A 72,089-nucleotide genomic window follows, 5' to 3' on the forward strand; every position below is an offset into this window, starting at 1 on the left:
ACCACACAATGATTCTGATTCACTAACTTATGCACGGTGGTGCACGGTAAATGGATTTCCACACACGTATAAGTGAATGAGGGCCATTCGCTGTGAGGGGCCATTTTTTACACTGGATCCATAAAGTGAATTAGCATGGTGGTTGCTTGGCGTTCTGGTGGGAGGAGCCAGAGAAATGAATGGTGTCAGCAGTCTGCCAGATTGAGTCAGGAGTGAAGCTGTAGTGTTGTGTAACTTTGTGTAAAGGCAGCAGATGTTTAACCTGCAAGGAAAACAGAAATGTTTGACTTTTTTTTTTTTTTAACCTTTTCAGGTTAAACTTAAGAACTTCAAAATAACCCAAAGTTTGTTCCATGATCTCACTGTGAGACTGGCTCCTGGAGGTGGGCAGGGTGGCAGCACAAACACTCCTGACTACAGGTCTGGAGGTCCGGGTTGGAAAAGATGAAGGTTTGGGTTGAAATGGGCTCATTTCACAAAGTTAAACACAAATTTAAAAACAAAAGCTTTTAATCTTTATTGCCAAGTTTTAAGGAAAAGATCGTCACCAAATGTGCAGCCGGCATAACTAGAGAACTTCCTGTTAGCAAACATTTGATTCAAGCAGGAGAGGGAAGCTGACGCACATACATGTACTGCAACACAAACATGTAGATATGAAGTCAAGTGTGTGCATTTCCACATGCATGCAATCCATGCAGTACCAATTAGAGCCACAATGACTGTCTGCTGTCTTTCCTGACAGCTGCAGGTTGTGTGTGTGTGTGTGTGTGTGTTGGGGAAGGTCATCATGAAGGAGCCGAGAAGGGAACAGGGAGAGGAGAGCTACACACCTGGCATTCTCCACAGTTGAGCACAATCATCTCCACCCGCCCCCCCACCCACCCCCACACACACACACACACACACACACACACACACACACACACACACACACACACACACACACACACAGAGTTGGCTGGTCTAAATTGGTCCAGCTGACAAAAGCAATCAGCATGGTGAGAGTGAGAAAGTCTCATGTTACATTTGTTTGTGATCCAAATCAGATCGATGATCATTATCAAAGATAAAAGTGTTGTTTGTATTTGTGTCATTTAATCCCAGGATACCTGCAGCTAATTTAGGGGGATTTGTTTCACTGAATTTAAAAACTCTGATATAAAGACTTAAATGGTTTACACTATTCATATAACATTCATGTGAAGGCATCCGTGTGTGCGCTACTTTAAACTGGGTTCAAAATAAATCAGCATGAAACAGAAGTGCTGGATTTGGGCTGGATTTACAGTCATATGAAAAAGAAAGCTCACCCTCTTTCAATTCTAAAATTGTACACATCATGACCTACTACAAAAATAATCTGGACCTTAGCAGGTTATAAAAATGTTTAAATACAGGTTCCACCGTGTCATTATTTATCCAACAGAAAGCCAAAAAGCAGAAGCAGTGTCCACCTCATCGTTCAGCAGCTTTAGATCAGCAGTAACCTGCAGTGAAGTTTCTGTGTGACTCTGTCAGCTCTTTCAGCTCCTAGCTAAGTGGCACCTTGGATAAATGACACCAATCGCTGCTTAAAGCGTTCTTGTCAAAAATCTGAGCATTTTCAGAAGACATGTTTGTCTTCTTCATTTAAAGGATCTTTTAATTTTAAGGATCTTTTAATTTCTTTCAACAGTTCATTTAGAGATACAACAGCTCCCTGTTTCCCACACCTGGTTACAAAGAGCACAGGTAATCCTAATGTCCCAAAGAGTTGATTCTGTTCTTCTGTGGGAGGAAGTGGGAGAAATGTTTTTATCACCAGGTGACTTCTTCAGTCTCAGCTGACTGAATGAACTGAATGAACAATGGGCTGGAAGGTCAGTTTATGATCATTAATATCATTAATATGCAAATCGTCATGACCATTGACCACTGATCAATGTCCATGAGTCCCATTCACAGAGAGTTGGGGAATGGCTGCAATCACAGCATTGTAAGATGGTGACAGATGTACCCTTAGGCCCCCTCCTAGATTCAGAGATGGTCTTTCCCTTTTCACGTAAATGGCCTCCTTGACTCCGCCCTCAAACCAGCGTTCCTCCCTGTCCAGGATGTGTACATCCTCATCCTTGAAAGAGTGTCCACTGGCCTGTAGGTGTAAATAGACTGCAGAGTCCTGGCCTGACGAGGTAGCTCTCCTGTGTTGTGCCATCCTTTTCACCAGAGGTTGTTTGGTTTCCTCGATGTATAAATCCTGGCAATCCTCCTGGCACTTAACAGCGTACACTATGTTACTCTGTTTGTGCCGGGGGACCCGATCCTTGGGGTGGACCAGTGTTTGGTGCAGCATGTTTTGGGGTTTAAAAGCCACAGAGACCCGGTGTTTAGAAAAAATGCGTCTCAACTGCTCCGATACTCCAGACACATATGGGATCACTACAGGTTTTCGCTTGGGCAGCGGTTGTCCTTCTCTCCTGGATCGGCTGGAGCTTTCTTTAGGAGCCTTCCCAGCTTTGACAAAAGTCCAGCTGGGATAACCACATTTACTCAGGGCCTTCTTGATGTGATGTTCTTCTGCTTCCCTGGTCGCTGTGTGTCTGTGGGGATGGTGTTCGCTCTGTGTTGTAGCGTCCTGATGACACCCAGTTTATGCTCCAGTGGATGGTGAGAGTCAAACCTTAGATACTGATCCGTATGTGTAGGATTACGTTACACATCAGTTTTACTGATGGAAATCTCTGAATTTGATGTGTCGCTCCTCCGAGTTAATGTGATCCATGAATTGTGGTCCTGAAATTTGATTTTCACTCAGGTGTCATCAACATATCTGAACCAATGACTTGGTGGTTTTACAGGGTAGGATAACAAAGCCCTCTTTTCTACTTCTTCCATGTACAAATTGGCCACAATGAGTGAAACTGGGGAGCCCATGGCACACCCATGTTTCTTCCTGTAGTACTGACCCTTGTATGTGAAACAGGTGGAATTAAGACACAGTTCAAACACACTTGGTCGATGCTGAGAGTGGTCCTGTTGCTGAGGTTGGAGTCATCCTGTAATCTCTTACGAACTACCTCCAACGCTTCTGTGACTGGGATGCAAGTGAAGAGAGATGTAACATCGTATGAGACCATGGTGTTCAGAGCCGCCTACCAACGGGTTGAGGATCGAAGTCAGAAACTTAGAGATGCTATAGGTGATCGAGTTGATCATGCAGACTATGCCTTAAAGGTGCCCCCTGTTTATGTATCTTCGGTAAACCATACAGACTTGGTGTAGATTCCCCTGGGTATAGCTTGTGGTATGAGGTCCGGTCTTGTTCTAACTGCTTCAGACAGTCTATCACCCTCTTCCTGTAGCCACTCCCTGGGTCTCGTTTCAGGGGCTCGTAACTGTTTTTGTCACTGAGCAGTGACAACATTTTCTGATGACAGCCTTTCTGGTTTAGCAACACTGTGCACCTACCCTTGTCTGCTGAAACGATGATGATGTTGTTGTCATTGCTAAGTGATGTGAGTGCCTTCCTCTCCTCCATGCTGATGTTGGATGCGTCCTTACTTGGGTGATTGAGCATGTATCAAGATGCAATCTTAAAGTGTTATTTGACATCGTTAGTAATATTGTTACTCCTGCTCCACCTGCCATTCCAGTCTCCTCAAATGAAGATGTGAAAATCTTCACTCTTTCTTGATAGAAAAAATCTGTAATATAAGAAGTAATATTTCTCCATCAGCATCTGTCTGTTCATGCTCCAGCTCTGTTTCATTACCCGAGCTGGTTAAATAAGTTGACTCAATGAAAGCATCCTCCTGTTCTCTCTACGTTTTACCTGTCAGCCACCCACTCTTAAAAAAACTCAAGCTTCTTCTTAGCAATTACAGACCAAGATATTAGAAAAGGTTTTGCCTAACACAGCTTACAGTAAGCCTACTTGGCAAATTTTAATCTGGTTTTCGTAGAGCTCATTCTACTGAAACTGCCTCTTAGAGAGTCCAACAACATTTTGATGCAAAGCGATGCAGGCGAGTGTTCTGTACTGCTGATGGTGGACTGGACCTCTGCTTTTGATACTGGTCCCACATTTTTCTTCATTTTTCTTCAGGCTGAAATATTAGGTGAATGTATTTGGATCTGCTTTGCAGTGGTTCACATCAGCATCTGTCTGAACGACACTTTTCTGTGGCTGTTTCTCTTCTCTCAGCTATGCTGTGCCACGAGGTTCTGTACTGGGGCCCTTATTGTTTCTGTTATACCTGCTCCCACTGCAGCACATTTTGAATGAATTTAAGGGCATTTGCTTTGACTGCGATGCAGATGATAATCAGTTATTATCATCTGAAAACTCCAAGATGCTTCTAAGTTGCAACTCCTGAAAAAGTGCTGGGGCTCCATTCATAGTTGGATGGCTGACAACTTTCTCCAACTTAATGAAGAAACAATGGACGTCCTTGTCTGTGCCCCGGACAGATTTGTGCCCACTGTGATAACTAATTTGCCCCCCCTTTCATCATTTGTTAAATTGTCTGTCAACTCTCAACTCTGCACTCACTTTGGATTCTAATGTCAGATCTCTGGTTTATGCTTGTTTTTAATCATTGAAGAAATATTGCTAAGTTAAGGACCATTGTGTCACACTCTGGGAAATTGTTATTCATGCATTTATCTAATCACATTTGAATTATTGTAATTCAGTGTTCAGTGTGTAAGCAAAAACTGCTTACTGTACATCATGCAAGGCTGAAAACTACAGGAGACGGAGCTTCTGCCATAGTGACCCCCCACCCGAGTTTGAGAAACAACATAAAACTTATCTTTTAAACTTGCATTTAGTTAACCTTTCTTCTTATCCTCTGTTATTTTGTTGTGACGCACTTTGGGTTCCCTGTCTGGAAAGTTGCTATATAAATAAAATCTTATTTACTATTAATTTTTCTTTATCTTAATTTCCTTGTGGTCATGGTTTACAGTTTTCCATAGCACATAAAAAATTACAGTCAAATGAGTAAAAATGAAAAATTCAACTGCATGAACTTAAATCAAAATCAAAATAAAACAGCAGCAGGCTTTAATATTTTAATTTAAAACATTACAAACTGCAGCGACACCTGGCTGCAAAAAGAGAGAAGGAAGTGTTGGAAAAGGCTGATTGATTTATTCATCCAAAGGAAGAAAACTGGAGAGGAAATCTGGCAGGCTCCTGTTCCCCCTCACCTCGTCCACTCCCGAGAGGCAACCGGACATTTCCAGGCAACAAAAGCGGGACACGGCCTGCAGGCTTTGATGTTTATTTTGTTTTAGCGCCCTTCCCCCACCCGCTGCCTGGCCTGCTTTTGTGTCCGTCCAGGTACAACAAGCGGCCCACCAGCCCGCCAAAAAACAACCTCTCAGGGTGCCGTCTGAGTGTGACCCAGGTCAGGGGATGTCCTGTACTTAAACTCTGAACCCACCAGCACCCCTGACCCCTCTGTCCTCATCCTCACAGTCTGCTATCACCTCACACACACAGTGCCTGATTCTCTGAGCAGTTAACTCACTGGCTAACTCCTGTCTGTTACTGTACATGCATGTGCATGTTAGTCATACAGCTTTGTATCACTTACTGATGGGTAAAATCACTGCTGCCTTATACACAAGTTGTCATGGATCATGTTGGCTGCACAAGGAATTTTTCCACCTAGCCTGCTAGCATTTCCACTCAGGTGTGATTTATTAGCAGTAACATTATCAAGCAGCTAGCTGTAGGTTAGCTACACGAATCACGAATCATTACCTGACAAAGTCATTAAGGTGAGCCCAGGAGTCTGGATCAGTTAGAAGACCTCATCGACTCATTTTATTACATAAGATGGTTGAAAGGTTTGGATCTGAATCAAACCGTTAGCTTGTGTGGCTCGTGGCTGCACTCGGAGCATAAACGTCATATTCTTTGGATTTTAGGTGAAAATTTATTGTTCATATCCAAATAAGTTCACAGTCTGTTAGAAGCATTCAGAACTGGGAACGTTTCTTTTTTTAAAACAATTTTTTCTTTTAATCGTCAGTGTTTTAATCCTGAAATGATTTTACTCCAACATTTGTGATGGTGGACCGTCGCAAAGTAAAAACCTCCACTGTCCTCTTGGTGGCAGGCAGAGGAGGCGCAGGGAGCTGGATGGGTTCGGAGGGGGTCTGCTGGTGGTTGTGTTTAAGGAGGGGGTTATGTTTCCTTTCACTGACTGCCAATCCATCAAGCCTCAGTGTACCGCTGCGCGAGCTGACAGGCAGCATAGAAAAGAACAAGGCCCGGCAACAGAGCCCCCTCTCCACGGCCATCACTCATTCCCCGGCAGGCTGTGAACTCTGCCTGACCTTTTCCAGAGCCTCCAACTTCCACTCCTCGGCACCTTCGATAGTCTTAAAGGCGCAGACACAAACTGAGTGAGTTTTATTGGATGATGAAGCAGAGGAGGAGGTTTAATGTCTGTGTGTGTGTGGTGACCACCAAGGAGGAAACTAACACAGCGCTGAGCGAGGATCTGCACAAACACTCTGCAGAGGGCGGTTGGGCGCTCGTTGACATCATTAGGCCCGACACATTTTTGTCACGCTTCCAGATCTGACGCGTCTGCATTTTGCTGAATGTCGACTCGGTCTCGCTGGCTCCCTCCCTCCCTCCCTCCGCCTCTTTGTCCTGCTTACATGTTTAATAGTGGAGACGGCTGGCTCATCGCAGCTGTCCAGACAACACTTTGTGCTGCTGTGGGAACAAATAAAGACAGAAAAAAAGAGACAGAGTAAGGATGTAAAAATAAGACTGTGCCCTTGAGATCCCGTCCTGCATGTCTCCACCACTACAGGCTTCATCAGCAGCATCTCTGACTACAGCAGAAACCACCAGCCCCTTTTTCACAAGTTTAATTTACACAAGTTTCTGCTCTTTCCATAACAGATGACTTCCTGTCCGTTCAGTCCGGACTCATCAGCAGTGCAGCAACATGAGAGTGGAACCAAGAGGGGAACTCCTGTACAGTGAATCTGAGAGACTCAACCATATCTCAAACCAACCAGCAAAGAAAAACCCTCAAACATGAAGATCCAACACCTGCAGTTCCTCTGCCATCCAGCAGAGGCTCCAGCAGTGAGTCAGTCCCATAGACTCCCATGTTAAAACTTTACAGCAGAAATAAACATGCTTACGTTGTAGACTGGGATTTCTAATCAATTTAAATGTTTTTAAACATATGTGAGACCAACACAATGTGTGTGTGTGTTGATGAGTGCCTCCCTTTTATGAAACCAGTTTGGTTAGGGTGTATTATGAGGGGGGTTATCTTCTCTAATCTCTTTGAGAGAGCTTTTGCAGATCTTTGCCTGGTTTTAGCAGGAGGCTAATGTTGGCAGAATTCATTTTCTTTGATTTCCTGAAACTTTTTGTGGAATACTGCTGGAAAGCCGTCTGGACCTGGAGCCTTATAATCGGGCTCTCCAAAAGTTGAATCTGTTCATCTGGACGTAGCGTTTTGTGGGAGAAACGTTTCGTCACTCATCCAAGTGACTTCTTCAGTCTCAGCTGACTGCAGGTTTCCCCAAACCTTATAAACAGTACATTTGCATAATGACTGAAACCAGCCCACTGAAGGAACAATGGGCTGGGAGGTCAGTTCCTTAATCATAATTATGCAAATTCCCATGACCATTGATCAACAATCACTGACCAAAACCCACTGATCAAAGAACACTGATCAATGGCCATGACCATTCACTTTGAGTGAATCCAGGGCTGCCTGGAGTTCACCTGATGAATCCAGTGCTATTACCTGACCGGTAATTTCAAAGGCTTACAATGTCAAGAAACTGATTAATCTCGTCTTTAGATGGGTTTATCAGTTGTGAGTATAAAGTTTTGTAAAAGTCCCTAAAAGTGTTGTTTATTCTTTCAGGGTCATATACTCTGTTTCCAGATAAGTCTTTAACAGCACATATAGTTGTTTTTATTTATTTATTTTTAACTGGTTGACTAGACATTGACTGGATTTGTTAGCAAGTTAAAAATTGTTGAAAGAATTGAAGAATTCTTTTTTATTAATAATTCTAAAACTCTAGTTTTGTTTTGCATATTTTGTTCAGTATTTCCTGTTCCTGGAGGGACTCGTAGGCTTCTTCTTTTTCTCGTTTCTTTTAATGTGTTGTGAGTTCTATTATTTTACGTCTCATCACAGCTTTCCCTGCCTCAAAACAACGTCTGCCTGTAGTTTTTTGAGCCGGTTAAATATCTTTAACCTCTTCTCTCTGGAGCCAGCTCCATGTGACAAACATTAGTGTGCCCATAGTTTGTGTAGCTAATGTAGCACGCTGCGTGTGACGCTGAAATGAATGAGAAAAATCAGCTGGGTGTAAAAATGTGTTGCGAGAGAATAAGAGTGCAACATGTAGAGAGGTGCTTGATGTTGTCTGATTATGTGAAACCTGTGCTGATAGTGACCACACCCCTTTTCACACCTTGGCTCATGTGATACACGATCAATAGATTAAATGTTTATAACCTTTCTGATCCCATCTTTTAAAAATCCAGCTAAACTACAGCTTAAGTCCTTTGCATGATTTCCACTTTGTTCTCCAGTGTGTGCCTTTCTCCTGTTTTACTATTTATATTTTATTCCAGCACAGTTGGTGTGGAGCATCCATAACTTTGTTGTACATGTACAATGACAATGAAGGGATATTTTATTCTATTCGATACAAGAAGTTGGAGCTCCAGTTTGGGTGCACAGTGAAATTGTAGGATTTTATTTGGATGTTAGTGAGCACTACTTGTGTCTGTGTCTGAGTGATGCTCCCATACAGTCTGTGGATGCAGACTGATAGAAAAGCTAGCTCCTGGCTCCAAAAGGACAAAGTGTTACAGACTGTGTGTCGTATGAATAGGGCTTTGGAGCGTGATGTCACGGGGGTGGGCGTGGAAAGGATTTTGGCCCGATCCGCCATTTTGGGGGTCTAGCGCAAGTGAAAAGGGAGCGAAGGCACACGCAACAGCCACGGTTCGTATTTGCTGTGTGGTCGGCTGCAATGTTCGATCGCACGACTGGCAAGAGAATAAGCTTGAAAATGGTTTATCTTTTCATTCTTTCCCAACCTGGAAGCAACATGAGGCAGCTCGTGTATCGGATGTTACCAAACGAAGGCGTCTAGCCTGGATAGCAGCTGTGAGACGAGCTGATATCCAGTTCTCTTCCATCTCCAAATATCTGTTGGTGCTCCAGACATTTTCATTCCAGTAAGTTCTAAATATGTTCATATCGCTCTTTATAGCCTATTAGTTTTATTTTCGATGAGCTCTGAGGTCATAGCAAAGTAGAACAAACATCCTACTGAGTGATTTTGCAGAACTATCTTCTATTTCTAGAGTTGCTAATTATTTGGCATTATTGCAGAAAACCAGCCTATGAAATGGATGAAACACATCGTGACTGGGTTCCAGCGCTACACAAGGGACCTGCTTCAAACATACCACCATGCCAATCAGATTACTTCTTCCATGTGAGGGTGAAGAGGTGACCCTTCTGGATAAGATGGTGAAGGTTTGCTGCGTTTGTTGAACAGTGTGGTAGTAAAACCAGGGAAAATGAAACTTGCTCCTGTTAAATATTCTTAAGTCTTTTGCTGTTTAAATAGCGGTAATTTTTTTTTCAAAAGATACAGTAAATAATGTTAGTAGTGGGTGATATCATGTAAACACTGTCATGATTTTATGTAAACATTTTGTCATTTGTAAACTATAAATGACATGGATTCTACATTGTAACTGATGTGATGTTCTATAAAGTGGTTTTAATAATAAAAAAAGAGCCAAAAATTAGTTTGTTTCTTTATTCAGTTTTTGAACAGTGGTACTCAGTCAGTACATATTCAGTAAATGCAAATTATTTACATGGCAGTGCACTACAGGCATAAATCTAGACCCCTAGATAAAACATTATGGCATTATAGCAGTGACAACTCCTCCACAGTAGCAGGTGGGATTTTTCTTTTTTGAGGACGGCTCCTTTTACCTTTCAATACGGATGGTCTGTTTATGTTTTGATCAAGAGCCTTTTTGGGCAGCTGAAGAGGAGAAGTCTATCTTATGGCCAACCACTGGCTGTATCTTGGTCACATAACCAGGCAAAACCCAGTATGCAGGTTCATCTGTAACAGTCCTTGTGCCACAGATCCGCACTGTTGCTTCTACATTAAACAGAAGAGCAGCGACATGGCTGCAGGTCTCCACGACTCGGCCATACAGGTGCAGTGGGCGGCTTCAACCTTCCCTGTGATGCTCACAGTGACCCATGGCTGCAATGCTGGTTCATTCAGTCTTTGAGAGTGCAGCACCTGAAACACACACAGACAAAGTTAATTTAAAGACAAGAACTATGAGCCAAGGCCGACATAAATGTGTTTTATCTACTTTATCATAAATGTAACAGTGTTTAGAAAGTTAGCACATACATATAATTTTTCATTTTTTTTATGCATCCATCTATAGAACGCTGCATGTTATATTCTAAATCTGCCTGTTCTCTGTCAGAAACCTGCCTGCAGAAAATGAACCTAAAGTATGTAATGCAAGGATGTAATCACTTTAGAGATGGAGAAAGCATAAAGTGACAATTATGAATCACTTAATATGATAAGGAGATTCTGCAGGTCATTAATCAATGTATAAAACTAAAATAAAATGTATTTTTAGTGACACAGGATACAAATATTGAAGCAAGATGTATAATTAGAATTATTTATAATAAATATGAATAAATTATTGCAATTTCTTTAACCATATAGAATAACTAAATCCTTCAGGACAATGTCACATCAATGCACTGAACTCACTGTGTTATCCCTCTAACATCCTCCACATGTTCTCACTGTAATTTCACCCTCATGAATGAATTTATGCTGCACTAATCTGAATGTTTGCAGGGAAATCAAACACATTTCACACGCAGTACTTGAGCTGACTTACCTTTGTTTGAATGACGACTTGTACGCGCTGACTCCACAGATAAGGTATGAAAATATGTCAGGCTACGTCAATAGCGGTTGGTCTTCAGGGTTTCTACTCCACCGCCGTGTTTCATACGGGTCCACATTTCCAATGTACGCTATTTCTTCAAGTACCGCTGCTTCGCCTCTGGACGCAATCGGTCTCTATACCATCCGTTTTCTTTGGAGCTGCTTTTAAGCATGATTCTTGTCGTCGTCGTTCCAACACAGTGTCCGTTTTGATTCGTAGACCCCGAACATGGCGCCGCGCTCCCACAATGCATTGCGGCGTGACGTCAACTCCAAAGCCCTTATAGGGCTTTGGAGTGTTTGGATCCAAACACAGACACAATGGAACGTGGAACGTAACTTGATTTAACAAAAGGCGAGCCGTTTGATAAGGCTGATGAAAAGGTATAAACAAGAAGGCAAACCGATGCAAAACTAAAGATGAACCTAAACTGGGTAAACTAAAATACAACATGAACAAACCAGGGGCCCGTTCTTCGTACCTCGCTAAGTAAGTTAGCCGGATTTGAATGTTGACGATTTCGCGTGATCTTGGATCATTCGGTTCTCCGAAGCTCATCTGGGACTTGCTGTCATAGCAACAGATCCGTAAGCGTAAACCTGCTCGGGAGCAGGCTTACTTTATGTAAACAGGATTAGATCGCGGCCACTCAGGTATGTCCGCTGCAGTTATATGACAGCAAGAGCGATATTTCGCCACTGTTTTACCATAAATAAATATTATCAATGTAACTAAAGATAATGCAGTATGTGATTCTTTTATTGATTTCATACAGATACATACAGGTCATTTCCGAAAAAAAGGGAAATGTACTATTAATCATTCTATTTCATGTATTTGATTATTTCGATGTAATTCATATTTTAGAGTAGTAATAAAAATTACTTCGTGTAATCAAGATGAGAGACCACGGCTATAAAAGCGAAGGTGGATTTGGGAAGTCTGTCGCAGCCATGTCCTGTCCGTTTGTACGCGAGCAAGGAAGGTGCAAGATTGATAAGGAGAGTTTACAGAATTCAGCGGATATTGCGGGATAGACGGGATCCTTTAGCTCAGCGCGACAGTGTGCTCATAGAGATATCGATTCTCCCGTGAGGGTATTATTTACTAACACTCTCTCTCTCTCTCTCTCTCTCTCTCTATATATATATATATATATATATATATATATATATATATACAGTTAAGCCCAAAATTATTCATACCCCTGGCAAATTTTGACTTAAAGTTACTTTTATTCAACTAGCAAGTTATTTTTGACTGGAAATGACACAGGCGTCTCACAAAAGATAATAAGATGATGTACAAGACGCATCATTGTGGAAAAAAATATTTCTCAGCTTTTATTTACATTTGAGCAAAAAGTATCATGTCCAGAATTATTCATACCCTTTACAAACTGTCACCGTCTCTGGGAAAATCCAAAGTTCCATACCATTCCAAATAGTCAAAGCTGTTCTAAAGCATCCCAATTACCCTGATTAATTGGAAATAGCTGTTTTGATCAACTCAACAGGTGAAAAACAGCAGCTCTCTGCAGGTGGTCTGTGGACAGTCATGGCTAAGACAAAGGAACTCAGTGAGGACCTGCAGCTGTGCATTGTGGCTGCTCACAAGTGAGGAATGGGCTACAAGGCCATATCCAAATGTTTTCAAGTTCCAGTGGCTACAGTGCAAAGTATTATTAAAAAATACAAGATGTTCCGCACTGTGGAAAATCTCAGAGGACGTTGTCGGAAGCCAAAAGTGACACCTGTGCTGGCCAGGAGAATAGTGAGAGAGGTGAAAAAGAATCAAGGATCACCACCAAGGCCATTCTGGTGAATCTGGGCTCTGCTGGTGGCAATGTCTCAAGCCAGACAGTCCAACGGACACTGTTGGGTTCCACGGATGCAGACCAAGGAAAACGCCACTTCTCCAGGCACTTCTAAGGCATGCAAAAGCTCATTTGGCCTTTGCAAAAGCTCATCTGGACAAAGAAGAAGGTTTCTGGTCTTCAGTGTTATGGTCAGATTAAACAAAAATTGAATTATTTGGTCACAATGATGTTGCCTTCATTTGGCATAAAAATGGAGAAGCCTTCAACCCAAAGAACACCATCCCCACTGTCAAACATGGTGGTGGGAACCTAATGCTTTGGGGGTGTTTTTTAGCCAACGGACCATGGAACCTAATCACAGTAAACAGCACCATGAAAAAGAGCAATACATGAAGATTCTCAACAACAACATCAGGCAGTCTGCAGAAAAACTTGGCCTTGGGAACCAGTGGACATTTTAGCACGACAATGACCCAAAACATACAGCAAACGTGGTGAAGAAATGGTTAGCAGACAACAACATTAACGTTTTGCAGTGGCTAGCCAGAGTCCTGACTTGAATCAATTGAGAATCTGTGGAGGGAGCTAAAGATCAGGGTGATGGCAAGAAGACCCTCAACCTGAAAGATTTGGAGCTCATTGCTAAAGATGAATGGGCAAAAATGCCTGTGGAGACATGCAGAAAGCTGGTCTGCAGTTATAGGAAGCGTTTGATTGCTGTAATAGCCAATAAAGGCTTTTTTCTATTGATTATTGAGAAGGGTATGAATAATTCTGGACATGATACTTTTTGCTAAAATATAAATAAAACCTGAGAAATATTTTTTTCCACAATGATGCCTCTTGTACATCGTCTTATTATCTTTGGGGAGACACCTGTGTCATTTCTGCTCAAAAAAGAACTTCCATATTGAACAAAAGTAACTTTAAGTCAATATTTGGCAGGGGTATGAATAATTATGGGCTTAACTGTATATATATATATCTCCCAACTTACTGTGCATGCTTCAGTCACCCCTTGCATGGGAACAGGTAAAAGTGATGGAGTGTTATGTAAAACTACACACAAAAAAACCCGCAATGTCAATAAATGTCACAGTACAAAAAGCCGGGGTGTGACGAGGGGGTGCAGGACCACCACCTGTCTTTATTTGCTCTGCCCTTTTCTTGGTTGCTGTTATGAACAAACAAAGATTATTTCAGGGTCTCTTTTCAAGAGACTAAAAGCAATATAAGTGATAAATATTACCATTCTGTCGAATATTCTTATATTTCACTTTTACTTGTTCCCATGTTCTAGTGGGTCCTGTTGTGGCTCTAATGTGAAAGAGGATATAATGTAATATAATATAATAAATTACTTACGAGTTTAATTTGTCAGCAACTTTCTGCCAGCCCTCTCTCCTTGCTTTTGCAGCCTTTGCAGTGTTCCCTTGCGTTTTAAATAAACTCTGAAACTCCTGATATCCCTCAATTAAGAGTTCTTGCTCTGCTACCGTAAAATACTGAGCGCGCTCCTTCGACATCTTCGCCGACCAATCACAGGGTTGCCGATCAATGTTTCTACTATCGATGCGTAGCCCCTTTTAAGCCACCCAGTGATCTCAGATTACTTCATCCAGCTGTACTAATCGTCAACAACAGGTGTGTTCGGAGAACCGGATTAGCGAGCTCAAAGTTAGCGCGATGATTTGATCTTGGATGTGTCATTTGATCTTGGATGTGTCATTTGATCTTGGATGTAGTAAGCGAGGTACGAAGAACGGGCCCCAGGACATGAATACATGAAACCTGGAAACATGATGAAAAACAACAGACGACCTCAGAGGAATGAATGAAAACACACAGACTGAATCCACACAGGAGGTGGAAAAACATGAGGAAACAGCTGACTGGAATAAACATAATGACGCCACAGGGGAAGTGAAACTAAACACAATGAACATCGAATAGAATAATCCTTTAATTGTCCAACAAGGGGAAATTTGGTTGTAACAGCAGCAAGAAAAACACATATACTAACAAACAGGACGCAGAAAGAAACATACACAATTTTTGTACATATTTACATCAAGGACAATAGTTACCAACAACAGAATACTGTACATGGGACACCAGACCTCCTCAAAATAAAACAGGAAACACGAGACGCAGACATGAAACACATGAAGGATGTTTCATACACACAAAGCTGTTAGAGAACGACAACTGCAGGTGAATAGTTAAGTTAAACAGTTGGCGTCCAAAAACATCCTCTGATGGACATCAAGCCACATGTCAACTTAGGTACCAGAGGTGGGTCGAGTATCCAAGAATTGTACTCTAGTAAAAGTGAAAAGTAGCCATCCAAAAACTTATTCAAGTAAGAGTAAAAGAGTAGTTGGCGAAAAGGCTACTCAAGTACTGAGTAACTGGTTGCAATGTCTAATTTATGTTTTTAGTTTGTTTAAATAAATGCTCAGACAAACAAAAATACATAAATGTACAAAATTCAGTATTTTCAAATAGAAAATATGTAAACCCATTAACAAAATAAGGCACAACAATTCTAATTTCCAGATTTCAGTTTTTCACAACAAAAGCTTTTTTAAGCAATACCCACAGTAAATACATTCACATTTACAGCAGCCTCAGAGAAAACATTTGAACGAGGCAACTTCAACATATGTACGTAGACACTAAAGCTGATGCGCAAGAATGTCATGGGATGGATCTTTTAAATACAAGGAGGGATGAAGTAAATCAGAAACACAGGACACAGAGATGCAACAGGTATAATCAGGAAAAGTTTATTCCCCAAGGCAGACCGCAGGAATAAAAAACAAACAAACAAAAAACAGCAAAAAACACACATCTGTGCTAAAATTCCACAGGAATAGACAAATGCAATTCTAACAAAACTATAAAATGTTCCTTTGTCTACTAAAATTCCCTAAAGTATAGACAGTGGATTAACACAATGTCATATAAAAACACGCGATACAAACATCAGAATAAAATAATTCAAGTAAAAACTACACTCACAAATAAACACTGAAGTCAGAATAAAACCAATTATAAAAGACAAATACAAATTTCCACTATGTGGATGTACATATGTGGATGTGTATGGCTCACTTTACCATAATTTGTTTCTTCACTCAGTGAAGTGATGGTTAAGCTTCAGGAGCAGTTTGCTCTCAAGGTTCTTGCTGTGAAGCTGTAACTGTTTAGCAGTGAACAGGAGTCCTGCCTGACTAAAAGGTCTCTCACAGGCTGCAGATGCAGGAAGAGCTGTATTGACTTTGACTGACAGCTTCTTGATGTGAGGAAAGCTACGCAATAGATCCACACCTCCAGTGAATGGACATGAAAGGTACCTCTCCAGCTCCCCTGATTCTGGATTTCCCAACCCCATGGATCCAAAGTCATCTTCATCAGATTGGCTGCTGTTTGTGCTGACCTCACCCAGCTCTGTGTCTAGGTGATGTCTGATGAAGGTCAGACCTGTGGAAAGATGTATAGTTAGGTCTGTGCATTAATGTGCTGTATAGACTGCCAAGCTGCTGATGCTTGGGATGAAAAATTTTTGTCACACGGGAGATGTTTTTTTTCCCCTAACTAACACTATAATCCCAAATCTCCTCTGTAGTCCATGATGTATCTGAATCTTGGTAGAAGTATTGCAGCTGCAATCAGCTCAGGGTCTTTCATTATTTCTCCAAAACGTTTCTGGATCCCATCCCGCAGCACATCAACAAGAGGTCTACACATTTTGCAAGATGACTCCAGCCTCCTCAGCTTCTCCAGCAACTGGTAAAGTGTTGGCAGCAAGAAGCCCATGTGCACAGATGATTCCCCTTGGAGGATGTTAAGGCCCATGGCAACGGGCTTCATCACAGCAGTGTAACTGAACCAAAAATCCCATTTCAGCAGGATTGAACCTAAAAAAGGTGTAAAAACAGAAATAAGTCATAGCCATTTCTGCAGCAATGTAATAACCGTGCATTGTCTGTAAAATTTGCAAATAATTGCAAAATAAGACAGTAAAACTATAAGTAATTGATAAGTAATATTCACATTTTTCAGTCTCAAAGTCCCTAAAAAAAAAAGGGTGGATTCACACATTAGTCACAATTTAATATTTAAAAACAAGTTCCATCAACTTACATCTTTAGCTTTAATGCCGTGCAAACATTGCGGTTTGCTTTTTCTCCTTGCTCTTTATGAATGCGCACAAGTCTTTCCACAGCAAGGAACAGGGAGCTCCAACGAGTCTGATTGGGTCGAAGAAACTGCAACTTGGACTCACGTTCCACTGTTTCATAAGCCATGATTGACCTGCTGGTTTTATTCCACAGAGCATGACATTTTGCAAAAACAGACTGAGACAGTCTCTTGTATGTATCATTGGCTTCTGCAGCACTAGCATCAACTGTTGATATAAGATTGAGAAGATGACATGCACACTTTTGGTGCCTTGGAAGCTGGTACTCCAGACCTGTGTTGTCATCCAAAACGGCAAACACATCTTGATACTCCACCTCTAACTCACTGTCTTCTTCTGCATCATCAAGGATAGCGCCACCATCCTCCTGCCAATTGGTTGTTTCTTCCCCTTTGCCCTCACCATATAATCGAAAGGCCTTCAAGAAGTTTGAACCACTGTCTGTTGTCATCCGGCTCATTTTTTCTCTGATGTGATACTCTGAATGGATTTCTTCTAATGCTGCAGCAAGAAGATCAAATGTGTGTGAACCTTTAAGAGGTCTACAAGCCAGTGCAGCAGAATGCCTTTCTAAAGAGATGTCATCTATCCAGTGACAAGTCACTCCTAAGTAGCTATGCTGTCTGGCAGCCAGCAGTCTGTTGTGGTAACAACATAGTTCACGGTGCTCAGTTTTTTGATGATTATGCTTTTCATGTTCTTCGCAGTGTGTTGTATTTTTGAGCACAATGTTTTCCTTGTCATTACTGTACACTCAACTATAGAAAATGGTTGGTTGGCCTCACATACAAACGTAAGCAGAAGCTTGTCAAACGTTGCTTGTGTTATCCGCCTAGAGCCAGTAAAAGAATCTGTAAGTTTTACATTTTTCGTAGGTGGCTAGATAGAAGAGGACGACTTTCGATTTCTGTGGCTGTCCATTAATTCTGTATACATCCTTATTTTGTTGGAGTGAACCCTCTGTTGGCAGAAAAAAATAGACCATGAAATGACATGTGACTATGCAATTTCTATAGTTTAAAAAAAAAACAAAAAACAAAAAACAAAACAATGTTCCCATATTTTTAACCCTCCTGTCATGTTCAGCCCCCCCACCAGCACCACCCACCCATTGACTGAACGACCCATTGACGCACCCACGGAACTGAATTTGGTGGTGAAAACTGTTTGTTATGCTAATTTAAGAGCTGTTAAAACAGACCAGTCAATTTTGACTGGGAACACTAAAGTAAATGGGTGGGGGATGAACACGATCGGAGGGTTAAACTAGCACAAAAAACATTTTTCACCACCAAATTCAGTTAAGTGGGCCGTTCAGTGAGTGGATTCCAATTCATTTCCTATGGTAGTCAATTTGTCCGGAAACACCACAGGTGTAACAATGTTGATTAAAACACTCAAAATTCAATGAAAGAGGTGATCACCACTTTTATATGTTCAAGTGCATAGTGTGGAGGATATCATTAGGCATCAGATGTAAAATACAATATTTATGAGTGTTTTAAGTTGTGAATCACATAGACTTGACCCAAAGACGACAGGAAGGGAAGAGAAACAGTTCCAGATTAAGTTCAAAACAAGAAGGTATGCAAGGCTTAGCAGTGCTAGTGAATAGATTCTCATTCAAAAAAAAAAAAGTTTAGCTTTTCCTCATAAAGTTCTACACCTTATAACTGTACTTCTCTGAAGCAAGAGTCAGGACAAAAAGTCACTTGTGGAGAAAAGAAAAATATTAAAACGACTTAATTACTAATGTATTTTCTAGGAGAAAGGGAGTGATTCTGAATATGCACAATTTTTTTTTAAATCATCTCATTTTTAATACGGGCAAGGCCTAAGACTGTGATTCTATAACCCACGGGTGTCAAGCTCCAATCCTCGAGGGCCAGTGTCCTGAAACTATTAAACATGTCCTCACCACGAAACACTGAAAAAAATTATTAGGTCATTAGCAAGACTCTATAGTGCTTGACTGCATGCTGAGGTGCCAATTCAGCCATTTAATTCATGTGTGTTGGACTATAGACACATCAAAAAGTTGCAGTACACCGACTCTCAAGGAATCACGCTTGACACGGCGGCGGTAAGAATGACATCCACTTAACCACAGCTAAAAAAGAAATTTAGAGCAAACTTACTGCGACATGTTTCCTCAGGTTAGATGTTGAGTTTTTGTACGCTGAAATGTCATTTTTCTTTGGCTCACACAGAAGACATCGCATTATATAGCTGTCCTTTTGTACTCCTTTAAAGCGAAACATGCTTTGCATATGCGGGCGGCCAAGGGTGTTTGTCCTCTTCAGTTTTAGCGGAGACTGTTGCTTCTGCCATTTTTTGATGTGTTTCCTCTTGCCGTCTTTGTAAGTTTGAAAGGCTTGAGCTGCTCAGCCCGCCATTTTATATCTGGTCATGTGACCGCATGGCTACGTGTGATTGGTGAAAGAGTTACCGGTAGCTCCAGTGGCGGCATGATCCATTATTAGTAGTATTATCCAATGTGTGAAATTAATTATTTAAAAAAAAAGTAACGAGTCGAATATTGCCAAATGTAGCGGAGTAAAAGTACCATTTCTTCTTCACAAATGTACTCAAGTAAAAGTAAAAAGTATCGTGCAAAAAATGTACTTTAAAAGTACAATTTTTTCAAAAACTTACTTAAGTAAATGTAACTCGTTACTACCCACCTCTGTTAGGTACACACGACCTTTCCCTGATTACGACCTCTGACCTGGTGACCACCACTGTGATACCAAAATCAAACAGGAGACTGAACGCAGTCAAAGAGCAGCCCCAGTGTGTTCACCCAGGGGTCTGAAATCAAACTCGAGTTTTTCACACAGTGCTGCTGTCTGTCTGAATACAGCCTTGGGGAAAGGTCATGGAGGAAAGATCAAAAAATATGAGAGTAGGAGACGGGAGAGCACTGTTGTTTTATGTTCCCCTCCTTCGGAAAAGATCATTCATGTAGACTGTCAGGACGGAGACTTTAGGAGCCCAACGCAAGACGTGAAACAATGCAATTAGCAGAAGAAACGAGTTTACGAGAATCAAAAAGACCTCTGACGAGGTTTCAGAAACCAGGCGGGCAGACAAAATGAAGGGAGCGGACAGAAGCATAGAAAGGTGGGGAAGGTCAGGTGACTGACAGCGAGACTCGGCAGGAAGGTTTTGGATTTTCACTTTATAAAAAGTGCAAAGGTCCAAATGGGAAACGAACCTGGGTCTACTGACTAGTAAACCTGAGACACAAACCACCACCTCCATTCGACATCCTCACAGAGTCTGGAGCGTTGGTGTTGAGGTTGTTCAGGGTAAAAGGTCCATCGAGGGGTTTAAAAGTTGTTCACAGTCACTGGCATCCCAGTCTGTTGGGATTATAGTATTTGTAACCCGACACCTAACCAAAACGAAAAAGTGACCTAACCCACGGCACCCAGGTCCACTTCCTGTAAGGGTCAGGGGTCAGGTTCAAATCTAATTTGTGTGTTCATGTTACATTTCTGAAAGACTGAACATATCAACATTTCTGCTTTTGTCTATGAGTAAAAGTGGAAAACAATTACATTTTCACAGAAACATCCAGAGTATCCAGGCGCTACATTAAAGCATAACGTGCCTCAGGTTGTGATTTCTTGTGTGTAGTTAAGGAAACAGGTCTGACTTAAAACAACTTTTTATGTGTATTTGCGCCAGTAAATGGATGCAGCAGCCTCTGGGGTGATGGAGAGATGGATAACTCACTAACATCTGGGCAAGCGACAGTAAAGAGGGATTTAGTGTTAGCCCCAGGAAGGCAGGGAGAAGCTGTGTCCATTAAACGCTTTATTACAGAGCCAGCAGCCCCATGCTAACTCACTTAGCCCAGTGTGCAGGAGGCTCTGCTCAGTTGCTTGTCAGGCTATCAGCCAGGAAACACTTTGATCTGCATGCAGAGGTCCCCTCACATGCTCTGGTTAGCTTAGCCTCTCTGATAGCTTGCCTATTTGTCATTTTAAAAATGACCTGTAGAATTTAAATGCAGTGTTTGTGTCATCAGAGAAATCCCTGTATGCGTGCAGCTGTCTCCACAGCTGTTCAGCTAAAGGTTAGCTGCTGTGTCTTTGAGACATTCGCTTGTTTTCCACTTTGAGGGAGTGCTGCCTGCTCCTCTCTGTGTGTAGGAGGATAGTTACTGATATTCAGGCATTTCGAAGCCCTGATCACAGTATAATTCAGTTTTTTTTATATCGGGCCAAATCACAGCAGCAGTTGCCTCAAGGTGCTTTAGTATTGCAAGGTAAAGACTCTACAATAATACAGACGACCATCACCTCTAAAGTACCAAACCCAAACTCTGAGGCAAACCTGACTGCAACTCTAACACTGTGTCCAAACCCTCCAATAAGAGGAGGACCTTTATCAATCATCCACATCTCAAGTGTAAGACAGTCTCACAACGATGCCGGATGTGTTAAAGTGCATTATTTTTGTCTTACTTAAATCTAAGACCAATGTGATCGTGCAGTTCAGTGGATTTCTTTCAGGTTGGTCCTTTTTTATGCCCTGTCACCAGTGTTGGGGAGTAATGGAGTACATGTACCGGCGTTAAGTATTTAAAATACAAAATATGAGTAACTGTATTCTGTTACAGTTACCGTTTAAAAAGGTGGTATTCAGAATACAGTTACTTTGTTCAAATAAATAGGTTACACGGCGGTCTTTTCCTGTTTCATATATTAGGCTATGCCCTCTCTATTTTTGGTAATTCCATGCCAGTGGAAACCCAAACAAAACACGCATTGAGAGGCTCCAATGCCTCTGTCTCAGTCTCGTGGCCCATGTCACCTCTACTTGCAGCTCACATAATGAAGTGAAGAAATATTTTTAAAAATTATTGTTCAAAAAATTATTTAATATGAAGGCAATAGGCAGAGTGTTACAGGCATAGCCCTAAAGACTGTAGCCTCATGGGCAGTGTAGCCCAGTTGTAAGTAAGCTATTAAGACTCGACTGTACACTGTGTTCGTGTTTTCCTCTGAAACAATAAGTTATGTTGGAGCAGCCTTTCAACGCGTCTCTCTGTCTCTCGCTAGCAAAGTTGACCCAGACAACAAAGTAAAGCTAGTTTTCGGCTACGAGCCCGACACGAACCCGACGTATTAGCCAGAGGTCCCTTTACTACGGTTCGGAGCCGCGGACCTGTTTTATATACGCGCGGAATAGTTTGGGGGGGGGCACAGTTCTGCAGCACTATATACATATGGACAGTATTAACAGAGGGAAAAATATATATATATAAAATGTACAAATACACAAGCCAGTTTTAAAAAAGTAATATGTAATACAGTGGCTTGCAAAAGTATTCGGCCTCCTTGAACTTTTCCACATTTTGTCACATTACAGCCACAAACATGAATCAATGTTATTGGAATTCCAGGTGAAAGACCAATACAAAGTGGTGTACACGTGAGAAGTGGAACGAAAATCATACATGATTCCAAACATTTTTTACAAATAAATAACTGCAAAGTGGGGTGTGCGTAATTATTCAGCCCCCCGAGTCAATACTTTGTAGAACCACCTTTTGCTGCAATTACAGCTGCCAGTCTTTTAGGGTATGTCTCTACCAGCTTTGCACATCTACAGACTGAAATCCTTGCCCACTCTTCTTTGCAAAACAGCTCCAGCTCAGTCAGATTAGATGGACAGCGTTTGTGAACAGCAGTTTTCAGATCTTGCCACAGATTCTGGATTGGATTTAGATCTGGACTTTGACTGGGCCATTCTAACACATGGATATGTTTTGTTTTAAACCATTCCATTGTTGCCCTGGCTTTATGTTTAGGGTCGTTGTCCTGCTGGAAGGTGAACCTCCGCCCCAGTCTCAAGTCTTTTGCAGGCTCCAAGAGGTTTTCTTCCAAGATTGCCCTGTATTTGGCTCCATCCATCTTCCCATCAACTCTGACCAGCTTCCCTGTCCCTGCTGAAGAGAAGCACCCCCAGAGCATGATGCTGCCACCACCAGAGGTGGAAAGTAACAAATTACATTTACTTGCGTTACTGTAATTGAGTAGTTTCTTGTGTATTTGTACTTTTTAAAGTCATTTTTCAAGTCTGTAACTTTACTTTTACTTAAGTATATTTTTTAAAAAGTATTGTAGTTCGCTACATTTTCAATCACACCCGTTACTGAGTAAATTAAAAAAACAAAAACAAAAAAACCCCCAAAAAACATTGCGCTTCAGAAATACTGCAAGGAATGATGGGTAGTAGAACAAATTGGCGCTAAGGTCACGTTAAAGATGGAGTCTGACATCGGTGTTATGGATCCAGTGAAAAAAGAAGCCCCGTTGAATTCTGCTGACCCTGAACTCGAAGAAACGGATGTGAACCCCTGGCCGTATTTAAGGGACCATTTCGGCTTCAAGTGCAAGAAAGGCAACAGCTTTATTATGCAGTGTAAGCTGTGTTTGCCCAGAGAGACCGAGTTAGCAGCTTTTAAAAATTCCACATCAAACCTGCGCAAGCATGTAGAGGTAAGTTAAATACAACTCGTACCGTTATGGTAGCAAAAAGGCTGTGTTCAAATTAATCGCATTAAGTTAAGACATCTGTGAAGAACACAGCTAACGTTGGTTGGTACTAGCAACTTGCTGTAATCGGGCACGTTGTTGTCCACGCAACTTACATTTTTTTTACTGGGTTGGTAAATTGCCAAAAGAAAATGTGTTTACCTACGTTTTTCCTGTTTGTTAATAATAATAATTTATTTAAAAAAATAGTTAAATTAAAGACAGAAGCGGCTACTTTCTTACTTAACCCACATATGTTCACACTGCAGGCAAAAGAATAACAGAGCGCTCACTTACCTTAGATTAGTCAAAGACAGCTGACTTCTGTTACTTGTTAATTAGCACTTGCAACCTCCCGTTAACTAGCCTGTTACTGTCCAATAAAAAAAACACGAGGTATATTGGTATAATTTACCAGCGGTAGCTATGTAATGCATTGATGTCTTATTAGGGACGTCAAAAAACTTTCTCTCAAACTTAACACTGGCCTGCCTGCCTCAGCTGCCTTCCAGCGTCTCTTTAGCTGTGCTGGACTACTGTTCACTGCAAAGCGAGCAAGGATGAACTCTACTAACTTTGAAAATCAACTGTTCCTCAAAATTAACAGGAAGTTCAGAGAGTAACACTCTAGGATGGACACAAAGGAACTTTAATCTAGAGGTACAGTAGGGCAGGGCCAAGTTTAAAAAATTAAAAAACATTTTTAAAGCAGCTGCCGTTCAGTTCAGTACTTGTTCTCTTATTTGACAGTTTAGAACACATTCTCATGTGAAAGAATGATATGGTTTTGTATTGACAACACTGTGATACCTGACAGTTTGGTTGATTGGTTTGGTGACCATTATCCATTTTCATGTACAGACTTGCAGTTTAACTGCCGCTGCACTTTAATTTGTAAAGTTTTTCTTTTCATTAAAAAAGAACTACTTTGAGATTTATATCCCACTGTCTTTTTTTGCACTACTCAGAAGAGGCTGTCCTCCTGCTGACAGAAAAGTAACTATGTAACTTTTACTCTGAGTACATTTTAAATGAGCTACTTTTTACTTTTACTTGAGTAAATTTTTAGACAGGTAATTTTACTTGTACTTGAGTAAAATTTCAGCAAAGTAATAGTACTTTTACTTGAGTAAAATATTTTAGTACTCTTTCCACCTCTGGCCACCACCATATTTGACAGTGGGGATGGTGTGTTCAGAGTGATGTGCAGTGTTAGTTTTCTGCCACACATAGTGTTTTGCATTTTGGTCTCATCTGACCAGAGCACCTTCTTCCACATGTTTGCTGTGTCCCCCACATGGCTTGTGGCAAACTGCAAACGGGACTTCTTATGGTTTTCTGTTAACAATGGCTTTCTTCTTGCCACTCTTCCATAAAGGCCAACTTTGTGCAGTGCACGACTAATAGTTGTCCTATGGACAGATTCCCCCACCTGAGCTGTAGATCTCTGCAGCTCGTCCAGAGTCACCATGGGCCTCTTGGCTGCATTTCTGATCAGCACTCTCCTTGTTTGGCCTGTGAGTTTAGGTGGACGGCTTTGTCTTGGTAGGTTTACAGTTGTGCCATACTCCTTCCATTTCTGAATGATGGCTTGAACAGTGCTCCGTGGGATGTTCAAGGCTTGGGAAATCTTTTTGTAGCCTGAGCCTGCTTTAAATTTCTCAATAACTTTATCCCTGACCTGTCTGGTGTGTTCTTTGGAATTCATGGTGTTGTTGCTCCCAATATTCTCTGAGATAACCTCTGAGGCCGTCACAGGGCAGTTGTGGAGCTGTTTTGCAAAGAAGAATGGGCAAGAATTTCAGTCTGTAGATGTGCAAAGCTGGTAGAGACATACCCTAAAAGACTGGCAGCTGTAATTGCAGCAAAAGGTGGTTCTACAAAGTATTGACTCAGGGGGCTGAATAATTACACACACCCCACTTTGCAGTTATTTATTTGTAAAAAAATGTTTGGAATCATGTATGATTTTCGTTCCACTTCTCACGTGTACACCACTTTGTGTTGGTCTTTCACGTGGAATTCCAATAAAATTGATTCATGTTTGTGGCTGTAATGTGACAAAATGTGGAAAAGTTCAAGGGGGACGAATACTTTTGCAAGCCACTGTAAATAGTGTTGTGTATATACAGTTGGGTACAGTCCATCGCATTTTAAGAAGTGACGGCGCTGTGTGCTGTTGAGACAACGCCGGTCTCTGCGATTCTTTTGGTCCTGGTAGAGATCACGCTGTGATGTTTCCATGTTTTACACAATCCTTTTATTACCCATTATTCTTACAGATGCATGTGGAGATCGGCACACTGCATCCTATGCAGTCCTATGCTAAAGGCTGATCTAAGGAACTCCACACAACAGTTACAGTTATAACCTCTGGTCTCCTCCCCCCCTACAGTATAGGGCTTTGGAGCGTGCTGTCATGGCGGGAGGGGGATCACGCCCCCTCCCGCCATGACAGTAGGCCAAATGAAGCACACGGAAGTGTCAGCTATGGTTCATATGTACTGTGTTGTTGGTTGCAACGTTAGATCACACGATAGGGAAGGCAAGAAGCTGGAAAATGGGCTCTCTTTTCATCGTTTCCCCTCCTGGAGGCAACGGGAGGGATCTCATGTATCCGATATTATTAAACGAAGACGTCAGGCTTGGATTGCAGCGGTCAGACTCAGACCGGCACGCAAGGCGGGTGCAACGAAAGCGAAAAAGAGCACCCATCGGAGGTAACCCCCGCCCCAAAAACATACAAAATTTCGCTCATTGTACGCTAATCTGCACATAACTTTCAGATGAATCACGCACCTGGAATATTGGTGTACATTTACCTTATGTGTATGCACTAATTTGATCTTACATGCTTTCATTATGCAGCTGCAGAGTATGAAGGTGTGCCCCGTGCAGAAGTAATAGATGAAGATTTGACAGAAGACCAACAACAAAATCACCATGTCATGGAGGCTGTGGACAGGAGTTACTCATATCATGTGAGGGTGAAGACACAACACTGCTTGATAAGAATGTTAAGGTGTGCTGTGTTTTGGTGAATATGTGCCCCAGTGTGGTTGTCAAACCAGGGCCAAATGAAACTTGCTCTTGTTGAATATTCATAAAACTGCTGTGTTGCATGTACAGTTCATTATAAATAATTGTACTTTCTATAAAGTGGTTTCAATAAAACAGAAATGAAAAGTATGTTTATTTTTTTTTATTCAAGATCTGTTCACATGTACTTAGCAAGTACATGTGCAGGTACACATGAAATTCAAACTATTTACATGGCAACGCACAGCTGGCATCAATCGTGAATCGTTCATCTAGAGCAATTTTGGGGGCAGCTGCTGAGGAGAAGTCAATGTTATGTGCAACCTCTGGCTGTATCTTGGTCATATGGTCAACGTACTCACAACGTGGAGGCTTAAAAACGGCCAAATCTTGTACCCAACCGTTTGTGAATTAGATGTGCGCCTCCAGGAATCTATAATTCCGAAAATGATTCGACTCCACAGACAAGGTACCCGAAACTATCGGGATAGGACAACGGCGGTAGGCTGTCTGGGTTTCCGCTCCACTGCCTTATTTCATATGGGTCCACATTACCGATGCACCCTATTTTTTCCAAGTACCGTCTCTTGGCGTCTGGGCGCAATAGGGCTTTGGAGTTGATGTCACGCCGCAATGCATTGTGGGAGCGCGGAACCATTTTCAGGGTCTACGAATCAAAACAAACACACTGTGTTGGAACGACGATTACAAGATGCTTAAAAGCAGCTCAAAAGAGAATGGACTGTATAGAGACCAATTGTGTCCAGAGGCGAAGCAGCGGTACTTGCAGAAAATAGCGTGCATTGGAAATGTGGACCCGTACGAAATACGGCTGTGGAGTAGAAACCCTGAAGACCAACCGCTACTGACGTAGCCCGATATATTTTGGTACATTGTCTGTGGAGTCAGCGCGTACAAGTCGTCATCCAAACAAAGGTAAGTCAGCTCGAGTACTGCGAGTGAAATGTGTTTGATTTCCCTGCAAACATTCAGATTAGTGCAGCATAAATTCATTCATGAGGGTGAAATTACAGTGAGAACATGTGGAGGCTGTTAGGTGGATAAAATAGTGAGTTCAGTGCATTGATGTGACATTGTCCTGAACGATTTAGTTATTCTATATGGTTAAAGAAATTGCAATGATTTATTCATATTTATTATAAATAATTCTAATTATACATCTTGCTTCAATATTTGTATCTTGTGTCACTAAAAATACATTTTATTTTAATTTTATACATTGATTAATGACCTGCAGAATCTCCTTATCATATTAAGTGATTCATAATTGTCACTTTATGCTTTCTCCATCTCTAAAGTGATTACATCCTTGCATTACATACTTTAGGTTCATTTTCTGCAGGCAGGTTTCTGACAGAGAACAGGCAGATTTAGAATATAACATGCAGCGTTCTATAGATGGATGCATAAAAAAAATGAAAAATTACATGTATGTGCTAACTTTCTAAACACTGTTACATTTATGATAAAGTAGATAAAACACATTTATGTCGGCCTTGGCTCATAGTTCTTGTCTTTAAATTAACTTTGTCTGTGTGTGTTTCAGGTGCTGCACTCTCAAAGACTGAATGAACCAGCATTGCAGCCATGGGTCACTGTGAGCATCACAGGGAAGGTTGAAGCCGCCCACTGCACCTGTATGGCCGGAGTCGTGGAGACCTGCACCCATGTCGCTGCTCTTCTGTTTAATGTAGAAGCAACAGTGCGGATCTGTGGCACAAGGACTGTTACAGGTGAACCTACATACTGGGTTTTGCCTGGTAATGTGACCAAGATACAGCCAGAGGTTGGCCATAAGATATACTTCTCTTCAGCTGCCCCAAAAAAGGCTCTTGATCAAAACATAAACAGACCATCTGTAGTGAAAGGTAAAAGGAGCCGTCCTCAAAAAAGAAAAATCCCACCTGCTACTGTGGAGGAGTTGTCACTGCTATAATGCCATAATGTTTTATCTAGGGGTCTAGATTTATGCCTGTAGTGCACTGCCATGTAAATAATTTGCATTTACTGAATATGTACTGACTGAGTCCCACTGTTCAAAAATTGAATAAAGAAACAAACTAATTTTTGCCTTTTTTTTATTATAACCACTTTATAGAAAATCACATCAGTTAGAATCCATGTCATTTATAGTTTACAAATGACAAAATGTTTACATAAAATCATGACAGTGTTTACATGATATCACCCACTACTAACATTATTTACTGTATCTTTTGAAAAAAAAACCCCACTATTTAAACAGCAAAAGACTTAAGAATATTTAACAGGAGCAAGTTTCATTTTCCCTGGTTTTACTATAACACTGTTCAACAAACGCAGCAAACTTTCACCATCTTATCCAGAAGGGTCACCTCTTCACCCTCACATGGAAGAAGTAATCTGATTGGCATGGTGGTTGTTTGCATGGTGGTATGTTTGAACCCAGTCACGATGTGTCATCCATTTCATAGGCTGGTTTTCTGCAAACCCAAATCAACGAAATGAAGTTTCATCACATTTCATTTGCAGAAAAGCTGGTTTTTGCTGCACCTCTCATCCGAATGCCAAATAATTAGCAACTTAAACTAGAAATAGAAGGACCCCTGGTGATCCTCTGCAAAATCCTAATCAGCCAGGGTAGGTGATCATTGTGCCCCACCTTGTTCCTCTGTGACTCGGCCATTTGACCTTAGAACTGAAGAAGCTTCTCGCTGATGACCTCAGAGCTCATCGAAACTACGATGACCTGGATGACTGAGAACCTTCAAACACTAATAGGATGTTTGTTCTAAAGAGCTCATATGAACAATAGGCTTAGAACTTACTGGAATGAAAAAATGGAGCACACCAACAGATATTTGGAGATGGAAGAGAACTGGATATCAGCTCGTCTCACAGCTGCTATCCAGGCTAGACGCAGTAACATCCGATACACGAGCTGCCTCGTGTTGCTTCCAGGTCTGGAAAGAATGAAAAGACAAACCATTTTCAAGCTTATTCTCTTGCCGGTCGTGCGATCGAACATTGCAGCCGACCACACAGCAAGTACGAACTGTGGCTGTTGTGTGGGCCTTCGCTCCCTTTTCACTTGCGCTAGACCCCCAAAATGGCCACCCCCATGACATCACGCTCCAAAGCCCTATCGGTCGCGATACAGCCCTTTGTCTTTTGAGCTGATTTTAAGCATGGTTCTGACAGTCCTGCTTCCGACACAGTGTGTTTGTTTTGATTTGTGGCCTTCTCTCATGGCGCCGCGATCCCACAATGCACTGCGGCGTGACCTCAACTCCAAAGCCCTATACACCCTACAATGGAAATACACTAGTACAGTGGCCAAGGGTGCTGACACCCTGACCCCCATCTCCTTTTAAGGTAGTGTCCGTTTGTCCTTTGTCTGCACCTCACCCTCAGTAACTCTTGCTTCCTGTCCTGGGGGTGGGGGTTGATTGTCCTCCTGCCCTGCACCCCAGTTCTTTGTTCCCAATCCAGGCCTATTTTCTATTTTGTATACCCATTAACCGCCATATTGTAATATTACAAGCAATCCCAAACTATATTCTCTTTAACTCTGATCTATATTAAGCAATCTATTCTCAACAGTGCTGAGGGCTTTTAAGGGCCACGATTCATATTAGTGGAGTGGCGGTAACAGATCATCATCACGCCACAACCCCAGCTTCCTGTCTGGGTTTGTGTGTGGACATATGTGCAGCCTGTAAATTGTAACCTCCCTCTGCACATGTGTGTGTGCATTGTGTGCACGGAGAGCTCCTGCAGAAAGAAGAATGAGCCGATGTCGTGTGTTTGGCTAATTAAGATGGCAGTCGACAGAGAGCTGGGAGAGCGCTGAGCGATTACGGAGAGGTGCTAATTCATAATTGACGTAATGGAAGAAATGTGTCTCAGAGCTTTTTAAGACACTCTCTGTGATTTCAGTCTGATGAGGTGGCGCACACCTTTGTGTTGCACCAAACACACACTTGTGTTTGGTGGCGCACACCTTTGTGTTGCACCAAACACACACTTGTGAACAAACACACCACAGCAGGAAAGTCCTGATGACACACACCGCTTCAGTCCAGACAGATTACAGCTGTCCACCACGGCGCTCCTGGAAATGTGAAGGCCTCAGCTGGGTCTCAAGCTAGGATCAGATCTCCGTCTGATACTGCATGAATTTACACCGTCGTGCAGGAGACGCCGTGTTCTGCAACTCTGAGGACATTCAATGAAAAACTGAAATTATAAAAAGATTTCCAGTTGTCTGTAAAAAATCTTCTTCTAACCTTTTCCTGTGAAACTGGAGGACCGTGCCACTCAGTCAGCAGTGTAGAAACCAGAGCGTGGAGGTATTTAGATTTCTGGATTTCTAAAAACATTCATGCATTGCTAATTTATTTGCATGATTACCCCCTGACTCCAGTGTACACACACCAAACTGTTAACATATGAAAGAGGGGGTAGCACCAAAATCCAGCAGCGGGAACGACACCAGCAGAGCAATCTGACAAAATCCCGTCTTTAACAGCAGGTCTTCAGACTCGGGGCAAAATGACAAGTGTTAGCACGGCCAACAGCTAACATCCAATCAGTGTTTCTTCTTTTGGCCCGGCACATGGATGGATGGTGTCTTTCAGAGCATGTTGTGTGATTGTAGGCCATCACATACTGTCAGAGCTCGCTGACGTGTTAGATACACTGAATGCAGAATCTGCTCATCTGCAGTGTGCTCGGGCTGGCTTTGACAGTGCAGCGCTGTCTGTGTCACACTCTAACAGACAGCCAAATAACCCCTTGGCAGTGTAAACAAAGAGAGATTACACCCTGGTGAGTGGAAGGAGTCAGCCTGTGAGCTCCCAGCACTGAGCTGGATGCAGCAGAAAGACAGAGGGAGGATGGTAGGTACACACTGAGATGCTAAATATGGAGGATAACAGTTGGATAGGCGTGGTAGTCGGGCTGAAAACACGGTCCAGAGGTCCAGTTCAGAGACCCCGCTTAGGTGAGGTGAAGCCTAGTAGACAGCTAGCAGCTACGGCCACCCGTGTCACCATCCACCTGTCAGTCAGAGAGGCCACGCCCCTAACAATGCAAACTTTAATCCAGGTAAGTTATTAAAAAACATTGTCTCCCAGTGCAGACGTTATGAAGGAGGAAGACCAAACAGTTTGTTTATCACGCTGTGGTTCTGAAACATGGCTCTGTGTAACCCTCATGCAGAGCTTCGATCTGTGTGACAGAGATGCTGCGAATGGCAAAAGTGTCAGAGGTGACAACCCTGGGAATGGGCTCCTTTGGTCCTAGTACAGCAGTACAGTGGTCCCTCGCTATAACGCGGTTCACCTTTCGCAGCCTCGCTGTTTTGCAGATATTTTTTGGTGCAATTTTGCATGCTTTTTTATTTTATTTTATTTTTTTTACAGCGCATTGTGTTCTCCATCCTGATTGGCTGTAGACCATTGTCAATCAATCTCCTCCATGCCGTGTCTCCTGTACAGCACAGAATGCATTCAGCTTGTCAAATTTACATAAATCTTCAATCAGTGTGACTCTGAAGTGCTGTACTCTCCCCAACAAACTCAACAATGTCGACGAAACGTTTTGCACCGTCAAAGGCTCCTGCGGTATCACCCAAAAGGCAGAGGAAGATGCTAACCATCGCACAAACAGTTCTGGACATGCTAAAGGAAGGAGTAAAAAAAAAAAAAATACGGTAAAGGAATTACCGTATTTTTCAGATTATGTGCACATTAAGCAAAACAAAACAGTCAGATAAGTCAAACTTTACTGAACTCATACTTCTTGCTTTCTCCACTTCCGTACCATTGATTCATTAATGTTTAATTCTCTGGCAGCTGCTCTATTCCCATGTTCTGGACCTGAAGGTTTGAACTTTGAGAGTGTTTAAACAAGAGAGAAAAGTGTGCAGTAAGGGGTTTTACAGCCTTAAAACATCTATAATAATTATAAAAAATAAAGCTGACTACTTTGCGGATTTCACCTGTCATGGGTTATTTTTAGAACGTAACTCCCGCGATAAACGAGGGACCACAGTAACAACAGTTTGTTATCAGCAATCAGCTGAACGCATTGCTAACAAACTGTTACGTTTGCAAAGCCACAGTCTGCAGTAACATGACAGTCCTGATGGTGGTTCATGCTCTTATCTGAGGAGACTCCCCCTGCACAGTGACACATGTGGAAAGCTGTTTTCTACATAGATCATCATCAGGTCAGGATGTTACTTTTCCACTGGGACATGCAGCTCTTAGCATACAGCTATAGTAACTGTGCATCCACAGGCTCCTTGTGCTTGGAAGTGGCTCATGTGCTTGTAAAAGTGGCCACAGACCTCAGACTATAGCTACAGTGTGTGAAGTGGATCACCTTTGATGCTGGATGTGTCATGGTCCTGAGTCCATGACTCGGGGATTTTGTGTTTGGTGTATTTATTGTTATTATTTGTGGGCTGTTTTGGGATGGTTTGTGTTTTGGGATTTTAGATACTGGGTTTCTGGGTTTGTGCTCCCTCTGTTGGTCCCTGGTGTTAGTGTTCCCCTGTCTCGTCAGGTTAATCAGGTCCAGCTGTGTCTCCCACCTGTATGTGATTGCCCAGTGTCCCTCTGTGTATTTATAGTGTGTGTTTCCCTCAGTTCCTCGTCGCGTCGTCTGTGTTCCTCCTCTGTGTCACCCTGCGTGCTCTCCCTGCTGTCCTCCCTCCATGCTCAGGTTTGCTGCTCTTTGGTTTAGATTCTCCCAGTTTAGTTCATCTTTAGTTCTGTTTTACCATCTCCACTTTATGTTTGGTATTCATAATAAATCTCCCTCACATCTGAATAAGTACTGCATTTGAGTCCTCCTTTCCTCACATCACACGGCCGCTGCCCCGAGCCGTGACAGGATGGTACCTGAATGCACAGCTGCAGGTGTCAGTGTCGAGCTAAACAGTTTATCGCTGTCTTCCTGTTGGCCGCTTTGTAAACCCAGGTCTTTGTAGCTCTCACACTGTGAGATGATTTGTTTCGTCCCACACTCTTTGGTGGCAGCACAGGTCCAACCGCCATCTCTGACTGGGACCACTGTGGGGGTTTTAGACACAACTAAATACATCATCACAATTCTTCTATGTTGGTCATCTTTGGTCGAGGCACTATCTCTACTTTAAGATTCAAACTTTCCTTTTTTCTAAAGCATAGGGCTGGATCAGGTGACCCTGAATCCTCCCTTAGGCTGTTGGGGGATTCCCATGATGCACTGGGTGTTTCTTCTTCACTCACTATGTGTTAACAGACCTCTATGCACTGAATCATACTTGTTATTAATGAGCTCTGGTGACAGTGGGAAGGAAAAACTCCCTTTTAACAAAGCGCTTGCTCAAAGAGGGTCATGTGATTGTTGGGGTTTCTTTGTGTTATTGTAGGGTCTTTACTATAAACACCTTTAAGGCGACTGTCGTGATGTGGGGCTGTGTGAATAACTGTTCACCACACAGAGCGGTACTACGTCGTCATCACTGCAGATGGTGTTTTATTTGAATTTTATTTATTGCCTTTCTCTCTCCTGTTTAAACTCACCCATTCACCTTTCATTTATTCTGCCACCGCGTGGAGTATTGTTCTCCTGTTAGGTGTCTTTCCTGTTTTGTATTTCTCTGTCTGTTTAGTGTTTTCAATGTTATGGATACTTTATATACTTAAGAGCAGCTTGGGTTGCCTTCTTCTGTATAAATAAGTGACTGGACTGTTGCATGAAGCCGTTTCAGCCACGTTTGAATCTGTTTCAGGTGTTTAAGCTTGAAGGTTCAGACTCGAGCTGTGCGTCGTCTTACTTAGAAAATGTAAACTTCTGAAGCTGAATGCAAACTTACTGCTTCTCTTACGTCTTCTGCATTTTGTTCCTATCAGAGTGTCAACACCCCCAGTCCCCTCCATGTCTCCCCCTGTCAGGGGCTATCTGTGTCAGACCCTCACCCCGGCTAATAGGCCTGTCAGCTCGCCGCCATCACAGGGTCGAACCGTGTGATGACACTGGATGTCACAGCAGCTGCCCATTAGCAAGCGTGACTCGCCTCCAGTGTCAGTGAGCGTGGCATGCCCGATTCACTAGCTTACACACAGACCATGATATCATGTTAGCGCAGAGGTCAGCAGGTGACCCCAGCCAAGGGTCCCACACATGTAGCGCAGCAGGTTCCAGAAACCTGAAACTTGGGGAGGTCAAGATGAACTTTAACAAACGAGAGAGGAGTCAGCAACAGGATGATTAATTAGTTAACAATTTATATTAATGTTCACTGAAAGACCTCCACTTAGAGTGCAATTAATTCTAATTAAAAGAGCGGCTCCAGTTATGTCGGCAGGAAAAAAGCCTAACAATATAATCAAGCTAATTAAAAGGGGGTGGTGTGGAACCCCACAGTTATCAGGACGCGATGATGCCTGAAAATCAACTTGATCCATGTGTTTATGCACAAACACATGAAGCAGCTTGTTTTACAAACGCACCACAACGGCATCTCAATTAATTACACTCAGTGCACGAGGTTACACGGGAAGTATTACCACATGTTTAGTTATCCAAGAGGAAAGCTCTCCCTGAGACTCGGAGACATCTTCTTACAGAGCGAGCCACCAAACGGAGCGCCTGCACGTGGACACGCAGGTCAGATCCATGAATCCGATATTAGAGCCATGGAAGTTAAAATGTTGACTCCTCCTGTAACTGTAACTGTAACTTCCAGTTTGAAAATTTCAGTTATTTTTTACATTTTTTAATCTTAATAAACATGAAGCAATCTGATCTTTATTTCTAACTGAAAGGTAAAAACAAAACAAATGAATATTAAATCAAAGAAAACGATCCATGTGAAAAAATGCGTGGTGACCATTTCCTGCTATAACAAAGTAAATGCTCAGTCATTGGCTCACCACATATACGTGTTTGGATTAGACAGTCGAATAAATGCATTTATTATAAATAAATAAACCCAGCACAGAGTCCCTTGTTGTGTAAATATTTACATATTTATACACTCATGTAAACTTACTTAATCACACCTATTTTGGATAGGTGTGATTTTTACAGTGTCTATTTGTGTCTGTCTCCACGTCGGGTGAGTGCCAAGTATTTGTTTATGTATATGGGGGTGGGAATACACGTTTGTGTCTCCGTGCGCCTGTTAGTCTGTGTCTATATGTCAGCTTGGGTCTTAGACTTCACCTCTCTGGGAACATCTCAGGCTCTCCGAGGTATCGAGACCTATCTCCCCTCACCACAATCCCTGCCAGTGGCTGATGCCCTCAGATGAAACGTATGAGCTCATGTATGCACCGACTCACTCCTGGTGGCCGATTGGCGGGGCCTGGCGCCTGTGGCCCCGCTGGGCCCCTTCCGTGGGGTGGGGCGCACTCAGGCCTCTGGCCTCTGGGCCTGAGGCCTGGTCCTCTCTGGCACAGTTGGGTGCTGGCAGAGCCCGCGGGCACGCCACTGCAACCCCCTCTACTGCTCCGTGGCTGCTGGGTGACCTCTCGTTTGGAGCTCTCCTCAGCTCTTCCCAGGAGGGTGGCACGGTTGCCCCCCTGGTGGTCCTCCTTGGGTCCTCGTATTCTGGGGCCTCTGGATGTCTGGGGCCTGGATCTCCTCCATACCTGCTTCATGCCCTGGGGGACGGGGCTATGGCTCCCCACACTCCCTAGCAGATCATTACATGGAGAAACCTTTTGAATACAAGCGTGCCGATCCACACAGGTGTACACACAGGTGTTCACAGACACAAACTACACCTTTCTTGGCTGCTACCTCAAAGCACATTGTGCGCTGTCGATCTTGTGTGCTGCACAATAACATGTAATATTTAGTATCTACTGTTAGCTAGTTTATTGTGATGGTGTTGTGTTTATTATGTTGCTCTGTTTTGTTTGTTTTCTCTTCTGTTTTTTCTTATCTCCATACAGGTGATCCAGGTGTTGTTTGTTTTTCTCTTTTTTTCTCTCTTCCCCCCTTTCTCACCATCTCTTCTCCCCTCTATTTTTCTTTCTCTCCCTCTCTTTCTTTCATTCTTTCTCCCTGTCCTATCCCCCAGTCATGTCTGTCTCGTCTGTAACAACCAAAAATCAAATCAAATAAATACATAATTATAATAAAGGTCAATCAAATGGACCAATATGGCAAGGCCATGATGATCCAATTGGTAAAGTAAAGCCGCTTGGCATCTTTCTTGGCCTTCAGACAACAATTCTGATGGCTAAAGATCCAAACAGGACAGGCAAAACAAACAAACAAACAAACAAAAAACCCCCATTGTTTTTTATATTATTTAATTAGATACAATTATCTATATTTAATGTACAGTGCAACTATATAAATATGTAGACTTTTTAAATATAATTACTTTTAACTGATTTATATTTGTGGCTCTTTTTAAATCCTCCCCGCACATGCTCACTCTTGTCCTTACTTCATGTTTTTTATAAATTTCCCCCAGGCTAATAACTCACCTCTCTGTCAGTGAACTTTAAAAAAAAAAAAAAAAAAAATTGGTAACAGATTATTTAACCTGTGTAAAACTTTACCAGGTCCATACATGTCAACACATTTGACCTTAAGAATAACAAGTTTGTGTGCTTGTGTATGTCGCCCCGTATCTCGACACAGTAATTGGAGAATGATAAAACCATTAACAGTGCAAAACATGAGTTTCCGCTCAGAGTGTGCACTGCAATGGTCTGTAATATTCCTTTAACATGTCTAACATGAGGCTTCCAGCAGACTTTATGGTCTAACATCAAACAGACATTTCTCATGCTTCCTTTCTGTATGTATAATATCTACGATTATTTGTACTGTATTTGTTTCCACTGTACACTTTTATTTGTCTTCATTTCTGCCTCCAGTCTGTGCGATTTAACTTCAAAATCCCTAAAGATGCACTGAGCCTGCAATCAGCTGACCACAAACAGAGCTCCTCCTCCACAACAACTGGTGTGTGTGTGTGTGTGTGTGTGTGTGTGTGTGTGTGTGTGTGTGTGTGTGTGTGTGTGTGTGTGTGTGTGTGTGTGTGTGTGTGTGTGTGTGTGTGTGTGGATATGGCAAACTTGTATTATTTTGCTGAGTCACTGTATTCTCTACATGAACATTGCCTGAACAGGTGTTTTCTACCTTTGTGCCTATGGTACACGGCACAGGGACAGCTCACATTTTCAAGGCACACCTGAATTCATACCTGCGTGTGATTTCTAAAATACAAACTGATCCATCATGGTCCTCCCAGGCTCTGGTCGTCTAAGTAGCGCTCTCATGTTTGAACAGCCTGTCCAAAGTAAATAGGAATGATCCTTTGCTCCCATTGGCAGTTGCTGCAGTCATGTGTCTCTTGACTATTTTAACTCCAGAAATACCCACTTCACCTCGCTAACAGTTACTTTATATTTTATACCTGGACAGCTGGTATGACACACCTACAGTTTCGTTGTACATGTACAATGACAATAAAATTTTATTCTAATCAATTCTGTTCTATTCAATTCTACTCTAATCAATTCTATGGCTGAATTTCAGATATTTGACTTACTTTTGTATCATCTGTGTCTTGCAGGTCATTACCTTTTGCATTGCACCCCCATCACTTCAGGCACTTTCAGACCTCAGGCTTCAACCACGTGACAACACTGGACGTCGTCAGGTCCAGGTCCAACTCTCTGTGGAAGTCAGCCTGGTTTCTCCAGAGGGGATGTCCGGTTTCTGGGAGCCTCTTTAGCCTGTTAGCATTAGCCAGCTCATCCTGTCAGATGCTGCAGATGCTAACAAAATAGGAGAGGCCTCTTCCAGTGCAAGAGCTTCGAGTTTGTGGTTACTTTCTGTTCATGCAGGTGATCAGTTTTCTCTCTCACTAATCTGCTCGCTAATATCCCAAAGGCCTGTGGTGATCTCACAACTGGGATTCCTTTAGGGTAAAAAATGTATCCTGATACAGTACGGATACAGTACTGGTGCAGTACAAAGTACTGACAGAGTACGTTTGGAATCATATGCTGCGATAATGAAATCCTAAGGCACACTGCTTTTAGGTTCAGCTGTGTGGCAGGCAGGATTAGGACCCACACACAGAAAAAAGAAATTAATTCAAAACGCAGCTTTACTGCCAGTAATCCACAGGAAACAAACCACAACATACATGGAGCAGGCAGGGGCAAGCCAACAGGAAACACAGAGCTGGAAAACTCCCCCACGACGGAAATGAGAACGTTTGGAAACAGGGAGGCATGACAAACGGGAAGGGGAGACAGCAAATACACAGACCAGAGGAAAACAGGTGGGAAACACAGTGGGAACAAACCAGGAACAACGAGACAAAGGAAGTTAAACTCAATATAAGGTGCACAAGACAAGAGACTACCAAAATAAAACAGGAAATAGCTCGACGTAGACTAGAAAGACTCAAACATGGGAACTAAAGTCTCAAAAGTACCAGAAGAATGTGAAACAGAATAGAATAGAATAGAACATAATAGAATAGCTGTTTATGTACAATGAAATTATAACTGGAATCTGAGCTGGACTCACTGACAGTAAAACTTTCACTGAACTTTAAAAAAATGCGTTTTTACAGGTGATTCCAAATAATTTCAATAATAATTCAAATAAAAACAAAAAATAAACCAAAAAAAGCAAAGGTGGTGAGAAACACAGGGTCGTCTCGCAGACGGGTTTGGTGGGTTTGTAAGAGCAACAACCAGGAAATAGGTCGCCGATCAAGCCTTCGCACTGCCTTTACTTCGTCTGTACCGAGCTTTCTGACTCTTTTTGGTGTAATTTTCTCGAGCTGAGAGTTTTTGGCTGTAAATGGAAGAGGAGCGCTTGATTTAGTTGGAAGCCAAAGTTGTGACTGGATTTAAGAAGAAGTGGACACATGGGGGCCGTCCTCTGGGTGTGGGTGATAAGGACACTCTCATCCACATGTCTTGATCTCCGTCTCTTACTTTTTACCACCTCCAGTGAGACTCCACACACACACAGACAAGTACACACACACACACACACACACACACACACACACACACACACACACACACTAATGTTAAAACACAGAAAACCTCTGATAAGACTCCCCTTGCCAATCAGCCTTCACTGGTTTTACTCGCAGTGACAACCTTCTGTCCGTCACACGGCACAGTCGCCGTGCCGCTGTCGCCTGATGTCTGACAGTGTTCGGTGTCACACACCAGCTTAAGCTCGTCACTCTCCATCTGGATGTCAGTCTGTTGCTCTTCTACAGCCCGCTTTCAATCAAAACTGTCACTCAGCCGCTCCCCGAGCTGTCTTTTGCTCTCCTCGTCCATCAGCCGCCAACTTGATTTGTCCATCATTTTCCTCGTCCTTTCGTCGTGTTTCTCTCAGCATCGGGGGAGCAGCGTGGAGACAAGCGAACAGGCCACTGAGTTAGCAGGTAGCTCAGCGATGCTGACTGACAGCCGGCGATTGAACCGTTCAGCGCGACAATGAACCGCTCAGACACGTCCCAGTTTACCTTCATCCCATGGACACTTTGGGAGGTAGGAACACTCGGTTTCATCCTCTCGCTCTCTCTCTGTGCCTCTTTTTTAATCTAACTTTGCGTGTCAAAATGTCAATTCCACGGCAACGGGATGTGACAAGCAGGGCCTGAGGGGGAGGGGGGGTCTGGCTCTGAATCGAGGCCCTGGTGCAAATTGATTTTGATTTTCCTCCAAATCAGTCAAAGTGTTCAGCTTTAATGCGAGCTGATCAGGGAGCCACTTGGAGCACGAAGGACGAGGAGAGCAAGACAGTAACTGGAGAGATTAGCTGGGCTGTCAGTTCGGAGATCAGTGCCCATCACTGTCAGCGAAACGCACACACACACACACACACACACACACACACACACACACACACACACACACACACTTGCTTCTCTTCACTGTTTCGGAGTATACAAACCCTACATAATGGTTTTTACATAACACCCTGCAAACTGCAGAGACTCAGAATTTCCTGTAACATGTTTAATGTTTATTACACATGGTTGGATGTAATGCAGTCAAAATAACTCTTTAATGATATCACATTTCATTTTTTTCCCACTCATCTATCAATTTTCTTGCCCTTATCCAGGGCCGGGTCGAGGGGGCAGCAGCCTGAGGAGAGAAGCCCAGTCTTCCCTCTCCTCGGCACCTCCTCCAGCTTATCGAGGGGAACTCCGAGACATTCCCAGGCTAGTCGAGAGCTTGAATCCCTCCTGTCCTGTGTGTCCGGGGTCTACTCCTCCTGGTAGGACATGCCTCACTCAGGAGGTGCCCGGGAGGCATTCTTGTCAGATGCCTGCCTCCTGTTGATGTGTAGGAGCAGAGGCTCTACTCTGAGCCCGTCTGCAATGACTGATCTACTTACTCTATCTCTAAGGGAGAGTCCAGCCACCCTTCTTTCCCAGAGCTCGTGACCAAAGATGAGCGTGGGGATGCAGATCAATCAGTTTCTCTCAGCTCCCAGTATCATGGCGTGTAATAGACACACCTATCCACTTCTGCAAGTGTGAAATGGACACGGACACAGTGTGTATTACATGCTTTGTCATGACATCGTGTTGGCCCCTGTGTAACCGGGAGGCCACCAGCTGACAGAGCCAACAGAACCACATCATCTGCATCGAGCAATAATGTAACCATACTAAACCCAGTAATCAAATTACAGTTACTAATCACACCACTATGTTATTACTGAGTTTTTCAGCTGTCTGCACAGTGAGCAGACAAATCTAAATGGAATGGGGCCCTATGGAAAAAACCAACTTGTGCTGATTTCCCTTCATACAGGAGGAAAATAATGGATCAGTCTGCAAGGAGGAGTTCATTCATAAACGCTGCTTTTATTTTGTTTGCAGTAGAGTGCCAACAAAGATGATCCACTGTTACTGAGCAGCTGTAGACAGCAGCAAAGATGGTGAAGAAGAGTGATAAAGGCAGCAATGAACAGTCAGTAGGATCCATGTGGCCACAGCGTTTTCCTGCTAAATGCTCTCTGGACAGCTTAAACTCACCAACCTCGATTCGACAATCCAAGATGACGCCAGTGAAGGTAAACATCTTAGTCTGTAATGCTGGTGATACATGAATGGCTCTAGCTTACTAAGAACAAAACGAAACTTTCCTATGGGGACACACTAACTGTGGAATGATGTCACTGAGTGTTCAAGCTCAGCTGAAACAGGATGTAATGCAGAACACTTCCTGTCAGCAGGACACTTCCTGTCAGCAGGACTCCTCAGTCCCTCTGACACAATCTGACTGCTGTTTTCAGCGCCCCGATTTCATATGCTGTACTTTCCAATACCCTAGAAGACAAATCCCCTTACAGTGTATTATACTGCAGTTCATACATCAGTGTGTGTGAATGTGGCTCAGCTGCAGGGGCGGGTGAAGCAGGGGGTTCAGCTGGTCGGCACAGCTGTCGGCCATCACCTAATCATGTGTGTCTGTCTTACACAGTGGCGTGCTGGGAGTGTGTGTGTGGAGAAGCTGAATTTGGAACTGTGTGATGCTGATATGCATCGAACCACGTAAATAAACTAAAATCACCTCATGTGTGCCCATCGGTGTGTTGGGAATGACCGGTGACAACGTATTTCTAAAGTGAATATTGGCCTGTATTGTTGCCCGTGTATGGGTACCACATTCATCATGTTAAACTTTTAGGCTTGGCTGAACTGTTTCTGCTGAATCTGAATTGTCATACGGTACGAAATGATCTCCGGTAACGACCGTCTGACTGATTGCGGTCCACCTTACCCTGTGGTGGGGAAACTGGATGTCTGTTCATTTGAAAGAGTTTGATGGCCTTAAACTCTGAGTGGATGGGAAGTGACAGCATCAGAGCAGGAGATAGACCACTCTAACGTCACGGTCCCTCCTGTCGCCGAGAAAGTGCCTCTGGAAAGGAGGGGGAGGAGACATAGGAGGCATCACTGCAATGCAAAACTAAGCCTTCCCCATTACCACGGGCATTCGTCAGAGACTAAGAACTACAAAACCTCTTGCGCGGCAGTAATACAGCTCTTTGGATCTATGCATGCATTTCCATGCAGATGCACAGCCATATATTTCTTACTCCTAGCCCTGATCTCACTCTCCTTTCAATGTAAGTCCTGTTGTGTTTTTATGGGCTTTAAAAGGCCAGAGAGGATCACGAGCCTGTTTCCCATGAGGTCAGCACTTTCCTCCAGCGCAGGGATGGTCTTTAAGGTATCTTGTAATGTGCAAGGAGACGGGACCTAGTAGATTGATACACAGGTTTTGACATGCTATTTGAGCGTGCGGGCTTGCTGTAATTGGCCACGTCATCATGCATTAAATTAACGATATATAGAGGAGTGCCCTGAGACGAGTGTCTTGGCCCGATCCGTCAGCCATCAGTGCAAAGTGCATGTGACAGGCCTCTCAGAGAGGAGGAAGAGGAGAAGGGGCGGAGAGGAGAGGGGTATTACTCTGATAGACGTCTCACTGCAAACTCTGTCTTTTTCTCCAACTACAGCTTTTATTCTAGGCGTCTAGAAGCCACCCGGCCCAAAACCACGTCTCACTGCATCACGAACAAAGCTGTGTGTTAACCAGAAAACAAGAACCTCTTAATGGACAATTCTCTGAAAATGGTTATACACAGTATTTATTTCAATGTTATCCCCATAGCACCAATTCACCACAACAGTGACCTCAAGGTGACCTTTATATATTACCCTACACCACCAGAAAGAAACTCCAACAATCAGACAGCCAACCACTTAGTGACAGTGGAGAGGAAAAACCCCTTTTAACAGGAAGAAACCTGTAGCAGAGCCAGGCTCATGTGAGGGGAAAGAGAAGAGAGCAGACGGAGCCAGAGATGAATAATAATCACAACGAGACACGCTCTCTCGTCCTAGTCAGGACCGTCTTCTCGACTTTATTTGTGGTTCTGACTTTCGATTTTTGAAGGTTTCGATTGGACTAAAATAAAAACACAGAGCCCATCAATCTGTCTGGAAACAAATGGAAATAATTAGTTTAGCGTTCAGTTCTCCTCTGTTCACTGAGCTCAGCATTTATTAGTACAAAGGAGATCAGTAGAATGTGAAATGGCTCTCCGTTTCAAGCTTTTTTTCTCTTCATGTTCATACGCAGAACCATCAATGCCTGTGAGTTTAGATATTTACCAGAACAAACTGGGAATTTCAAGCCAGTGAAAGAGCTCATTTTTAACGACTAACATGTTTGCTTACAGTTCAGAGGTGAAGAAAAACATCTCAGAATCACTTCCTCACTTACTCCCAGCGTGCCGCTGCACGGCTGCAAATCATTTAAAATTCCATGTTGTCTGAGAAAATCTGCATAAATACAAGTTAGTGACAGCAGCTGTGCAGCCAGCCATGTCCGTATTTAAGATGAGTGATTACAGAAGATTATCTCGTTAGGACCACACAGACATCTCAGGCGCCAACATGGAATATTCAGCCTTAAATGCAGAGGCTGCAGCGTCCTGCTACAGGCCACCTGCTGTTAGGTGGAGCCGGCTCAGCTTCACAAAAACCAGCCGGTTCGAAGAATATCCAGGAAGAACGGGACCTGCGGGTCTACGGTGACTCTAGTGATCGACCTTTATCCCTGTCCAAATCTTCATTTACAAAAGAGTTTTTTATGCAGTTTTCATTTTTTCACATCCCTCCAGTTTTGTGGAGAAGAGACCAGGTGAGTATTTCACCTGTTTTCTCAGAGTGCATTCCTGCCTCGCTCATTATTTAAAGGTAACAAATAGAACTAATCCAGAGGTTACTGTATATATTTAACCTTTGTTTAAAGTGAAAACACTGACACCTGAGACGACCTGTTCTTTATTTCTTCTCTTAGTTTTGACATAAACAAAGGACGTGAGCACTGTTTGTTCATGTTTACAGACAGGGCTGTTTAATGGTAGTACTACAGGATCCTCTCTCTCTGCCAAATTTACATCCCCACCACATCAAACCTGCATCCTTTCATCTGAAACACAGCTCGATGTTTAAGTCGTCTCTTGAATTATCACCTGTGTTCTTTAACAGCCTACAACAACTGTATAAATCACAACAAAAGCATCCAAAGAAATAATGTGCATATTAAGATAATGTTATATAAGAACAGAGAGCCAGCTGCACAACCCCATCACTGTGGAGCTCATCACCATCAACAGCACTGCCCGACCACCGCCGCCTCCATCTACCACAGGTACGCCAGTCAAACCTGTAAATCTTTGCTGTGGATTGTGACAGGACGTCTGTAGCCCTGCCTCAGCGAATCATGCTGCCATCTCATAGCGTGAAGATGCTGTAGAACAAAAGGGTTCTGGATTCCTCTGAGGCCAGTGGGCGATCAAAAACGATCTCCAAATTATCAGAAAGAAATAATCCAACTGAAAAATCATCTAATGCTCGTTTTGGCAGCACCTTCAGTTTTACTTACACAGCGACGAATCACATCAGCAGTCACCTCGAGGCCCTGTAAGCTAACAACCTACAATAATACAGAGAAAACTAAACTGTGAGCAAGTGCTTGGCGACAGTGGAAAGGAAAAAATCCCTTTTAACAGGAAGAAACCTCCTGCAGAAAGATGGTCTGGGAGGGGCAGCCATCTGTAATTTTAATCAATGTATCTTTTATCATATATAAGTGATTTTAAGATAAGTACTGCATAGCATCAAGTATTTGACAGAAAAGTACTTAAGCGGTACCGGAGTTTAATTACAGTATAATTATTTGTGTAATTATTAGTTATTACTGACTTGTTTCAGTGCACCTGCCTTTATGTCTTTGTAGTTCAAATAAAGTCAGTGTAATTACAGGTGAATTAGTCATGCGCTACATTTTACATCACTTTGTGCCAAACTCGCTGGGTTTGCTCGAAAACATTCAGAGGATTCGCTGGTCCTGCCGGGCGTTACAGCAAACTCTTAACCTTCATTATGTCACAGTTTCCACCACGTTAGCTCCCGATGTTAGTTACTGACCCTCTCTGTGATCACTCACAACATCTGGAGCTTCTCAGCACAGCCAGCTTTTAATGACATGCTAATCTATCAAACAAGGCCTCGATTCAGACAAAGGAATTAGAGCCGAGCTTTGTGCAAAGGGTTCCCAGATTAGTTTGCACTCTTGAAGAAATGATTAAAAAGTCTCACCTTGGCCTGACTGTCTAATGTAAATGGCACATGTGTGAAAGGCTGTGTGTCCATACATGTGCATGCATATATTCCTCTTATCTGTGTGTGTGTGGGTGTGATGGAAACACTGACTCCTCTAATCTTTAAATTAGCTCTGAAAAAGAGAGCGCTGACCTTTACACAGAAGTTATATAAAGTTCAATTTAACAAGCTTCTCCTCTCTGTGATTTATGAACCTGGAGGCTGAAGTGGAGCCCACTCCTTCACTGCAGGAGGAGCAGAGAGAAAAGTCTCACCTGTGGAGGAGTTGGCCTCTCTTTCCAACTTTTTATTGGTGTGCGTTACGCACTCTCTTTGTGTTCATCTCTGCTTTTCCCCGGACGCACATTAGCACTTAGCTCAGATAGCAGGACAAAAATGACTCAGGCACTGAAAAGCAATCACGAATGTTGACTCATGTGTCAGTTCATTTTCCCTCTGTGGCTGCTGCTTTCCTTTCATCCCTTCACCTCCTTACCCGTGGTTCCAGGTCCTCCTCCTCCTCCTCCTCCTCGCCCTGAGCTCACGTTAGCTCTCAACCTGTGTTTCCGGGGGTTAAATCACGTCAGAGCAAACCTGCTGTGGACCGGGCAGTGATCACATGAGCCTGCTGACCAATTAGGTGTCTGGAAAACATGCTCATCAAGATCCCGTGGACCACCATCTGAAGCTTTAGTTTTAACCTCACTAGCACTGAGACATTCTTGGAAAAATATTTGATGCTGTCTTAGCTTTATACATGCAGATATTGTAGCTCCAGCCTGGTTACAGGTTTAACTATTTACCCCCGAAAGCCGACTGGCAGTAACCTCTGAAGCTCTTTTCTAAACTGAGGCGCTGGTTATAGAACAACATGACTGGGGTTACATCACAAGTTTCTTCATGGGAGAATGAGTAAAAGCGGCACGCTATGGCTTCCTCTATGGAAACGGCTAAAATCATCGAATAGCTTCATTGAAGCTTCGTGATCATTTCACAAAGTAGTTGGAAGTCTGCTAGCTTGCGTAGTCGCCATTTTATCCACATGTGTACAAGTTTTTAATATACAAGGATGTCAGCCTGTCACAGACTCACACGCCTGTTTAATTTTAATCAAACTGTGATTTCTCTTCCTTCGTACACCTGTCCACGTTGACTGTGTAGCCTGATGTTCAGCTCAGGGAAGCCTGATCAGGAAAACATGTCCTGGATCTGTTGAGCTGACTGAGAGTGCAGGCCTGTGGAGCTCACAGCAGAAAGGTGGGGCGTTAGTAGCACTCAGCGGGGGTGAGACAGATCGAAGTGACAGAGGTAAACAATGAAGATGAGGGTGAATGACAGCGACGAAGAAAAGGCCGGATGGGAGGAGGGAGAGTCAGGAGCAGCCAGGCGGCGTTTGAAGCAGGAAGCTGGCGAGACAACAGAGGCGGCTTTACTCCAGAGACACAGCGATCGGACACCACAATGGGAGTCACGCTGAGAGCGGGCTGCTCTACAGCGAGGACTAAAGCAGGCCAAGCTGCGTCTGTGTGATGGAGACGTTCGGCCTTTCATTGTGTCTGCAGAGCACCTTTGTGCCATCCCGAGAGACGATCCAACAGCACAGTGTAAGGAAGGAGCGGGGGACAAGTGGGCAAGCAAACACGGCCGCTGCTTAAACAAACCTCCTGTGTAAATGCTCCGTTTGTGATTCGGTGGCCATTTTTATTTATTTCCTGCTCCTCCTTTCCTCCCTCGGCACACCTGGGCCTCAGAGCCTTGCCGGCTCTGTGTGTCGAACGCCGTCAGGATGTATTTGCATAGAAAAGCCGTTTGCATATCAAACAGCTGGGACAGCGAGCGCACATCATCTCTCACTGATTTACAGCGAGATGCATGTTGTGCTGACACGCTGGAGTGCGTGTCCCCTTTACCTCCATTTGCCCTTTGTGGGCATATCTTAAACGATCACAGCGGCGGTTAGTGTGTGAATTTCTGACATGCTCAGTTTCCTGTGTATGTTCTCTCTCACACACACGCACACACACAAAGGATCCACTGTGGCTGCTAATAAGGGTGTTCGTCATGCCGACAGCTCTCCATGACAGCGCTCCTCCACTGGCCACCACATGATTCTCTCTCAACTATGAACTTATCTTTTGATTCTGCCTGTGTGTGTTTGTGTCTCTGTGTGTGTTTGTGCTAACTAATGTCATGATGGACGTTAGTTAAGACCTGGGGTCGACCTTCATCATCATCTGAGCTTCCAGTGCAAACCGCACTCATATCTGACTCCTCCCCTTCTTTTCCATCAGCACCTGATGTCATTGCTGATGTGTTAATAGACCTCTCTGCATTGGATCATACCTGTTATTAATCTCTGTCTCTCTGCCACAGCATGTCTTTATCCTGTTTTCCTTCTCTCACCCCCACAGCAGATGGCCCCGCCCCTCCCTGAGCCTGGTTCTGCCGGAGGTTTCTTCCTGTTAAAAGGGAGTTTTTCCTTCCCACTGTCGCCAAAGTGCTTGCTCATAGGGGGTCATATGATTGTTGGGTTTTTCTCTGTATGTATTATTGTAGGGTCTACCTTACAATATAAAGCGCCTTGAGGAGACTGTTGTTGTGATTTGGCGCTGTATAAATAAAATTGAATGAACCATTTCTTCATAAACTCCTTCAGTTCCTAAAGTTTGAGGCACACCTGAGAGTTAAAACTGCCCAAACTGAGCTTGCATGAAACCTTTGTGAGGCATTCAGAAATTTGCCGTCCGTGAGCTTTAAAACACTCGACCAGAGCTGATGAAGAGCTCGCAACCACCAAAGGCTTTTATTAAAACATAAAGCATGAGCGGCTCGTCCAACATAGAGACACGGTCAATATATAAGCAGGTGACAAGTGTTTAACCCTTCCCTTGTGCAGCTGTGTGCTGCCATCCGCTGTTTCGTCTGTGAATGCAGGGCTATGCGGTCTGGCCATGGCCAGGTTTCTGCTGTTTTGCATGCTGAAATCTCATTCCTCCTCCTGCCCCAAATTAGTCCAGAGTCTGAGGTAATGAAATCACTCACGGCATTAGGAAGTAACTTGGCATTCCTTTTCGTTCCTGTGCGCTGCTTAACGGTCCTCCTGAGGGAACCGGGCTCTTGCCAGTGAAAGTTCCACCCTGGCACAAACCGAGCCTTCGCAAATGAAGACATATGTCGCTAAGAGAGAAGAAAAAGGCCAGCACATACCTCTGAGTGAACAAAAAGGCCTCATAAATCCAACCTTTCCAGTAAGACACAAATGAAATTTGGAGCTGAAGTTTTAGAGTTTCTCTCTTAGATGATTGGAATGAATATGGGCTGGTTAAAGTTTAATATCCTATTATGCGCGTCTGTTTAACTTGCCTGGACTGTCAGGGACCCGAGCTTTTTTCTTCTGTCACTCGCTCGCTGAGATTTTTCAATATTTTCCAGAGCTTATGGGCATCCGTAACAGCTCAGATCTGCTTTTTCATTTGACATGTTGAGCCTCCGGGGTACGATCTGTGTCACTTAGGAAGGCTGAGTCTGGAGCCTCTGCTGTGTATTACAAGATATGTAAAACAGCTCCAGTGTGCAGCTACAGATAAGCTCTTAGCTGAGCGATGGAAAATATTACACAATAACTGACTGAATGTGTGAAAGTGACTTGAAATAATGAAGAGTGTTTGACGAGAAAGAGAACATTTCGGGATAATGGCGGCGTGAACGGTAACTTCTCTTTCTTTAAACCGTAAAACGAGGCGCTTCGCTAAAAAAGAAAGCACACCAACTGTGACATTCGCGCTGGAACCATCCGAGTTCTGAAAGTTTACCTGCTGCCACTCTGGATTTCAGTGACCACAGCTGGCCACATTTGGCTGATAACTTGGTTATCAGTCAGGAGACTGTACAGGAGCAGCAATCAGACACAGATCAGGATCAGTAACATTCAAATAAAATCCTAAATAAATAAAAAGCCATCTTGTTGGTCACATGATGTCAAGGACTCCAGTTAGCTCAGGTGAAGCCGAGGAGTCAGCTAGCAGCTACACCCACCCGTGTCACCATCCACCTGTCAGTCACAGAGGCCACGCCCCTAACAATGCAAAAGTCATAATACAATTTAAACAGGTGAGTTTCAGAAACATCCTCCCCTGTACAGGTGTTATGGAGGACCAAATGTTTGTGTATCTGGCTGCGTTTGTTTCTGCTGTGAAGCTTTAATATTGGAGTCTATGGGGACGGACTCACTGCTGCCTCTGCTGGACGTTAGAGGAACTGCAGGTTCAGCCCCACAGGTTACTGCTTAACACATAACAAATTTATTTGGATAGTTTTTAACAAATCAATCAAGAATGACTGATTTATTATGTGGAACTCTTTAACAGAGATCTTTTTAGTAGTGATATAAATGAATTCACTCATGTAATCAGGAATCACTGAAGTCTACAGGTATAAAAAGGCACATTTAAGATCTTGTGAAACCATTTATAAAATACACCAAGAAGTGTCCAGTTAACACTCTTTTACCTTCAGCTGGTATCCTGCACCTGTGTTCACCTACTAAAGAAGAGTGATGTGCTTCACTGCTCTCTCAGGTTTGTAACACAGACTGATTCAATTTGCAGTTCCAAAAATCTTGTGGTACAAGTTGGTATTACACAAAAGTACATTAAGGACAATGTAGGGTGAAGTCAGGTCATTTGGTTGATTATTTATTATGATTTATTCACTTCCATTATTTATTCATTCATTTGAAGAGTCAGGTTTTCACTGCTATGCTGATGACACCCAGCTGTGCATGAAGCCAGGTAACACACACCAATTAGTTAAACTGCAGGAATGTCTTAAAGACATAAAGACCTGGATGGCCGCTAACTTTCTGCTTCTTAATTCAGATCAAACTGAGGTTATTGTACTCGGCCCTGAGAATCTTAGAAATATGGTATCTAACCAGATTCTTACTCTGGATGGCATTACCTTGGCCTCCAGTAACACTGTGAGGAACCTTGGAGTCATTTTTGACTTACATGCGCCTTCTTGAAGGTTTCAGTCCAGTGTAGTGTGTTACTAATGGTAGTCACTGTGGTCCTTCAGATCAATAACAAGCTACTCCTGTGTCGTTCTGGGCTGACCCGCTCTCATGATCCTACTGACCCTTTTGCATGGAAGGTCTGTCTAAGGATGGTAGATGGTCATTTCCAAACAATCGCACAAACAACTGTCACCTTCTCATCAAGCTTCATCATCTTATAGCACATCCGAGCCTCGTGCAGTCCTGCAGTCTTGTCCCTGACATCCTCTGACAGCTCTTTGGTTCTGATCATGGTGTGAAAAACTGATTCTGTCGACAAATCAAATGTTGAATCTCAGGTACTGTTGTGGCAATAGTTTGAAATCAGTTATTTTCTCTTTCCACTTAAAGACTTTAAAGTTTAGCTGAATCCACCCCAGATGTTTTGGGTGTGACCTCATCGCAGTTCTTTCTTTGCTTTATAAACTCTTTTAATTCTGTTCAATTGTATTTATTCAGCACCAAATCACAACAGCCTCACGGTGCTTTATGCTGTAATGCAGAGACTACAGTAATAAGAATTTTAATCTGACAGTGAGGCGCTTCAAGGCCTTATATTATTTTATGTATATTTAAGATATTTTAAGACTTTCTGGGCAAGCCAAGGAGTAAATTAATTAATTAACATAACAAGAAAGAACGCGGTGTGACCTGATTTCTTCCTCAGTAGATTTTATAATGGCACTGGGAATAATCTGATCACTGGCCTGATGCGCGCACGTATGACACACACAGCCTGATTTCAATTTTTCCTTCACATAAATGTGCGCCTTCACCTAAAGCACTCTTTCAGACCTTCAGCATGACAAAGCAGGCTCTGTCATCACTTACCCCACTGTGAGAAGGACAGGAAACAGCTGGGATGTGTTGGCGTGACATCAGACCGACCAGAGGAGCCGTTTTCATAGTTCTTTAATTAATTACACCTCTTTTTTATTCCCCTCCCCCACCATTGCTGCGATAAACCCGGTAATTTGCTGAATGCGGCGTACACATTCCACATCGGCGTCACATCCTGATGTGACAAGCGTGGAGGAGTAATTGATTACATTAATAGCTAATTGCTGGCTCATAATTGGATCTGACTCAATTAAAAAACCTCTGGGTGATAGTAATGAAACAGGGCGCTGCGGCTGGGCGAGTGGTGGTGAGACCACGCTCCCCACTTTCCACAGGCTGCGAGAAAGGGGGAGGGGGTTCTCGATACACCTGCAATGCTAAATCATGACTGCCTCAGTAGATAGAGGCCAGCCTGGGAATGCTTTGTGCTGTTTTTGCAATTCCTCAATGTGGATTTATATCTTTTGCTTTGGAAGAGGTTGTAATATTTCACCTGGTGTGCGGTGGTGGGAGTGCACACGTGGGGGTTGTGTGAGGGTTGGGGTTGCGGAAATACGGTATCAGCATATATTGTAATTTCATTTTGATAAGGCCGTGCTTATGGCCCGCTACAGCTCATTGTAGCGAAGGGAAGCGGCGTTATTTTACATATTCTCTCAGCGCAGGGACACTGAAGCGCCATTAATAGCACGGCAGCGCTAAAAGGGGATAGCATCTGCAAATGAGGACAGGTGCTCAGCTAGCGTCGCTAACATAACGCACTGGAGTGGCGTGATAACACAAACGTGCCGTGAAGTCGGTTTATTTCCTGAAATGCAGATGTGATGCGTGCTGATGTTTGTCTCTGTGTTTAGCTGAGTCTGTATGCAAATAGGCACACATTAATATTCCTGCACGAGTGTGTATCGCGTGTCTTAATCTGTGTGTGTGCGCCAGTGAGTGTGTGTGCATCCCCTACCTCCGCTGCTGTCAAAATTTCCTTTCAAAGCTGCCTGATCGGGTCGGGCCTCGTCAGCCTGTCACCGAGGCCGGCGTTTCATTAGGGCTGCCGCTCTCTGTCCATCCGCCCCGCCGAGCACAAGAGCTCAAACACATGCGCAAATTAAATCGACATCCAAACTCACTCCCATACACAAAGCAATTTAAATGATATTCATTAGAGCGATGACAAGTCCTGATGAGCCTTTCAGTACTGCAGAGAGGCTGAGAGACAGGGAGAGGGGATGGAGGGATCTTTTTCTCCCCATCAGCTTTTTGCCAACTCTGTTTCAGGGGCGCTCAGCCGAGGCGCCCGTCAGCGCACATCCCCTCAGAAGAAAAATACACATCGTGTAAAGAGCTTCCACCTGTCCACGTGCGGCATCGTCTTCCAGTGAGATAAGTATGTCTGAGCGTGGGCCGTGGGCCCATGCTGAAGATGTGAATGATCTGTGGGGGTAAAGTTTCCATCAGTCTGGAGCTCCATGCAAGGCCCTGCGTCTTGGGGTGAGGATGCTCATCAGAAAGAGGGTGGATCAGCCCAAAACTACACGGGAGAAGCCAGCCTAGCCCTAAACTGAAGGCTTCGCTGCACAAGACTGAGGTCTCGATGGTCTCTGATGCTGTCGATATATCCATAACGCTGAGTCAGTGTGTAGTTCTTAACATGCAGCGATTTGTTTGATTCTGTCGGGACGTCACTGCTCTCTCTTTCTTCTGCTCCTAACCGAATAATTCAGGTCTCTCCTCAAAGCCTCTGAGGAACCTTCAGGGTTGACAAAGATGACTGAAGCTCTCTTATGTTAAATGTAAATATGATGTCAGAATATTTGCGGTCATCACTGCACTGAATGCATGCGGCGCTGTACATGTAGCGTGTTTCTGCAGCTCCGCTCAGCCTTTTGTTCCTGCAGCCGCATGCACATCAGCTCAGATGTTGTAATCAATTTGTGCGGTCAGACGTGGTCTGGACATGTGTGTTAATTAACGCTCTTGTGGGAGGAAATAATTTAACCGTGATAATGAGCTTGAAGAGAAGCAGTGAGAGGGGTGTGATCTCTGGCATATCAGCCGTCCAAACTCTGATAAACACCACAACATCAGCATTTATAAGGCACAAAATCATCAATGTTACAGCCTCCACTGTTCAATTAGGAAATGACAGAGTCGTCCAAACCTCCCAGCGTCCTCCTTCAACTTCACCTGGAGCTCCGTGGTTTTATCCTCCCTGTCAGCCTGTGAAGTTCACATGTTGAGACTTCATGATTATGGCTCACTATCCTGCTCATTATCCATTTTCTGTTTATCCAAAGCTTGATCTGAGTTTGACTCTCCTAGTTTCTTTGGACTCTCCTAGGACTGCTGTTTGTCAGTGACTATGTTCAGAACTTTCTGGACTGGCTTTTCAGCTGCGGCTCAGAGGTTCTCAGGCGGTCTCAGACTCATCTCTCTGCTTTTTGCAGGTCGCCACCTGAGTCTCAGCGTCCCAAAGTGAAGTCTAAACAACTCCCTGCCTTCACCGCCAGTTGGTTGCGGCAGATGGCCGCCCCTCCCTCAGCCTGGAGGTTTCTTCCTGTTAAAAGGGAGTTTTTCCTTCCCACTGTCGTGCTGTTGGGGTTCCACTGTACTATTGTAGGGTCTTTCCCTTACAATATAAAGCACCTTGTGATTTGGAGCTCCATAAATAAAACTGATCTGAATTGAAAAATGAAAACACACATGACACGAGGAGCTCAATAGCAGGCAGTGATTTCAGTGAAGTCATACCAATTAATTCATAATTATCATTCATTCATTAATTATCCACTCAAAGGGTGAATATCTGGTATGTGTTTTAGTAAAGTAAATAAAACCATGCTTTAATGGGTTAAACACATTTTTATTACAGTCCTGGTGAGTTTCCCTCCAAGTCTTTGGAGAGGCGTTGAGAATCTGACGATCTGATTAAAGACATTAATACTCCAAACAGACACAGGATTGTAAAATATGATCTGAGAGATTATTTAAGCAAAGATCAGAGATGGAGGTCTCCTGAGTGAGAATCCATTAACAAATATAATCTGTTCTCCTCTGAGGGGACGCTATCACGACCTGCAGAACAATACAGACGCTGTTTGATCTGCTGCTCTGCAGATAAGAGACACCTGCATCCAGCCCGAGTCCTTCCAACTGCACCAAAATAATGCAGGAGCCATCTGAAGTCATTCACCAAATGTTCAACAACTGATGTATGTTTACATACAGTATTTATATTTATTAGGTGGGAAGTAACAAAGTATAAACGTTGTTACTTTATTTAAGTTGAATTTTTAGGTATCTGTACTTCAGCAGCGATTTTTCTGTCCAATTTTTAATGATAATAATAATAATAATACATTTTATTTGAAAGCGCCTTTCAAAACACTCAAGGTCACTGTACACAGTAAAGTAAAAAGCAACATAAAAACAAGGACATTTTTAAACAAATATCTGTACTTTCTATTGCTTACATTTTCAGAACAAGCTTGTTACTTCTGGTTGAACACATTTGAGAGGAGTTTTGATTTCACACCACTGCGGGCCTTTAAATACAAAACCGATTTGAGCCTAAAGTGTAACACATGAAAGGCAATCCCATTTGTGTATTCATAAACAGGGATGTAACATAAAAGGAGATGAAAGAGGTTAAACCGTGCGCCATAATCAGGGGTAAACATGGGTCGTTTTGGGTTTTTTTTTTGCACAACACTGGAAGGACTGCAGGTGTCCATAAGTTGGGGTCGCCGTGCTTCAGCATCTAGCTGGCATTACAGAAGGGGAGCGAACATAAAGGGAGTAACTCCATTTTTAAGCGCGAGGTAATTTGAAATGCAGCTCAACAAACACACAAAGTGTCAGGGCAGATCTGTGACCCAGCATTTTGAGTATATTTTGTATGTCTGATTTAGCCACGAGCTGTGGGTAGTGACCGAAAGAACGAGATCGCGGATACAAGCGGCGGAAATGAGCTTCCTCCGAAGGGTGGCTGGCCTCTCCCTTAGAGATAGGGTGAGAAGTTCAGCCATCCGGGAGGGGCTCAGAGTCGAGCCGCTGCTCCTCCACATCGAATGGAGCCAGCTGAGGTGGTTCGGGCATCTGACAAGGATGCCTCCTGGGTGAGTTGTTCCGGCATGTCCCACCGGGAGGAGGCCCCAGGGCAGACCCAGGACACGCTGGAGAGATTATATCTCTCGGCTGGCCTGGGAATGCCTTGGTGTTCCCCCAGATAAGCTAGAGGAGGTGGCTGGGGGGAGGGAGGTCTGGGCTTCTCTGCTTGGGCTGCTGCCCCCGCAACCCGGTCCTGGATAAAGCGGAAGAAGGATGGATGGATGGATGGATGGATGGATGGATGGATGTCTGATTTCTTATGAGATATTAGAGTAATAGTAAGTTCTAGTGTTTTTATTAGTCTTAGTTAGGTTTTGTTTAGTTAAAGCTTCATCCATGCTCCCTCTTTTATGTGTTGTTTTCTGTTTCCTGTGTAAGTCTGATTTTTAGTTACATCTGTGCCTTGTTCCTCTCCCCTGTTTCCATGTTCCTCTCCTGGTGTATCATTCCGTCTCCCCAGTCTGTTATGCGTTTCATGTCTGTGTTTTCCATGTCATTTTGTCAAGCTCATGTTGTCGCAGTCTCCATCTCATTATGTTTCGTGTTTTATTTTGACAGTCTAATGTTTCCATGTTCAGTATGTTTAGTTTTGCTTTCCTCTGTGGCATCATGTTCATTTGTGTCAGCTGTGTTTTCACTTTCCTCATTTCCCTCCTGTGTATTTAAGTCCTCTGTCTTCCTTTGTTCAGTGTCAGGTCGTCTGTTGAGTTCTCATCATGGTTCCAGGTTTTTTCACGTTCAAGGTTTTGTTCTTTGTGTTTAGCATTTAGTTTTTCCCAGTTCGAGGCAAAACTAGCTAGAACAAATAATTGTCTTGCCTTTTGTTAAATTATAGTTTAGCTAAAGGTCCAGCTGCTGTATTTGACAGGGAGAGCAAAGAAAGAGAGCTAACTTCACTCAGAGATGGAAAAACATAAGACAGACAGGACAGGAGAGGAAGAAGATGTCATGGTGGGCTGCGTGGCAAGCAGGCAGGCAGGAAAAAGGACCCAAAATGTAGGACTCTTAAAACGGGACTGGAACTGAAAATCGCAGCTTTATTGCTGGCAAAACTTTCTCATAAAATACAACTCACAAAAGCAAAGCAAAACAAGACAAGACTCAGAACAGAGGTGCTGGAAGACCGGACATAACAAACACACAGCATGTTGAGGGTACAACGCGACAGAGAGCACAGGAAAACACAGGGCTTATATACACAGGGGAGTAATCAGGGAATGGGCAACAGGAGGGAGACACAGCTGGGAGAAATTAGGCTAACGAGACAGAGGAGAAGTAAAACTGAACACACTGACATGAGACATGAACTTTCAAAGTAAACCAGGAAATCAGAAACAAATCGCAAAAACACAAACTTGACACAGAGAGATAGACAGGAAGAATATAACACATAAAACAGAGAAAACAGTGACTTAAACTAGAGGAGAGAACACCAAATAACTTAAAGAGAACAAAACCATAAATAACCCTTAATACAAAATCAAACCAGCACAAATCAAAAACCCAAACAAATCATAATTTAGAAAAACACCCAAAACAGTAACAGAAAAAGCTGGGTCAAAAATGACCCAGAACCGTGACAGAAGAGAGCTTAGATTTAAAGGGAATGATGCTCATTTAAAGCTCACATGTAAGTCCTCATGTTTTTAAATCACATATTGGGTCTGTGCATGTGACATTATGTTTTTTATATCATGAAACCTGTTGAAAAATAACTGTGTTACTTAAAGGCTGCATGAAAATCCTCTGCAGGTTAGTGCAGGATAAACCGGTTAGCTTGCTGCACAGTGGTGGATTTGCTGTGTGTGACTGGTCCACAGCGGCTGTGGTGCTCATGGTCAGAGTTGGGTCACATCCAGTGTAGCAGAGATGAATTTGAAGTTAAGCTGATGATGCTGAGATCCATTCACTGAACTCCACCTTCATAGTGTTTAGTATAAAGACAGCATAAACAGTGTACGGTCAGTGTGAAGGATGGAAATCAGCCATGAAACATCTCTGATTTCAGGTTGAATTCAGAATTCAGTTCAGTCCAAAACAGCAGAAACCCTCAGAGCAGCAGGTCAGGCGATCACAGCCTGTACTGGAGCTCTTGTGACTCTTTCCCCCTCGGCCACTGCAGCCGATTTTAAGGTTCGCCAACTCTTGAATCCCACTTTAACCCCTGACTCACTAGTGGTGCCTTGATTAACGAGCTTAATTCATTCCGTGATGAAGCTTGTAACTCGAATTTCACGTATGTCAAATCCATTGAAGTGAATCCAAATGCCATTAATCCGTTCTGGACTCCAAAGAACCACAATTTTTTTTGTTACATGTTTTGAAATAAGAAAACTGTATTTAAAAATAATGAATATCGTATAAAAAGACAATACAATAGAATGGACTGCAATAAACTGGTTTCATTCAGTATAATGTACAGTGTTTACTTGGAGGAGGAGAAAGGCTGAACTGAACAACTGAATCTTATTTGCTGATTTTTCAGAGCCTGTACTTTTTCACTTTTACTCGTGTAAAGAAGTTCAGTCAGTACTTCATCTTTTACTAGAATATTGTCAGCACGAGTATCTGTACTTCTACGTAAGTCTATACTTTTGCCACCTCTGATTATTATATAATCTGAGACTGAACACTAAATAAATCACAGTTAGCCTTCATAATGTTAAACTTATATAAATGATAAAAGCAGCAGAGAAGAGGAGAGATGTATTCATTTGTTAAAACACGTGAAAGCTGAAATCAGTTAGGGTTAGGGGTTAGGGTTAGCGCCTGATAAAGAAAATAAGAGAAACTCAGAGAAAATCAGCCTTTCTGATAAAACATGGAGACTCTTATTTTGGATGCTGAGGAGTTCAATTTTGTCTTTTACATTTTCCTTTTTCACTAATTTTACAATTTTGCCTTTTTTTGGTGAACTCTTAGTTTCACTTCACTGTCAATTACACACAAAGAACTGACAGAAATTTCTTAGTAAGAAATACGAGCCATAAAACTCTGTATGTTTAAAAGTACAGCACACACATATAACATGTGAAGCACACGCTGTGACATTAACAGAGGGCACACACGCATAACCAGCAGAATAATGTGTGACGTTTTATCCCTTTAACACAAAGAAAATGCTGCACACACACCTGCGAAGTCACCCACCCACACTCAGCATGGTCCTGTGTGTGAAGTGGCTGAGCTGTGTTTGCAGCATTTAGAGGAAATTACCCTGCGAGCGATGCCTCGGCCGCAGCAGATAGCAGGTCGACTCTCCAGGCTGCACGCCATATTGATTTCTTGTTGTGAGCAGTGCTGTTCAAGCCCCATTTAAGATTTCCATCCAGCCCGCCGCCCTAGGTGCGCCAGTCAGCCGTAAATTAGGGAAATTGCACATTCATCACAGCATTATTTTAAGATACTTTGGAAATATGTGTGGAGGGGAGGGGGAGGAGATGTACCACATTCAGGTAACAAACACAGCTGGACTAGCGCTCCCGCTAACAATGTCTCTGACAGACTGACTCTAGTCGACGGTTACGGCTTCATACAAATATTTGAGCTTTCAGCCGTAACACTCCTGTCCTGCTGAAGCTCTGACATCAGTCAGATGGGTTAGAGGAGTAACCTGCGGGGCCGTGAGACCCTTTCACTAAACGCACAGGAGCACTTCAAGAATCTCTGACCATCAAGGACTATTTCAGGGACCAAATCCAACTGAGGGATATCCCCATTCTCATCCACTGATTTCTCATTTTATCATTTGTGGGGTAAAAAACAATCTAAACAGGAAATCCAAAACTCAGACATCCTGACTACGAATGGGGGAAAAAAAAAAAAGAACACAGCACAAGATCCTGGGACCTACTGACCATCCAGGTGCGCCCTACCGACAATGTACCAGACCTGACGACTTCTTTCTGCTGATTTCACTGTTATGGCATCAAAAAACAGTCACAGAGGAGAACGCTGTTTGTGGTTATGGACACGGACATTTTCATTTCAGTCAGCATGAAACTGAAACTGACAGATTTCAACGTGAAAAATCTGCAGGTCAAGTTTGCAAGTCCTCTGTGGGAATGCGTCTTCCATCAGCACAGGAGTTAAAAACTGGACAAGTGCTGCATTTTTTCTAAAGTAGTGTTCTGTGCCTGAACCTCGAAGAGTAGACTTTATTGACGTATAAAGCAAAGGAATCCTTTACAGACCAATTTATCCTGCTTATTCAGATGTTTTCACTTTAGTTTATGTACGTGGAGATGAAAAAGTGATGCTGCTGTGATGCAAACAGGAACAGAAATCAGTGGATTCAGTTTTTCATGATGTGACTTTTGTTCTCCGGAACAGTAAATGTGCAAACCTCTTTTTTTCAAATCCCTGATCCCTGTAAGAGGTCACATCCAAACAGTATGTTGGTAGTAATAAGTGAATGCAGACTGTTTAGTGTCCATCTTCCTTCTGTATGCAGAGAAAAGAGGGCGAGAATATGAATGCTAACCCTTGTAAGGACTTGTTAAATTTTCACTAAAAGGTAAATAAATGTCAGGGCTGCCTCTGATGTCTGATTTTGATGTGCAACTCGGTCTTTCGGCACACTCGCTGTAGTCTTCTTAAGAAACTGAACCTGCTCAGGCTGAATTTCCATATGTCATAGCTCTGATCTGAGACATCAGCGGCTCTACGAATGAAGAACTTGCTCCAAATCAAGACATTAGCAAATCAAGGCCCTGTTAATGTTAGCACACTAAGAGGCTGCAGACAGAGATTCACAGAGCGATGCTTTGGTCTCTCACACGCTTCTTTGATCTTTTACAGCCAAATGAGTTCAGTTTGGTTTGTTACTGTCGTACCAATGCTCTGCTATTCTCACTGGAAGGTGGATGCTGTTACTGCAAGTGAAGCATGTTTGCCCACATGGATGTTTTCCAATTTTACACCAACTTCAAACAGATTAGCTTCATTTTTCTAAACCTGAACTACCATTTTTTTTTTTTTTTTTTTTTTAACCTGTCCCGTTTGGTTCTTTTGCCATCAGAATTATTGTCTAAAGGCGAAGAAAGATGCCCAACGGATTTACTTTACCAAATGGACCATCCCAGCCTTGCCGTAATGGTCCATCTGATTCACCTTTATTGTTTATTTTATTTTCACTTGCTGAATACGGGACAGACTTGACTGGTGGAAAGAAAGGGAGAAAGAAAGAGGAAAAAAAAAAAAAAAAAAAAACACCTGAGAAGAGGGACGGGGAAAAAGGGCAAAAAACAAAAACCAACAGAATAAGCAGACAAAAAAAAAATAATACATATCGATCACCTGGATCACCTGTTGAGAAAGAAAAAAGAAAGCAAGCAGAAGAAGACAAGAGTAATAAACAAGATCACAATGATATATGGGAATATGACAGTAAATACTAAATATTAAACATTATGGTGCAGCACGTGAGATCGACAGCGCACAGTGTGCTTTGAGGTAGGAGCCCAAAAGGGTGTAGTTTGTGTGTGTGATCACCCGTGTGTGCACCTGTGAGCATGAACGCGCTTGTTTTTAAAAGGTTCCTTCATGTAATGATCTGCTAGAGGGTGTGGGGGGCCACTGCCCCGACCTCCAGGGCATGAAGCAGGTATGGAGGAGATCAAAACCTGAACTACCAGCAGGACCTGAAGGGTTATATTACTGGCGTGCATCCGTCCATCCATCATCCGTCCCTCTGTCCATCCATCCATCCATCGTCCATCCATCCATCTTTCCTTCCATCATCCAGTAATCCGTCATCCACCTATCCGTCCATCCATCAGTTTAGAGAGGTCCTTTGCAGTTTGACCTGAAGGATTTTCGGGTGTTCCTATGCTTGATGAGATGTTGAATCTCTCCAGTGAGATCTGGTTCTACCCTAGGGTCTCCTTCCAGTTTGGTAAGACTAAAGCTGTTTGACTGAAAAAGAACTGAAGCTCCTAAGAGTGGACCAGGTGAGAGCCCCTGGAAACACTGAATAAATCTTCCACAGGGTCTCATATGGAAACACTGTGAATTTTACTTTCTCTATGTAGAGCTTGTTGACTCTGTTCCTGTTGGTATGCAACATGGGTGCAGATTAGCTTGTTTTCATAATTACTGGCAGCAAAAAAAAAAATCTGAAATGGGTCAGTCGTAAGGTCCACGATTCATCCTCGTGAGAAACACCTCCACTGCTGAGAAGGTAAAGGATCTGTTTCAACTTTGCTGTTCAATATATTTTCTTTTCTTTTCAGAAAGGTCATCGTCTTCATCAATACCAAAGATGTGACACAAACATCAGCCAGTCCAGTGTGCTCGCACTCGATTGAGGCCTCACCTGAGAAACTGCAGTCTGAGGTAAGTTAAAGGTAATAAAACCCTCCCAGCAGGAGCTGTTATGTTTAGCAGGACAATAAATAATTGGATGTTCAGCAGCCGGCTGCTCTGTGTGCGAAGAATCGAATGGAGGGAGAACAAACAGAAGCAGAAAGAGAAAAGAGATGGACAGGCCGCTTGTGCTTGTACTCCGGCTTTCTTTGCGTTATGCTGTGTGATTCCTTTGTGAGGACCATTTCCACTGAGCTTGTATTCCCACCCCCCCACCAGCCCTGATTCACATCAAAAAGTCTGTATGTGCAACACACCATCCTCACGTGCACGCAGCAGCTTACGGCGCTCCTCGGGGATCTGCACTGAGTGGCTTACAGATATACAGTACATCCCAGGAAGACCACCTCCCAGTAAACCTTAGAGAGCATGCAGGTTTTTATGCACAGACCTGTGGACATATGCATTTACTTATTTATCATTAACTGTCAGTGTCTCACCGCTGGAGTTAAAATAAAGGTTAGGGTTAAATCAACACATAAAAATTCACATTTATTTAACCTTATTTAACCAACAAACACTTAAATAAATGGCTCACGCCAACAGGAAGAGGGGATGACCAGCAGACTGCAGACTGCAGAATCACTCCTGTGGTTTTTCTTCTAAAACAGGGCTGTCAAACATGAGGCCCGAGGCCAGAAACGGCCTGCCGAAGACTCCAATCTGGCCGAGTAGACAGCTTTGGAAAATAAGAAAACATTTTAAGTTTGTTTTTCCTACCGATAACAGTCAAATGATGAAAAGGTTCCTGTTTTTTTTTTCTACTACTATATGAATTTTTTTTTAATTGGACTACAGTTAAAAATAAATAATTAAAGGACATTTTCTGTGACTTAACAGAAACTTACTGTTTTGTAATTACGGCACCGTCTGGCCAATGAGCTACCAGGACTGTTTCTGTTATTTTACACATTTATTTATTATAATTTAAGCCCGAAGAGTCGTGCTGACAGACTTCTTTCTTTGCAGCATTTCTTTATCATAAGAAAAACTAAGATGTGCTGTTCTTTTCTTTTTCTTATAATCAGATATCTGAAGGTTTAAATGTGCAGCTAAACTTGTGTACACTGTCAGAAAGCAAAGTTTCATCACTTTGGCCCAAAAACTGGACCTTCATGTAAAAGTTCATGAGTCCTTTATAATGATGTTATGATAAAATATTCAGTTAATAGCAGTAATAATAGCAGTAGCAGTAATAATAATAATTTGACACATAATGAGGTTATGTTATTGTTGCGTGACAGATGAAGACCTCAGTGCAGAGGGAGGTCACTCCACCGCAGCGTCCGGCCAATCACAGAGCAGGCTTCTGATACACCTTCTCATACACCTCGATAAAGAAGGCAGAGCGTGTACATGTAAACGTACAAATTCAGTAACTTTGTTCACATTTTTCAGAGTACTGAAGTGAAAGCTTTGTGTGTATGAAGATCTGTTAGCTAAATTCTTCCACTCAGTGTGGAGCTGATGGGCTTCAGTCCACGTGATGTTTACACACAGTTATGTGGTTAGCAAGTGTGTGCGAGCACGCAGGGCCCGGTGGTGGTCTCCATCGTCTCCCGCATGCCGGGTTTGAACCTTAATAAGCTCCCGTGTTGGCAGAAAGACAGAAAATGGCTTCTCACACTTCAATTTCACGCATATTTTCTTTGAGGCTAATGAGAGCCTTAAACACAGCCAGACTTCAGGCTGACATTTGCACACACAGTGCCACCCTGTCACTGTGGATGAAGTCCTACCTGCCTCTGTGTGTGAGTGTGTGTGCTCAGTGGGTCTATGAACACATTTAGATGCTGCTTGGGTCTCCAGCTGATATCTAACTGTGCTGAACCCGTTCTGCTCCTGTGTAGGGCTGCAGGTCTCTCACCTCTCAGCGTAATTTCACTCTGCCCGGTTTTCCCGTGTTCCTGCTGCGCTGCACACTTCATCAGATTGATGGTGATACAGTTCCTATTTAATCACGCTCGATCCACAGAAAAATCTGCCTAAATAAACACTTGAAAGGAGCTGCACATCTTGTCAGCATTGTTGTCATCTCCCATGAAGCCTAAACAAATATACCTGCCAGGTTTCTTACCTCGCCAAGAGGCGTCATAAAATGGACATCCGAGGTAATTATAGAGCCGCAGACGTGGAAGGGTAACTCTGTGGGAGTGAGTGTCGCTCTTTATACTTTCATATCCCATGAGGAGGAAGAGGATGGAGCACCGCTGCTCTCTGTTTTTTAATCTAACAGTGAGTGGATGAAACAGATTTTCATTGTGCTGCGTGATGTGTCAGCACGCACGCATCTCTGCGTTTACAGTCGTCCACAGAGCACTTGAAAGATTTTATTCACGCTATTAGTGACAGGTTTTTTCTTTCCAGCATGTTTCAAAAGAGACTATTATCATCATCATCATTATCTGCTTTTTTGTTATTAGACCTTAAAGGGGACACGAAACACTGAACCTATAAAGGCTAATTTACCCCACTGAGCCTTGCTCTGATGGACTGACATGGATAAAAAAACATGCGTTGCGCCATCTTCTGTGAGTATGTGACGTCATGTGGTTGGTTGGTTGCGGCTAATAGACCTGCATTAGTTTATGTTAGCTAACTAGTGACAGGATCGATAACTCAGAGGAAAATAAGGACACTGAAACTAAACATCACTGTAGTACTGCAACAATGAGTTTATGTTAAACCAGGATAAACTGTCCACTTTACTGTCTGTTGCTTTAGCAGGAAGTAGCTGTTCGCTGTTTGGCTAGCTGCACTCATACAGGAAAATACAGCTGTTAGCCGTAATGTTCGGGTTTGTAAAGCACTTTATAAATGACGACTGTGGAGGAGAGCCTTTGATTTTGTTTTGATTGGCCTGGGCTCACAAACAAGCGCTTTAAACAGCAGGTGGGTGGGGCTTCCCGTCTCTATGATATCTTCCAGATCCAAGAGTAGAAAAAACTGTCAAACATCGAATATTTAAAGCAGGCTTAGCTTTTGACTCACTGCACGTACACTGGCCTCGTTATTAGAAACTCTGGTCATGTTTCACACGAATATTTGCCATTGAAAGAGGTGAGACATAGCAGACCACCGCCCAGTGTCAGGTTCATACCACAGTTGCTCTAAATTAACAGTACTGGTTAATTATGTTTCTGTAATGGTTAATCTACCAGTCTGTGAGAGCTCTTCAGCCAAAATTATATTTTTAACTATGATTACTGTCTTTATCTGTGAATTTTCATATTTAATGTATGACAAAAAGCAGAAAAAATAATAAAATTCATTATTATTATTTAACCAAATTACATTTAATTACAGTTACCTACATTTCTGAACAGAAAAATCTGTTTTAGTGCTCAAATATTCTCCTTGATTCATTTTCTTACAATTTAGGACAAATTCCAGTGTGCCAGCTCAAATTTGGGTATAAAGACACAAATTCAGTTTATATGTGGTGAATATAATTTTCAGTCTTAAACCTGTTTTTGACAGATTTCTAAAATATGTGTTTTCTTCTTTTTATGACAGGCGGTCTAATAAATCATATATGACAGGAAGTATGAAGTTCAGCTTTGAGTTTTTTTCAGATAAACTTGACTTAGATGTCTTTTTAGTAGATTGTAGTGTAACAACTCATTTGTATTTGAAGGACTCGGGATGAAATGTCTGAGTATGACTTAAGTTTGGAGATGTTTTGCTTTCGGCTACATCGATTCCTCCTGTTCATTTCCAGCTACTTCTTTGATTTTATCAGTGAGAGAATAACAATCATCAATATAAGTAGTAATAATAAGAACAGTAATATAAGGATTCCTCGAGGGAAATTGGTCAGAATGGACAGAAATGTATGAAGAAGTGGAAAAACTAGAGGGACAAATAAAGCACCTGGACATAACCATTAACTACATTTTTTACTTGCGCAGTAATAATGTAATGTTTTTCTGTACTAAATTCAGTATGTTGGTACTCACATTACGAAGGTTCTTCTGTTATCTGCACGCTGGGTGGATAAAAAGAACAAAAGAAACCTGATTTTTTTCTTCCTGCGCTCACACTACAATCAGCTGATTTCAGTTTGGTCTTTTCAGGAGTGGCGACATGGCCATGACTATTGTTTTTAATTCACAAAAGGACAAGAGCGAGATGTTATGTGGAAACAGAAACTGATGCTTACACCGCTAACATCATAATAGACAGCATGCTAATGCTGCTCTAGCTAACGCTATGCTAGTCAAGAGCCCAGAGTGATGTTAAAGCCGAGTGTATGCAGACTCCAGCCCCGCAGCCAGAGCCTGAACTTCAACAGGTAACAAACCTAAGAGCAGTCAGGCTGTATAGTACAGCTGTACAGTAGAATCACCATGACGACCGCATTAAAGTCTCTTTGCGCTGGTTTCCATCTTTGTTTTGTGCTGTTGGATCTACAAGCGTTCATGCTAAGAGGAAGATCAGGCGTCCAAAGTAGGATAGGGATTTGCGTTGGTGTGTGCGACTGTAGCCTGTAGATCTATATTGTTCATTGGTAATTATGACACAATGCGTTTCAGCTTGTTTAAAAGAGTAACCCGAAAGCAGCGTAACAAATGACTTTGCCTGGCAAGTACTTAAGCAACATACTGCATTACTTTTAAGAAAACTACGACTAATGTAAAACAGATAATGACCCCAGCACTGATGGGTGGAGGGTGTTTGTCGTCCATTGTTACAGACTAACCATGGCCAGCGTTGCCAAGTCAGCGCTCGATAGCTAACCTTGCTTTCTTGGTAGCGTTGTCGATAGCAGATAAAATCCGAAGTCAGGTGGTCGCCGCGCCAGATTCCTTCAGCAGCTTTGTGATCCATGAGACCGAGCTCCTTTAAGGCACCGGGATAACAGACGAGGCTACAGGGAAGCGCCACAACCATGGTTTCTGTTTGCATGTCTGAGACTGTGTGTGTGTGTTTGTCTCCCACACGCCCGCTGCTGCCACTCACTGTAAACTAGTCTGCAGCTCGTCACAGACAGACGCTGACACACTCCCGGTCTAATGTGCTCATTAGGGACTGCACAGCACACACATAATTGATAGCCACGACACACACAGTGCACACACACACAGGCATTATTGCAAACAGTTTCCTTTTTTAATGCTGCAGTAGAAAACAAGGTTATATGAAGTCATATAATGGGGTTCATTGTCAAGAACAACAACAACAAAAAACAACAGAAGGAAGTGAAAAGACGACCGGCACAGAATGCATAACGGTGTCTGTGCTGTTTACATGCCCATATTTTACACATAAGGATTTTTTCTTCTTCTCTCTCCACTCTGGCAGCTGTCAGTTACTTCAGCAAATTAACTGCCAAAAATGCAGCCAAACCTGTCACTCAGGAGGTTAGTGTAGCCATGGTTACCTTTCATATCCCAAAAAGATAAAGCTGCAGAGGAATCATGGCCGACTAATTAGACAGAAAAAAAAGGAAAAAAGAAAAGCCTTTCAGCGATATGAAACAACCCAGAGTGCTTATAAATAACAGTTTACATGTGAAACATCTTCATAAAGGAACATCTTTTTGTACAGCCTCAAATATCTTCTCACTGTTCGTTCACGTGTCGGATAAAAAGAGTCTTTAACCCTTTGAGCACGAGTCGGGAATAAAAAGATTCACCTGTTGTCCTTCGTTTGCTTTCTCCCTTTGTTTCTGTATCCTTTGATTAAATAACACATTTATAAAACTATTGTGCAAAACAATTTATTTATGTCTTCATATACTGTGCACCAGCAGATAGTCATAGTCTTTTAAATTAAAAATATAGAAACGATGCATAATTTAGACAGGATAAGTCATATGTCTTATGTACATATTTTACACAGACCTGAATTAATAGAGGCCCCTGATCAATGAAAGTAAATCTTTTTTTTATTATTATTCACAAAGCTGCGATATTTGCGTCACATCCTGTGAAACGAGGATCCCGCATCGGGCAGAGGATCTGCTTGACTTGACATTTTCTCCGCTTGGGACATGACGCGTGTCTAATTTTCACGAGGGCCTCGATAAATTTCCAATCTCTAATCTCAAGTCGACAGTGTTTGGATGTCCGGTGCAGAAATGCTTTGACGTACTCAGAGGGTTAAATTTTAAATGCTGCCTCAGCACCAAAAACGATGAAACAGAAGACAGAGCAGTCAGGAGTGAAAAGAGAAAATAAACCATGAAAAGTGCACCAGGTTTAGCTCCAGAAGGCTCAACTAAACTTTGTTTCTTTATGCATGCAGCTTATCACACCTCAGTGATGCCAAAATATAAAAACAACAAAATTCCATTTAGACAAATCTCAAAATACAAACACTTCGTTTTGGAGCTCTTTTTTTTAACTTCATATACCACCCCATCAGCCCCCACCCAACCCCCGCCCTTAAAAAAAAAGAACGTCTGTGTGAAAAGTCAGTCTACATCATACATAATAAAATTAAAAAACTTCTACAACACAAAATGTAAAACCATGTGCCGAAACTCAGAGCAGTAGTTGCATGGGATCTTTGTGCAGTCCCAACGCTTCAGGCGTCCTTCGTCATCGTTTCTCGTCTGTCAGAGACGGCGAGCAAGCTGGTGCTACTGTTTGTCCAGTTCGCACACGTACATGAGGTGATCCTCTGGGGACTTCCCGTGAGTCTTACTCAGGTGAAGCTTGACTGCGTGCTTGCTCGCAAATGTCCGATTGCACAGCTTGCACTGATAAAGGGCGCCGCTGTCGTCATCCTCGGGAGAGGGCAACGGCGATTCGGTACAGGGCAGAGACGTGGTTAAGGATGAGGACAGGGAGATGGGTAAGGAGGACGGGATGGACGTGGGGAGTGAGGACGGCAAAGGGTGGCTGGACGGGTGGAGGTTGGAGAACAGTTTCTCAGACAGTCCTTTGGTATGACGTTGGTGGTGGTGTTGCTGGGAGATCTGGCTGAGCAGCTGCTCCCCAGAAAGCTTCGCTAGGTCTCGCAGGCGAAAGCCCAGGTGGGATTCCAGGTGGCTGACGTAGGTGGACGGCGAGCGAATCTGAGAGGCGCAGTCGTTGCAGAAAAACACAGGGTGACCAGAATCCAGATTCTTCAAGAACTTTGTGCCACCGGTTCTCCTCAGCTGGTACTTGACATTTGCCAGCCAGTGGGATATGGTTGTCATGGAGAGACCCGTAAAGCGGGAGATATGCATTCTTTCCTGTGGGCTCAGGTCCGACATCATGTACTTGCCGTCATTTGTTTGTCTGAGACTGGAAGCAAACTGGGCCTGTAGGATGAGGAGATGCTGAGGGTTCCAGTTGGACTGGCGGCCTTTACGCTTCTGGGCAGGCGAAACATCTTCGGTCTCTTCCTGCGTGACGCCGTCGACGTCAGAGCGCTCGGACTGGCTGGTGGGCGTGGAGGACTTGGACACAGCCTGGCTTTCTGTCAGGTTCCTCAGCATGTCTGAGATATCTGAGAGGGCGTTTTCTCTCAGAGGTGATGTGGACATGAAGGAAGCTACTGCAGCTGAGGCTTTGGTCATGCTGACGGTGGAGGAGGGAGACACCGAGGATGGGGTGGAAGTGGGGGAGGAGAGAGATGTCGACCCCAAAGAGCTGTTGCTTTTGTCTGCATTTTTTCCTTTGGTAAGGTCTATGGGTTGGTCGTTGTTCAGATGCTGCTGGTAGAAATATCGCTCGAGGTGCTCGCTACCGGTCTTTTTGGTCTGTGCTGGTGGTGTAGAAGCGGCCACCGCTGCTTTCTCAGCCAGGCTGTTGCTCATCTTGAACAGCATGCTCATTGGGTCCAAGGAGGGCAGGGCCGGCTTGGCGGCCTTCCCTAGGTGGACATTCATGACGGACTGCAGCGCACTCAGAGGGTTCAGAAACGGCTGCTCTGGAGGCGGGTGATCTGTGATGATGGCTGTGCTGCCAAACGCAGAGATGGGCGGGGGTGAGGTCAGGGCAGCGGACTCTACACCATTCTCTGCCGACTCCTTTGTAGAGACATCCCCGTTTGCATCTCTGTGGTTGGGTCCATTTTCTTCTTCTGCGCTTGCATTCTCAGGGGTCTTACAGCCTCCTGGTTGGCTTTCTTTGGGGGACTCTCCTCGGGCTGACTCCTCTGCCCCACTGTTGCACGGTGAAGGGGTGGTGCGCCCCAGAGGAGAGGCCCTCACAACAGCAGCCGGCTCCCTCATTTTCTCCTCCACCTTGGCCACCTTCTCTGTCACTTTCTTGACGAGTTCCTCCATAGCATGGAAGTTGTTTTTAGGTAGTGGAGAGGTCTGGCAGCTAGGAGGTGAGATCAGCGGCTGGTTCTTGGCGGTGGGGGAGAGGATCTCCCCTCCGGGGAACATGTATTTCAGTGGGGAGCTCTTTCCAGAGGTACCCAGCGAAAGCTTCATGATGTTTGGTAGCTGGTAGGCAGCGTGGATGCTGGGATATCCTCCCCAGCTGGGAGCTCCATTCTGGGCCTTGTTGATGGCTGAGGTCACTGTGTTCTCCAAGGACTTGAGGATATCAAGACCCCCCTTTGGACTTTCCTCCAGATCCTCCTCAGTCAGATAGCTATACTTTGAAGTTATATCAAACTTTTCTTCAACCTCTTCCTCACCTACGGCCTTCTTCTCCTTGCTCACATCATTAACATTGTTCAGAATGGACTCTGCAGTGCACTCCTCCTCCTTCGCCTCCTTCTTTATCTCCACAACCATAGGAGTGGGGGAGATGCTGGTCGGAGGAGGCACCGGGGCAGGCGGAGGGGAGAAGGTGGTAGCAGCCAGGGGGACCGACTGCACCTTCTCTTCAGCTGCTGAGTTTGACCTCAGTGCCTGGGCGGATGCCTCTATGATCGGTTTGCCTTTCTTAATCGCAGAGTTGGTGACTTTGATGAAATGTCCTGTCACCATCATGTGAGCCGTGAGCTCCTGCAGCGTGTCGTGAGAGCTGCCGCACTCCATGCATTTGAGGATCTGCGACTTCCTGGATTCGAACTGCCAGGCGTAGCTGGCACCATTTTGGTGTCCATAGCGGTTGTTAGGCGTGATGTAAGGGTTGGTCACCTTTTGGAGTATATCGCCAGAGTCACTGAGGGAGGTGGGCTTCGGTGTGGCGCCTCCATTAGAGTCTGGCGAGCTGGGGATGTCCAGGTCAAGAGGGGCTCTCTTTCGAGCAGAAGAGATAATCTTAGCTGCCACAGGTGTGACGGGCTCTTTCAGAGGCACTTTCTGGTAGTGTTTCGTCTTAATCATGTGGACACTCAGGTCCTGAAGGGATTCAAAAGAGTGTCCACAGTACATGCACTTCAGAACCTTCTGCGCGTCCTCCTTCCCTTCCATCTCCAGCAAAGATCGTTTCCTGGGTTTGGACCACCGTTTAGCTCCCTCGCCATCCGTCTCGTGGTTATCATCACGGTAGTGGCCCGTCTCATTCATGTGCACCGTGAGCTCCACCAGCGTGTCGTATGCTGAGCTGCAGTCCTTACAGCGGAATTTGCTGGCACCAGTGAATATGGAGCCATAGAGCTTGGAGCTCTGCCGGTAGAGCTGGACGGTACTGAAGAGGTTGGGTTCTGTTGACGGGGCGCTCACGGCCACTGTAGGATGTTGGACCAGCGCCATCCTGTTGTGGTGGTTCTGAGAGACCTGCTGGAGGGTTTTAGCCATGGCTGTCTGGTGCCAGTCGTAGCCTCCGCTCCCACAGCTGCTGCTACTGCTGCTGCTGCTGCTGCTGCTGTGACTGCGGGGGGGCTTCTCCGCTGGGGACTGGCTCAGGTTCAGGTTTAGGGTGGACCAATAGGAATTGGTCAGAAAAGAGGTGTAAATGGCCTTCATCTTCTCCAGGCTGTCAGCGACAGAGCCTGTTGCAGCTAATATGGCCTCTTCGCCAGCGACAGTGGCAGCAGCGTTGGCGGCGGCCAT

The 72,089-nt window shown here is 43.4% G+C and overlaps 1 protein-coding gene and 1 long non-coding RNA gene across 2 annotated transcripts in view; one reads left to right on the forward strand and one right to left on the reverse strand.

Annotated features, from left to right (window-relative positions):
• Positions 1–6,624: 6,624 nt before the first annotated feature.
• LOC120440255 lies at positions 6,625–9,144 on the forward strand. The gene is made up of 3 exons (XR_005613111.1): positions 6,625–6,758; positions 6,914–7,102; positions 9,105–9,144. It is a non-coding gene; the product is annotated as an uncharacterized LOC120440255 (long non-coding RNA).
• Positions 9,145–67,310: 58,166 nt separating this feature from the next.
• tshz3b (teashirt zinc finger homeobox 3b) overlaps positions 67,311–72,089 on the reverse strand; it is a 34,714-nt gene continuing 29,935 nt past the window's right edge. The window contains exon 3 of the mRNA XM_039614270.1: positions 67,311–72,089. This exon is cut by the window's right edge and continues 329 nt beyond it. Coding sequence (XP_039470204.1) covers positions 68,784–72,089 — 3,306 coding nt within the window. The 3' untranslated portion in view covers positions 67,311–68,783.

The sequence above is a fragment of the Oreochromis aureus genome, linkage group 1 (genome assembly GCF_013358895.1).
Source record: "Oreochromis aureus strain Israel breed Guangdong linkage group 1, ZZ_aureus, whole genome shotgun sequence".
Classification (NCBI taxonomy): domain Eukaryota; kingdom Metazoa; phylum Chordata; class Actinopteri; order Cichliformes; family Cichlidae; genus Oreochromis; species Oreochromis aureus.